The following is a 72089-nucleotide window of genomic DNA, read 5'->3' as shown; positions in this document are numbered from 1 at the left end:
GGAAGGCCTTACATCCTCCTCCCCTAGAGTTTGACTTACTCCTGGAAGTCGCATGAGTAGAATTACGAAGTAGGGACATAACATTTCCCACAATTTCAAAGAGTTATTCAAAATCTTATCTTTCCCACTAGAAGGTTGAAAATACCAAAATCAACTTATTTTTGTAATTAACTTACTATCTACATAAGGTTAAATTATTAGTATTTTTATTACATTTCCCTTAAATCTCAGGTAGGTGTTTACAAAATTCTATCTTTCAACAACTTACATTAATGCGCCATCCAAACTATATCAATAACACACATCAACTTCCACAATCAAGGTTACACATATTGAATTTCTAGGAGTCCTACTTTGTTTAGAATTTGTTTAAAAGCATGTTTATCCTACTATATTCTCATCCAAGCATGTTACTTAAGAAAATTGACATCACACTTATCCACAATGAATCTACTTACTCTACAACAAGGCACCTCATTAGGGTGTTAATAACTATTTGCTAAACCATCCTAGGTGCATAATTTCTTTCAACTTTCTTAGGTGACAAGGCAAAATCAAATTTAGGCTCTTCAATTCCGCCCTTATATAGGGTAGTTTTCTACAACTGGGGTTTATAATGTTTTTATTAGGCTCCAAGGTTTAAGTTTCATATGGTGCATTATTCGCAATTCTGAAACATTAAGGTACATAACAATCCCATTCTAAGGGAGTGATGGAAATTATTAATACTTATCTTAGATATCATCCACGCGATCATCTCCCTACACATGCCAAATTTACCAATCGACAATCATTACTTTCACAATTCATTAGGTCTAGGTCACACTATTGTTATAAATTTTTCTCTTTCAGATTACTCGCAATTAATTTTACTTAGGAGAATATTCCTTCCTTTATCTTAATTTGATAAAATACATTCTTTGTTAATTCTTGTGCCTAATTTCACTCCTTATGGTATTCTCCTGTGACACACTATCAGTGGTTCAATGAACATGATAGACATTTACACAAATCACATTACTAGGGCTAGTTATATCAACCATAAAAATGACCACTTGACACTTTGCAAGATCAAAATACAAGTTACTTCTACCAAGTCCAATAAAAAGAAGAAAAATGCCGGCAATTGAAAAATATTAAAACTAGAAACATGGCAAGTGCCATAGTTCATATAAAAAGAATCATAAATTTAGTGGTCCTCTCTTTAAAAGAAAAAAATAAATAAATAAAAGGAAAGTTCTAGCCCCAGTGTCACAATATACTTTTCAAAGAAAATCAAAATTAATGTCGAATCAAACTTGAAACAAGATGACCATTCTAGTCATGCTATAGGGAGTAACCGTAGCACATCACCCAAGATCACACGTCCTAAGTGTGTTAGGAAGTGATTATTAGACTCTTGAGATTTTAGATTCTTTATAATCCTTTATTGATTTATGAAATAAATTCTTATACACAAGAGATCACATTCATTTTTATAAATCATGTTCCATTTTAACCTTCACGTGCTTACTATTTCAAGCAACACTTTCTGATATAATCCACTATCTATTCAGGGTTATTAACATCCTTAATTATATTTTAATAGGTGCTTGCACTAACTCTACCATTCTCCATCCATTCCTCTTGCACTAATCTTTTTGAACACTTAATTATATGCAATCTATGCTTAATCAGAGGTTAAAGCTTAACAAGCTGACCCAACGAAACCTTAGGTCTCGATAAAACTCCTAGGTGATAGGATTAAGAAAATTACTAACATAACAAATATGATAACTCATATTATCAAGTGGATCGAATAAATTTTAATAAGGGCAATAATAATTTCACTCAAAAGTCTCTTTCATTATAGTTGTGTTTAATAGTACTTAATTAGGTCATCTTCTACTAAATAGACATTTATATAGTTACTTGGTTCAATATCAATTATTTTATAAATATCCAGTTTCCTCCATCATGTTAATACATCCTTCCTTAATAACTTAATTTATTATGGCTTCTATTAATTATCTTAATATGCTAAACCTTGATTCAATGTTACGTGGTAGCTTGAGTATCGACACTTTCAAGTCCTACACACACGGTTGATAGTTCGGTACAAAATTGACACTTGTTTACTTAGAACCACTTAGGATTGTATAATGTAATCATATAATTTTACTAGAGACATCATTTATTTTTCTTAGCACCTAAAGCTAGCTCCTTATACTTTTACCTCTAACATTCACTTGCCTTCATTAGGTAGAAGCTTGTTGTCAAATTACTCACACTTAAGGTTAAGAGCCATTTGGGGTGGAATTATTGTCAAGTAAGATTGATAATGGTTGATAACCATTTTTGCCCACACATTTCAAGACATATTTCAAGCAACTCAGAGAGTGGACTTATTCTCTCCTACTTCACTTATGCAACTATGAAATCAAGGGGGTGTGCACTTGAAAAGTGACCAACACCCATCCTTTTAATTAAAATTTAGTAAAGAGGGAAGTTGTCTTGTTCCATATTACTTATTTATATTTACTAACTAACCATTTCCGACATATCACAATTTACGATTTCCTTCAATCCACAAAAATAAACACCTTATCGTCATAATATTTTGTTACCTAATTACGGTATAACTTAAGGGTGTCCAATAACTACCAATGTCTTAAGACCCATAATTTTCCACGTTCTCCCTTGGCTAACCACATAATTCGGCTCCTTATCTATGTTCTCAAAAAAAAAAAAAAATTTATACAGCCAACTAATTTTCATTAAAGCTTTGGTATTATATTACTGTTATACTATTTTTCCCTAAGCCATTTCCATCTACACGTTGTTTCATCCATCCTTAATGTTTTTGCATACCTCCACACTCAAGTGCCATAAATTTACAAACCTACTTTGGTTGTGCCTAGTAGATAAATTGTGTTACATATTGTCTTGAACCTAGCAGCAACCATGATTGGGTTGCACTTTTCTTCTTAGTTTCTGAACAAAAACCAATTACACATTCCTAGATTATAGGATCCTAATACTTTTACACTCCTTGCATTTCAATGGAGGTTTTTATGTGATTCTCACATCAACTCTACTCTCTCTTTCATTATTTACTTTCTTCAAGATTATCTTCCCATAAAGGAACTAGTTGAGGTTTTACTTGCTTGTTTCCCCAATTATATAACCACAGATGAACTTAGGGTTTATTACAAATACATGTTTTCACCCAAGAAGTTCATGCCTCCTTTCTCCTTATTTAACTCACCTATAGTATTACTAGGGTTTTCTGACCAAGGGAATTTCCATTCATCAATTTGAGTTCTTATCTGTAGGGTTATCCAACTCTAGCTCCACTATATTGCTACAAACATTGTCTAACAAATGCTCTTAATAAGAAATCTAACATGACCACATTCTTAAGGTACCTAGTCATTAGGATAGGTCAATGCTTCTATCTAAGATTTGCGAGAGCTCCTTTTAACTCTTCTTCCTTTATGTCTCCAATTGCAGCCTTGATCTTTTTAACCATCATAATTTCACATAGCTCAAAAAGAAACTTAACTTTAACTATCTCAATCTTATTTATCTTGTTTATGGTGCCTTCATCTGAGGTCTAACTATCTTTCTTGACTTTCCATGTTAAGAACATATCTCGATGGATAGCATTTCTTTAGTTACCATCAGAGGTATTTTATTGATAGATTAACTCCCCATACTTGATTTGACTAGGGCAATTATTGCATTAGGTTTTCAATTGAATGGAATCCTTATAAGTACTAATGATCTAAATTTCGTTATTAAATACCGAAAATACTTTATATAAATAAATAATTAAAAATTTCGCAGCCCTTGGGGTTTTATTATGCTATAAGCCTTATGACTAATAAGTTCCAATTTCATGGCTTTTAGTGACCCTTGGAACCCCTTGAATTGATATATGTTGATCTATTGATTTACAAGAATTTTCACTTATGTTTCACTCTGTTATCTCGCAAGTTTTCACCTAGGTGCTATACTTCAAGCCATCGTTCATTTTCAACTAAGTTATGAATGTAGCCCATGCTCACCAGTGTATGTACCTAGGGCTCTGATACCAAAATGTCATGCCCAAACTTTTGGGCATGAACAAGATAATTTTTATTTTATTTTTTAAAATTACAACTTAAAACATTAAATTAGCAATATGAAATGTACTAACAAGTATGGCTTATCTATGTCTGAGTTAATTCTAACCACTAACTCAAGTAAGTGATATTAATTTTAAATCAGTTGCGGAACACTTAAAAGAAGTATTTATTATCTCATCGATTTTAAATCAATAAATTAATTTAGTCAATTAAATGTCGTAGATATAATGATTCCTCAAAAGTTTATAATGTTTAAAATTCAATCAAATCAATAATTAAAATGTGATTAGATTAAATCATCTAAAGGGTCGAATTAAATTCACAACAAATATTTTCCTATAGGGTATAATCTCATCAAAATCTTTATTTAGGTGGACGGAAAATATTTTCCCTTAGCTAAAACCAACTTACCAAACTTATTATAAATTTTCTTAAGGATTAAACTCCATAAGTATTTCAAAATTTAAACACTTTTTAAAAAAAACAATATGCCCATTTAATTATTATAGACATATTTAAATTATAAAAATACTTAATCCACATTTTGCCCTATTCATTATATTAAATGTTCAATCAACATTTATAAAAGTATGAACGTTATAAATAACCTTTATATTATAGACTATTTATACTTTTTTTTTCCTCTTTAATTCGAAACACAAATATATGGAAATATATATTTTACTAAATTATACAATTCCATAAAACTTAACCTAAAAAAAATTAAAAGATAAAGAAACCCTATCTTTTTTTTAATTTATAAATGCTCCTATTATTTTATTTTATATCCTTATTACCTCTATTATTTTTTGAATAAATTTATTTATTTTTGCAGGGGCGAGTGTTGCACCAGTGGGTGGCCATGGAGAGTCTTCGGCGAAGGGGGAGGAGGGGCGGAGAGGGCGGAGGGCGCCGACAGCTCCACCTAGACCGCACTCACTGTGGGTTTCCACAGTGGTGGCGTCCACTGTGGTCGCTCACAGTGGCGACCCTTGGGCCGTCCACTATGGACGCCCACAGTGGCGGCTCAGGCCGAGCCGACCTATAGTACCCCTACTTGGTGGAACTCATATTTTGTTCTTGTTATTCTTAGTGGATACATTATCATCATTTGTTATTTAGAATTATATAACATTGTTCCATGTTTTATCTGATTATGAGATGTATGATTTATCTGCAGTATTTCTGTACTTATGTTTTATGGCATTATATGGTTCATTGCTATGTACTGACGCTTTACTTCATCTATGCACTGTGTGTTGTATATCTGTGAGTGTATGGGATGCAAGGGGATGATTTTCCTTCACTCATCTCGGTGAGACAAGGAACGTCGCGATTCTCCTTCATCGGTGTGTATGTTGTAATTTCTATATATATATATATATGCATGTGTTATTGGTGATGCAGGATGTTGCAGGTACAAGTACTGGGTAGGTACGGGGTATCATCTCCACCTGGCTACACAGGTCTGAGCGTGCCTTATATTTTCTGATGGAAGTGAAGGAGATAGTAGTTGACCCTATTTTTAGTCAGTTACACTCGGGTGAGTGCCCTCAGTTAGTCGCTCTGTCAATTGGTTTGGTCTTCATATTTTATTGTTTGATCTTTATAAAAGTCACATGATGCTTGCTCAGTTTGCGTGTCTAGTGTTCCCAATTATTGTATGTCATTGGTAATTGCTACGTTTATTACATCAATAAGAGTCAAGTGATCTAGTGACTTAACGTTGTTTGCAAAAGATGAGTTAATATCTTGGTATGAGTTGATATGAATTTTATCAGCTTGTCAGCTCGATAGTTGCAATTCGATCATTTGAATATATGTAAGGACATTATATACACGGAGGGAAATAGTCACTTATAAGTAGTTATTGGAGTTAAGATAAGGTGATTGTATTATCAGTAGTTGATATCGCCCATTGGATTATTGTGTTTTTGGATTATGCATGTATATAGTTAGAATTATAAATATATTATATTTAATATGCTTTTCGAACGGGTAATATATATATATATATAATTCAATTGTTCAAATATAAATCTATATGAAAAAAAAAAGTCATTAGTTATAAGTATTGGAAATCAACGTATATATATATATATATATATATATATATATATATATATATATATATATATATATATATATATATATATATATATATATATATATATATATATATATATATATATATTCTTAAACATAATTTGTTTAAGTGGCATTAATGTTTAAATATTATAATGAAAGTTATTAATTAATTATTAAAATATAATAATGAAATTATATTAAAATAAATAAAACAAATTTGATTTTATAGGAGGTGGCGGGGGTTATAGTTAGTAATAGGTAAACGGTGGTCGATGGTAATATCGACCACCCCCCTTAATATAGGGAGGGGTCGGTATTACCACTGACTACCCTCCTCCTTCTTAACCCGTGTACTCCCTCTTCCTCCATTCACACTGCAATCAGCAGGCAATGACACCTCTCACCCCTCTTGTTGTTCAAAGCAATAAACAACCACTTCTCCACGTCCAAACTTTTCCATGAGCTGCAGTTCATTGCATCTAACTGCAGATTGGCCGATTGGGGAAGAGAATAGACTGGCACGCAAGGTGAAGACTGAAACGTAAACCTTAGTTGAGTCAAGACCTGGCAGATTAAACACACAATTCGTTGAATACAAACACATAAGTGTTTGATGTAATGTACCGATCTCTCCATTCAGCTGATAATTGCTATAACCACGATCAAGGAGCGTAAGGAGCTATAGATAACTGGAGATGGACTCATTACGTTGAAGAACAAGAAGAGATGGAAGTAAAAGACTTTTAGTCAATAACTATTGCTAAGCCCCAGACTTAGGAGAAGTCATGGGTGATTTTTAGTATAAATAGGGGTGGGAGTAAAGAGGAAGGGGAGACAAGTCATTTTGGCATCCAAGGAAGGGTGGTGGATTGTAGAAAGAAAAATAAAGTTAGAGAGGATATTGTTTAAAGTATCAAGAGAGTTGTTTTTTTGATAGAGTTGGAAAGTATTGGTGAAAAGTATCGCAAGCAAGGTGCATTTATCAGTGAGAGGGCATTGAGGTCTTGCATATTGATCAACATTTCAATAGGTCAGGAATTTCTTAGTTTATGATCATTATTACTTACAATCTCTGTTATATGTCATGTTTATTGTCTTGCTTATGAAATAGTTATGGTTATGTTTTATATATCATTAGGGATTGTTAATTAAAATCATATAATAGAAGTTGTGATTACGTTATGACTATAGAAGTGGAATAGTGTTTAAGTTCAAATTGCACACTTGTTATTATAAGGAAGAAATGTATGGTTGCATTCAAAACCTAGTTATTAAGATTTATTAGACATAGCTCTAGGACAGTCTGAGAAGTAATAGTTTACTGTTGATATGTTACAGAGATGGTACGTGTCAAACAGACAGCTCGCAAATCCGTAGCAGGATATGCTCATTACTTGAAAGTCAAGAAAGATTCTCTGACACCTGTCAAGCCTATTGTGGATGACAACCCTACTGAAGAGAACCCAGCTCCTGAAGAGAGAAAAGAGATAGAAAAAGGTCCTACTCAGAGTCCAACTAAAGAAGTTACTGTTGAAAAAAGAAAAGAACCCAAGCTAGAGTGCTCGCCAGAAAAGCCGATAGTTATAAGTTCTGACTCGTTGGAGGGGTATACCCCCTTAAGTGATAATGAGTTTATGGGGTACTTTCCCCTGAGTGAAAGCAAATCTGAAGGATATACTCCTTTAGATCATGTAGAGTCTGACGAGTGCACTTCTCTATTTTTTCTGGAAGAATGATGTAACACTCTAGTGCAAAAAAAAATAAAAAATAAAAATAAAGACATTATTCTATTGAGAAATGTATTATGTCTTCTTGTAAGACTTCTTTGATGAAATAAATATAGCTATTTTGATCTTAGTCTATGGTATAAGTGGAAATTATTGAGGTTGCATACCTATAGTAGTTAACAAGAGTAATTGAACTCTTAAACATGTTAATAAGTGTTAAATTCTATGTTATACCGACCAAATTGTTTCTTCGTGTCTTGACAACGTATATTCGTATTTCAAGTTAATTGTGTGATAGGTGTTGGTACGTAAGATTTCCTTGTTTATATGGTGGTCATAGCTAAGCACATTGAGTCATGTTGTCAGTATGTCTTGTGTACTATGTTTTGGCCAGTTATTTAGATGTATAACCTTAAGGAAATGAGCCACTGTGAGTTGTTCGTAATGGTCAACCTTAGGTTAGTAATTATGTATCTTTCATCCGAGGTAGGTCAAAATTGGGTATGGCTGTCTGTGTCGTCATAGAGTTCTATAGATAGAACTATCCTATAGTGTCCTAAGAGAGATAGTGGCTTTCGAGCGGGGGTCGTGCCCGAAGTGGTGACAGGATAAGCCATTGGAAGCTGGTTAAGAAAGTGAAAATCTAATAAATGATTAGGGAAGGGTAGAATAAAAGTTAAATAAAATAATGTGCCTTGCACATAGGTGAGTGCTAGTATAGGGCTCATAATGTAGTGAGAAGGCCTGGAATGGCAAACTTACCACCTTGTCTTTGTGAGAGGATTGGTAAGGACCGCATGAGTCTTAGTTGGAATCGGAGGTTTGGGAGAGGTTACTAGGATAACCCAGGATGGGGGTCGGGACCTATGGAGGCTGTACCATGGTATCCAGCATAAGACATGCGATGACACTTTCTCCTTAGAGTCACTAGTGTTTTGTGAGTTGGGTCACATGATTGTGAGTGGAGTCTCCTAGTCGTTTTGTTCTTGTTTTATTTTGCTTGCATGAGGGTTATCTACTATCTCCAGCACGGTGGGGTGGTTCCTTTTCGGAATCACATGGTTGGGTGGTAGTGTCACTTCCCATCGGATGTACTGGAATGTATCTTCAGGCGAGGAAGGACTTTGCTAATGTTCTTGGTTTGTGGTTCATGTACCAGCTCTTGTTCCTAACCATTATTCAGTTGAATACTAGAGGTCTTGAAAAGAAACTTTATGTAACTTTCATTTTGTAACATTTTAGCTCATGATGTAATTTTTTTTGAAAACATGTATTTTCGAATATTGTAAGAAAAGAAACATTGTAATGTATGCTATTTCAATTACTTAATTCTTTTGTATATATTATATGATTTCTTTGAATTATTTTGAATTCTTTCATTGTGGAAATTTTATCTTAAATATTTAATTTACGAAGTAATATCCATTGGTAACCCTTAGGAAATTTAGGTGTTAGACTTCCACTATGTTATTAGATGTGCTAAGGTTTAATTCATGCACTTAATAAAAAAAAAAAATTATTTCACCCTTAGTTGCATAGATTATGATGTTTTCCTTTAGGGTTCCTAATGGGGCATTACATTTGGTATCAGAGCAAAGTTTCAACACTGGGTACTCTAGGTTTGTAGTGTGCCTATTAAACTTGACTTTTTTTTATTTAGGTCTTAACATTTGTGTTTTCCTTGTTTATCCTTGTCATATATCTAAATCTTTTCTCTTTTGTAGTACTCGGTCATGGCTAGGAGAGCTAGGGGAGGTGGCCATATGGGTGGTCGCAATAGAGGCAGAGGTAGAGGAAGAGGTGGAGGATGAGGCCGTGGTTCTGGTCATCATAGTCCTTCACCACCACCTACTCATGTTAGTGCTGAGCCAGAACAGTCTGTTCATCAGGACTTACCTTGTGTAGAAGAACAAGTTCCTGAAAGGGAAGAGTTGAGACAAATGTTTCAAGAGGTTCTTGCTAGGTTAGGCCCTAGGCCTGAGGTTGTTCAGCCAGTTCCAGAAGAGAGAGAGAGGGAAAGATCACCCAGAAGGAGAGGGATTGCAGTCAATGAAGATCCAGTTTCTTTGGGTCACATAAAGGACTTGATGAGGTCTAACCCTCCTTTATTTAATGATATGGGTACCGGTCTCGAGGCAGAGACTTGGCTTATCGGTCTGGATAGGTGTTTTTCTATGTTCCCATATAGTATTAATACCAAGGCAAGATGTGCTATAACGCGTCTCAAAAACTTCACTTCAATCTGGTGGAGACTGGAGGAGGAAATGATTGGTGTGTGCATTAACACCGTGACATGGGAGCTGTTTCTGGAGAGATTCAGGGCACGGTTTCTCTCACCCCGGTGGAGACAGACTCGGGTAGATGAGCTCCATGCACTGCCGTAGTATGGTATGACGGTAGACCAGTATGAGCACAGATTCTATGAGCTCAAGCAGTATGCTAGAATTGGTAATGATGAGGCTATGCTTGTACAACATTTCTTGACGGGCTTGAATGATCGCATTAGTGGAGGTGTTAGGGTGTTTGAGCCAACTTTAGTGGAGACAGCTGTGGAAAAGGCCCGATTGGTAGAGCTAAACCTTAGTCATGCTCTTGGTGGGCAAACAGGTGTGCAGATAGGGAGTGCTCCTTCTAGTGAGAATAGAGCTCGTGGTAATCAGTTTCAGTTACCTGCACCATTTAGGACTCCTTAGGCACCTGCTAAGGGTGGACCACAGTAGCAGCAACCATCAAAACTGAAATAGTTCCAGAGCCAGAAGGGTGGCAATGCTCAATTTAAGAAAAACAAAAATTGGCAGAGGGGCAGACAGGGCCCTATAGGGGAATCCTTGCAAAGTGCATCTCACGCTCCTAGCCAGGGAAATTTTCAGCAATCCAGTGGTCCGACAAGTAATAGAGGAGCTTGCTTCTCTTGTGGGTAGTATGGTCACAGAGCTGCGTAGTGTCCTTAGCATTTCCACAACATAGGTAGTCAATGATTGACAGCGTCAGAGCCTACAGTGGGAGATGCAGGCAGATCTCACAGAGTGTTCACAGCGGTGGATAACTGCCAAGCTAATCATTAGGGTATAGTTATAGAAGCAGCAGGTATGTTGCGTGGAATCCCTATCTCTATACTTTTTGATTCCGGTGCTTCAGATTCTTTCATTTCTTCATCTATTGTGGAGCGGTGTGGACTCACGTCTACTAAGGAGATGAATAGATGGCAAGTAGAGTTGGCTACAGGTGTCTGTGTTTCTGTAGATGCCTTTATTCCCAGTTGTGAGTTGAATCTAGGAACCATAGTTACTTCAGTTGACCTTCGAGTCATTCCTTTGGGTTCTTATGGAGTTGTGTTGGGGATGGATTGGCTATCTTCTCATAATGCTCACGTAGATTGTCGCAAGAAGACAGCGGAGTGTTTAGATGACCTTGGCAAGGAAGTGAAAATTGTTGGAGTTCAGAGACCAATATCCTTACGTATGATCTCTGCTATGCAACTTAAGAGGTGCATGCGTAGAGGGTGTTAGCTTTTGCAGTTACTCTTGAGGACATGGATGAGTTAAAGAGTTGAGAAATCGCTCTTGATAGTCACCCTATTCTTCAAGAGTATGCTGATGTATTCCCATTGGATATTCCTAGTATGCCTCCAAAGAGAGACATAGACTTTCACATTGATTTGGTTCCTGGTGCAGAACCTATTTCGAGAGCTCCATATCGGATGACCACTCAGGAGTTGAGTGAATTGAAGTTACAACTAGAAGAATTATTAGCCAAGGGATTTATTCATCCTAGTGTTTCTCCTTGGGGTGCGCCTGTTATCTTTGTTAAGAAGAAGGATGGTTCTCTTCAGTTATGCATTGATTACCGACAGTTGAATAAGGTAACCATACGGAATCGATATCCTTTGCCTCGTATTGATGATCTTTTTGATCAGGTAAAGGGAGCCAAGATATTCTCTAAGATTGAGCTGAAATCTGGATATCACCAGTTGCGTATCTAGGATGCAGATATTCATAAGACAGCGTTTCGCACTCGTTATGGTCACTATGAGTTCACAGTAGTACCATTTGGGTTGACGAACGCGCCTTCAGTTTTCATGAGCCTCATGAATGGGGTTTTTCGCACCTACCTTGATCATTTTGTCCTTGTGTTCTTAGATGACATATTAATTTATTCTAGAACTATGGAAGAACATGAAGGTCACTTACGATAGGTAATGCAGTGCTTGAGGGAAAACCAACTTTATGCTAATTTGGCAAAGTGTGATATTTTTCAATCAGAGGTAAACTATCTTGGTCATATAGTTTTAGGGGAAGGTGTATCTGTGGATCCTTCAAAGATCCAAGCCATTGTTGATTGGCTAGTGCCAACCAACATTTTTGAAGTTCGGAGTTTTATGGGTTTGGCCGGATACTACCATCGATTTGTTCAAGGCTTTTCCCGGATAGGTCACCCAGTCACTTCTCTATAGCGGAAAGGGAAGAAGTTTGTTTGGTTAGAACAATGTGAGTCATCTTTTCATACCTTGAAGGAACTCCTTGTCAGTGCTCCGATTTTGGCAGTTCCTGATCCATCTAGAGATTTTATAGTATGCACAGATGCCTCTTTGGAAGGTATAGGTGTAGTGCTTATGCAAGATGGACGAGTGGTTGCTTATGATTCTCGCAAAATCAAGAACCATGAGTTGAACTATCCAGTTCACGATTTGGAGTTGGCAGCTGTAGTTCATGCTTTGGTTAGATGGTGTCATTTTCTGTTAGGGCATCGTTTTGAACTACATAGTGATCACCGTTGTCTATAGTATATTTTCACACAACCGAATTTGAATGCTCGACAATGGAGATGGATGGAATTTCTCTACGAGTATGATTTTGATGTTCGATACATTTAGGGGAAAGAGAACATGGTGGCAGATGCTTTGAGTCGTAGGCGGCATGAAGTTTTGGTAATGTCCCTTGGAGTTGACTTGAGAGAGAGGATTCTTGGAGTTCTCCCTCAGGATACTTGGTATCAGGATGTTAGAACCATGATAGAGTCTGGAAGGCCTTTAGAGGGAAGATATTCTGGATATAATCTTGAGGCAGATGGACTTCTTCGTCACCATGGGTAGATCTATGTACCTTCTTTGGAGGGTCTTCGCATCTTGATCATGACTAAGGCCCATCATGCACCTTATTCAGCACATCCAGGTGTCAAGAAGATGCACGCAGATCTTAGACAAATTTATCATTAGGAAGGCATGAAACGTGACATTGCTGATTTTGTGTCAAAGTGTTTAGAATGTCAGTGGGTGAAGGCAGAGCATCAGCACCCGGCAGGGCTTCTTCAACCTAATTTGATACCGGATTGGAAATGGGATATCATTTCCATGGATTTCATTATTGGGTTGCCTATCTCTTCATGTCGGCATGATGCCATCATGGTCATAGTTGATAGGTTGACTAAGATTGCTCATTTTGTTCCTATTCGAGCTTCCTATACAGCAGCAGTGGTGGCACGAGTCTTCTTGGAAGAAGTAGTGAAACTGCATGGGGTTCCGAGGCGGATCATCTCTGATAGAGATCCTATCTTTACCTCAGCTTTGTGGACCTCACTTTAGCATGCTTTGGGGACTCAGTTGAACTTTAGTTCAGCCTATCACCCAAAGATGGATGGTCAGACAAAGAGAGTGAATCAGGTTTTGGAGGACATGCTTCGCATGTATGTTATGGACCAGCAATCGCGTTGGGAGGATTATATCTACCTTGTAGAGTTTGCATATAACAATGGATATCATAGCTCCATAGGTATGTCCCCCTTTCAGGCATTATATGGTCATCCTTGCCGTACTCCCTTGAGTTGGGATCGGTTAGAGGATAGGGTGATTATAGGTCCGGATATCCTTCGGGAGATGGAGCAACAGGTTGGGCGAATTCGAGAGCATTTGGTAGCTGCACAGGATAGGCAGAAGAAGTATGCAGATGCTCATAGAATATATCATCAATTTTTTATTAGTGACCGTGTGTTTCTAAGAGTGCATCCACAGAAGAGTCCGATCCATTATGGAAAGGGTTCTAAGTTGGTGCCTCAGTTTGTTGGCCCTTTTGAGATTCTTGAGAGGATAGGTCCTGTTGCTTACCGCCTTGCCTTGCCACCGAGTCTATCCCGCATCCACGATGTCTTTCATATTTCAGTTCTTCGACCTTATCACCTTGATGTGACACATGTTCTTGATTGGAACTCTTTGCAGATCGAGGATGGGCAGCTTTCCATAGAACCTGTGTGCATTCCTCAGCGTCGGGATTTGATCCTCAGGGGTCGCACCATCGATCAGGTAAGGGTCCTATGGGACCCAAATGATGAGACCTTGGCAACTTGGGAGGATGCAGTGAAGATGAGAGAGTTATATTCATATTTGTTTTAGGCTTCCAGGAGTAAGCCTAGTCTTCAGGGGGAGAATGTAGTACCCCTACTTGTTGGAACTCATATTTTGTTCTTGTTATTCTCAGTGGATACATTATCATCATTTTTTATTCAGAATTATATAACATTGCTCCATGTTTTATCTGATTATGAGATGTATGATTTATTTGCAGTATTTTTGTACCTATGTTTTATGGCATTATATGGTTCATCACTATGTACCGACGCTTTACTTTGTCTATGCACTCTGTGTTGTGTATCTGTGAGTGTATGGGATGCAAGGGGATGATATTCCTTCACTCATCTCGGTGAGATAGGGAACGTCGTGATTCTCCTTCATCGGTGTGTATGTTGTAATTTCTATATATATATATATGCATGTGTGATTGGTGATGCAGGATGTTGCAGGTACAAATACCGGGTAGGTATGGGGTATCGTCTCCACTTGGCTACACAAGTCTGAGCGTGCCTTATACTTTTTGATGGAAGTGAAGGAGATAGTAGTTGACCCTATTTTTAGTCATTTACACTCGGGTGAGTGCCTTCAGTTAGTCGCTCTGTCAATTGGTTTGGTCTTCATATTTTATTGTTTGATCTTTACAAAAGTCGCATGATGCTTGCTCAGTTTGTGTGTCTAGTGTTCCCAATTATTGTATGTCATTGGTAATTGCTACGTTTATTACGTTTATAAGAGTCAAGTGATCTAGAGACTTAATGTTGTTTGCAAAAGATGAGTTAATATCTTGGTATGAGTTGATATGAATTTTATCAGCTTGTTAGCTCGATAGTTGCAATTCGATCGTTTGAATTTATGTAAGGACATTATATACACAGATGGCAATAGTCACTTATAAGTAGTTATTGGAGTTAAGATAAGGTGATTGTATTATCAGTAGTTGATATCGCCCATCGGATTATTGTGTTTTTGGATTATGCATGTATATAGTTAGAATTATAAATATATTATATTTAATATGCTTTTCGAATGGGTAATATATATATATATATATATAATTCGATTGTTCGAATATAAATCTATATGGAAAAAAAAGTCATTAGTTATAAGTATTGGAAATCAACATATATATATATATATATATATAATTCGATTGTTCGAATATAAATCTATATGGAAAAAAAAGTCATTAGTTATAAGTATTGGAAATCAACATATATATATATATATATATATATATTCTTAAACATAATTTGTTTAAGTGGGATTAATGTTTAAATATTATAATGAAAGTTATTAATTAATTATTAAAATATAATAATGAAATTATATTAAAACAAATAAAACAAATTTGATTTTATAGGAGGTGGCGGGGGTTATAGTTAGTAATAGGTAAACGGTGGTCGATGGTAATATCGACCACCCCCCTTAATATAGGGAGGGGTCAGTATTACCACCGACTACCCTCCTCCTTCTTAACCCGCATACTCCCTCTTCCTCCATTCACACTACAATCAGCGGGAAATGACACCACTCACCCCTCTCGCTGTTCAAAGCGATAAACAACCACTTCTCCATGTCCAAACTTTTCCAGGAGCTGTAGTTCATTGCATCTAACTGCAGATTGGCTGATTGGGGAGGAGAATAGACTAGCACACAAGGTGAAGACTAAAACGTAAACCTTAGTTGACTCAAAACCTGGCAGATTAAACACACAATTCGCTGAATACAAACACATAAGTGTTTGATGTAATGTATCGATCTCTCCATTCAGTCGATAATTGCTATAACCACGATCAAGGAGCGTAAGGAGCTATAGATACCTAGAGATGGACTCATTACGTGGAAGAGCAAGAAGAGATTGAAGTAAAAGACTTTTAGTTGATAACTATTACTAAGCCCCAGACTTAGGAGAAGTCATGGGTGATTTTTAATATAAATAGGGGTGGGAGTAAAGAGGAAGGGGAGACAAGTCATTTTGGCATCCAAGGAAGGGCGGTGGATTGTAGAAAGAAGAATAGAGTTAGAGAGGATATTATTTGAAAGTATCAAGAGAGTTGTTTTTTTGATAGAGTTGGAAAGTATTGGTGAAAAGGATCGCAAGCAAGGCGCATTTATCGGCGAAAGGGCATTGAGGTCTTGCATATTGATCAACATTTCAATAGGTCAGGAATTTCTTAGTTTATGATCATTATTAGTTACAATCTCTATTATATGTCATGTTTATTGTCTTTCTTATGAAATAGTTATGGTTATGTTTTATATATCGTTAGGGATTGTTAATTAAAATCATATAATAGAAGTTGTGATTACGTTATGACTATAGAAGTGGAATAGTGTTTAAGTTCAAATTGCACACTTGTTATGATATGGAAGAAATTTATGGTTGCATTCAAAACCTAGTTATTAAGATTTATTAGACGTAGCTCTAGGAGAGTCTGGGAAGTAATAGTTTACTGTTGATATGTTACAGAGATGGTACGTGTCAAACAGAGAGCTTGCAAATCCGTAGCAGGATATGCTCATTACTTGAAAGTCAAGAAAGATTCTCTAACACCTGTCAAGCCTATTGTGGATGACAACCCTACTGAAGAGAACCCAGCTCCTGAAGAGAGCAAAGAGATAGAAAAAGGTCCTACTCAGAGTCCAACTAAAGAAGTTGCTGTTGAAAAAGGAAAAGAACCCAAGCTAGAGTGCTCGCCAGAAAAGCTGATAGTTATAAATTCTGACTCGTCGGAGGGGTATACCCCCTTAAGTGATAATGAGTCTATGGGGTACTTTCCCTTGAGTGAAAGCAAATCTGAAAGATATACTCCTTTAGATCATGTAGAGTCTGACGAGTGCACTTCTCCATTTTTTCTGGAAGAATGATGTAACACTCTAGTGTAAAAATAAAAATAAAAATAAAAATAAAGACATTACTCTATTGAGAAATGTATTATGTCTTCTTGTAAGACTTCTTTGATGAAATAAATATATCTATTTTGATCTTAGTCTATGGTATAAGTGGAAATTATTGAGGTTGCGTACCTATAGTAGTTAACAAGAGTAATTGAACTCTTAAACATGTTAATAAGTGTTAAATTCTGTGTTATACCGACCAAATTGTTTCTTTGTGTCTTGACAACGTATATTCGTACTGCAAGTTAATTGTGTGATAGGTGTTGGTACGTAAGATTGCCTTGTTTATATGGTGGTCACAGCTAAGTACATTGAGTCATGTTTTTAGTATGTCTTGTGTACTTTGTTTTGGCTAGTTATTTAGATGTATAACCTTAAGGAAATGACCCACTGTGAGTTGTTCGTAATGGTCAACCGTAGGTTAGTAATTATGTATCTTTCATCCGAGGTAGGTCAGAATTGGGTATGGCTGTCTGTGTTGCCATAGAGTTCCGTAGATAGAACTATCTTGTAGTGTCCTAAGAGAGAGAGTGGCTTTCGAGTGGGGGTTGTGCCCGAAGTGGTGACAGGATAAGCCGTTGGAAGTTGGTTAAGAAAGTGAAAATCTAATAAATGATTAGTGAAGGGTAGAATAAAAGTTAAATAAAATAATGTGCCTCGCACATAGGTGAGTGGTAGTACAGGGCTCATAATGTAGCGAGAAGGCATGGAATGGCAAACTTACCACATTGTCTTTGTGAGAGGGTTGGTAAGGACCGCATGAGTCTTAGTTGGAATTGGAGGTTTGGGGGAGGTTACCAGGATAACCCAAGATGGGGGCCGGGACCTTTGGAGGCTGTACCATGGTATCCACCATAAGACATGCGATGACACTTTCTCCTTAGAGTCACTAGTGTTTTGTGAGTGGAGTCTTGTAGTCCTTTCGTTCTTGTTTTATTTTGCTTGCATGAGGGTTATCTACTATCTCCAACACGGTGGGGTGGTTCCTTTTCAGAATCACATGGTCGGGTGGTAGTGTCACTTCCCATCAGATGTACTGGAACGTATCTTCAAGCGAGGAAGGACTTTGCTGATATTCTTGGTTCGTGGTTCATGTACCAGCTCTTGTTCCTAACCATTATTCAGTTGAAAACTAGAGGTCTTGAAAAGAAACTTTATGTAACTTTCATTTTGTAACATTTTAGCTCATGATGTAATTTTTTTTGAAAACATGTATTTTCGAATATTGTAAGAAAAGAAACATTGTAATGTATGGTATTTCAATTACTTAATTCTTTTGTATATATTATATGATTGCTTTTAAGTATTTTGAATTCTTTCATTGTGGAAATTTTATCTTAAATATTTAATTTACGAAGTAATATTCGTTGGTAACCCTTAGGAAATTCAGGTGTTAGACTTCCGCTATGTTATTAGATGTGCCAATGTTTAATTCATGCACTTAATCAGAAAAATAAATTATTTCACCCTTAGTTGCATAGATTATGATGTTTTCCTTTAGGGTTCCTAACAGGGCATTACACAACCACTGTGCTTTGCACAGTGGGTTCAACCATGCCCTAACCACTGTCTTTTTTTTTTTTTCAAATTTCGTTTAAATTTTTTTTTTTGTAGTTTTTTAAATACAATAAAATATATTTATATATATATTTATACATATATATATATATATATATGTATATATATATATATATTTACACACATATACCTATATTATATAATAGGTATATTTTTGGGATGAAAAACAATAAACATATATTTATATGTATATAATTTTATTTATATACTTAAATTTATTTTTGTAGCATAATAAATCTAGGTCTATTTTGTTTTTGAGTAGCAAAATTATCATAAATCAGTGAAACCACTATTTTCTTTAAATTTAGTTCCCTTCAATAATTTCTTAGTTGCTAAAGGAAATAATTAGGCTAACTAAATATAGATTTTCTTTCTATAAAAATAAGAAATTAACAGCATTAGATATACTTAGAAAAAACATCTTTAGAATTTATTCATTTCCATTAAATCTAATTAACTATAGGATTTATTTCTGCAATAAATAAATGACAGAGTCTGATAATTCTATAGCAACTATCCAAATGACAAATTTTAATAAAATATCCAGCAACTAAATAAAACTGCAATTTATTAATTGCAAACCCTCGAGATGGCTATAAAATCTTTGATTTTATTTTTTGCAAATAATTTAAATAATAGATTTTAAATACTAAGTTTTGCATTTCCATACATAGATCTAAAATGTATTATTTCGAGCCTATCACATGCAAGCATATCTAGTCTATTTCTCTTCTAATAAATTGTTTTAAATGCATAAGGGAAATAACAATTTTCTTTCTTTTCAAATTATCCTATACACATTTTTTTTTTCTTTCAAAACCCAGGAACCAAATAAAAAATAATCTTTTTCTTTTCTGCAATATAACTTAAATGACTATTTCAAATATTTAAATCTTATCTCCAAGATACTCTTGTCACTTTACAAATAGGTCTCTCTTTTCTAATACATGAGGAAAATGATAAATACATATCAAACCACTTTTCTGCAACAACTAATTCTAGCCACATCTACTTGTCTTGCTATTTTCTTCTAACAACCTGCAAATATAATCAAAGAGATAACCATGGAGTGCTCACCTCCTAGCCTAGGCTAACTAGTAGTAACCCCCGAGCTCAAAGAACCAAGCCCTAGATAGGTAACACACATGCAAACACAAATAAACAAGGGAAAACAACCGCAATCACATTCCCAACCAAGGCTACATTGCACCACACATTGTGATGTCTTTTCAAGGGTGGTAGTGGACTAAGTACCCTGAGGAGACTGCAAGTATGGTAAAAAATATAGCCACCTCATGGAAAACCAAATACATCAAGTATAACAACCCCATATTCCTAATGCCCCCAAGGCATTCATGCCTTTTTCCCTCCTTATGACCCCCAATACATAAACAAGCCATGCAGCAAGGGTCACATAAAATCCCTTGTAATCACTCTCATAATGAGAGCCTCTCACTCAAGGGTTGTCACTTCTACCACCCACAAGACCATCCTCTCTCCCAAGAGTAGGAGGTCTTGATTACTCCCAAAACACATACATTGCATAAGCACCAAACACCAAATAAATTTCCAAGAATATGCAAGAAAACTAGTCTTTTACAGAAGCATTTATTTCAAAACAACATGCAATAAGAAAACATTACAAGAAAGGTAGAACCAACCTTAAACTATCCAAAGGTATGCTAGTTTTGTTGAGGATGAGCAGCCCAATTTCACAAGTCTTTTCTTTCTACACTTAGCCAAATTCTAAATCCCAAATCTATCTTTTTCTTTTCGAAATTCTTTCTCCAAAAAACGGAGAGTGGGTGATTACCCACTAATTTTCTAATTCTTGCTTAAGAAGCCCCTTGTGAGAGTTCTCACAAGTTTCTAAAAACTGAAATGGAAGGCAAGGTAAAATGGAAAAGGGTACTCTTATTCAAAAAGGAAGGTTAACAACTTAGTTCAAGCCTTCTAATTTCCATTTTCGTACAACTTAGAAAAATCACTTTTTAGGGTGTCTAAATGGTCACATGGGAGTAGAAACATGCCTGAAATTACTCCTAACCATTAGGTATACCTTATGGGCTTTAGGAAACACTAATAAACTACCCCTAGGAGTCCATTTAACCCTTTTTAAACCCCTATAAAGTTTATTTTCGGGTCAAACCTAAGTTGACCATCCCAAAGATTCTTTACCCAAGGCATATATGGAATCATATTAAATTAATTGAAAAAGCTATAGTTAAACAACTCCCTCCAAGAGACAAATTTAAAAACTCAAACATAAATCAAAACATGTGTCAAGTGACACAAGAGAAAATACTTTTACAAAATTATACATGAAATCTTTTCTCTTGTTGGATTTACACAAATAAACAAAATTCAATTTAACATTCAGGCAACAATCACTTTCACGAATAAAATACAATACAAACGGGGTGTTGTCTCTCCAAATAGACAAACCCTGGTTTTACGAATGCACATAGGTCTAGGTTTGGTTCTCCATAATATTTCCATGGTCACATGGATAACTTTTCCCACGCAACTAAATCACACATTAGTAATTTCAAATAACCTCATATAATATAAAGCACATGAATAGAAATACACATCAAACACTCTGCATACAATATACACTTACACAAATCAATACATCTTATATCCAAATAAATCCACATAAGCAATTATCACAATTCTCATAATTTTACTCCATACATAAAACATGCATTATATTTCTATCATCATAGTAAAGTCTTGCAATTCCAATAATGACATACACTATCTCAAATTCATCCTATTCTAGAATCATGTAGAGTTCTATATCATAAAGCATATAAATGAAGCATCAATCCAACATCAATGTTATCCAAATCATGGAATCCTATAAGTTCTAAATCGGGATATAGCTGACATACGTCAGATCAAGATTATCCAATCAGTGGATCTTTTAGGATTTCAATTCATAATACATCAAAATATACACCACCAAGTGAAAATAACTCTATAACTTGGTTCAATTTATTTTCTCACAAATCTATCGGTCTAACACAGTCCATTCTATTGTATTATATATCATTTATTTATAGGGTCAAACATGGTCAACTAAGTTAATCAAAGCTTGGTTTGGGGAAGTCCTTACAGGATTTCCCTCAGATCTATTAGGATCTTCACTTTGTTAGAAGTGACCTTGTTAAAGGATTTCAAACACTCATTTATAATGTTACCTTGCTAGAGGGTTTACAAATAAGACTGTTAAGTCCACTCGGTTAAGAGATTTCCTATCACTTACAAAATAATAGTAATAAAAATATATCTGCAACTTCACATCTGAAATGCTAAAGAAGATTCTTATTTGCTCAAAACAATCTAGTCATAAGACTTATCTTGTCCCTTTGTTGGGCTCTCTACTCTGTTATTCAAACAGGTCTTCAAGCTTCTGTGCTCGGTAATCACTATGTAGCATCCCTATGCATACACTTGCCCGCATACATTGTTTATCAACAATTCCTTATTTATAAACAATTGCTAACTGCTTAATCTCCTTGATCACATTTCTCATGATCAATCTTAGCCATCAGATCTTAAAACTTGACCAAGTTCAATGTATCCTTTCAATCTGAAAATGTTTTACCCTACCTCGGGACTTGCATTCCTTTCTTAGAACTTGCACAAGGTTATTGCGGTTCAATCTGCGTTGTAGATCTTCCTGCCGATTTTCCTTTGCCATAGTTCTTTAACAAACTTCATGCATGACATACCAATTATTTATACATCTCCAGCTAATCATTGTCATTCATTAAATAATGCTTTTATCCATCCAATGCGATCAGTCATAGCTCGGTTGCAACTCGGTACATACTAAACTTTACTCGGTAGACATTTCTCCTTCATTAACCGATACCGATAACCTTAGGGTTTACCGACTAGGTTCCTTAGGGTTTACCGACAAGGTTCTTTGCTAGGTTGCATAGTATAGTATTAACCTTACAATAAACAACATTTGTAGGATATCAAAACAATCTAAACATCATGATCTCATCATTGTCTAACTCGGTAATAGTTTCCCATTAAATAACTTAATTCTCCCCTTATTCATCACATTCTTTCTGTGTCTTTTACCGACATCTTAATTCTCTTCAAATCAATCTTCTCAAGATATGGCAACATTATACTGAATCAGATAATCAATTTCTTGACATCAATGACAAAATAATGTTATAAAGATAGTTATCATGCTTCTTTAGTTATATCAAATAATCTTTCTTTCTACTGAAATGCCAACATCTTTACCTTAAGAAAAAAGAAAAATGGTTTAATCTAATGTAGCCTTATTCACGTTCATTTTATAGCCCAAATTTAGGTGTTGAATATGCATGTGCATGTCCATTTTAAACTCCAACTCGAAATATGAAGGCATACATGTCAATTTTAACCATTTGTTGATTTTAAGCACCAAAAGACAAAGTGTGAGATACATGCATGTCAATTTTAGCCCATGCTCATTTTAAGCACCAAACAACGAAGTGTGAGATTATCCATGCATGTCCATTTTAATTGTTTTTGATTTTAAGTACCAAAAGATGAAGTGTTAGATGATGCATGCAAAAGTACTAATCTAATCCTTTCTATAAATCCACCATAGGTTGTAAATAGGAGAAAACAAAAACTCAAAAATTGACAGAGGCGAATGCATAACAATACTTGTTCAATTGCGTGATACTTATAGACCTAATGCATGAACCTGACATAGCGTATGCGTAATTCTGATAGACAGAATGCATAGTGATAACAGATCAATTGCATAACAATAACAGGTTGATTGCATAATAGACATGCAGACAACAAAAAAATAAAAGAAAACTAAACCCGATCAGCAACCTGCAAAACCAGCTATGAGGCCCTAGCCAAATCTCTCATCATCCATTCAATATTGATTAGATCATATTTACCTTGATAAGAAAGAACTAAGATATTATATCTATCAAAGGCCAGTTGATCTTCTGACTCTTGTATCTTCTTTTCTATTTGGAGAACCTTTTGATAGCGTTTGGCTTCTCTTCTTTGTTGTTTCATCCTTCTTGCACTTGAAATCCCAGACTGTACTTTTCTTGCCATAAACTATTATAATGAAATCATGAAATAGAAGTAATTTGTTTCCAGATTAAAGCAATTTTAGACAGAAATAGACAGATCAAATAACAGACAAAATAAAAAATTAGACAACAGTTTTCCCTGTGAATGCGTAATCCGGAAAGGGCGATTGCGTGATCTGAATAGGGTGATTGCATAACCCTGTCAGAGTCAATGTGTGACCCTGAGGGGTTGAATGCGTGATGTTGTCTATACAATTGCGGGATGATGTAATTGCGATTGCGTGATGAAATAGTTGTTCTCAAATGTATGCATATAAAATTCATCTTATTAACAATATCAATTAGAAACAAAGGGAAATCATAAGTCCCTATCTAATCAAAGAATTCTAACAAACAAGACAATGAAATAATGCATTATCAAACAAATAGGAATTAAAATAGTTCAAATCAAAATCCCTATTCCAAGATTACATATAGCTTCCATTGCTCTTCTCTTCTCTATGGTATGATGGCTCTCGGATATTGCGCTTGTAACCTGCAAGTGACACAAAGATTTGAAGTTCGTGATTGTTGAAAATGGAGATTGGATGCTCAATTTATAGATAATTGGAGAAGATTGATTGAAAGGTGGAATAGATTGATCAAGAGGTGTAACTCAGGTGAGCTCACATGCTGATTGATAGTATAGCTGATTGTAGGAGTGAAACATAATAGATTGAATAGATTAATGGAGTCAACTAATTGAGAAAAAGCTGACTGAAGGAAGAAAAATAATGATTGGAGGAAATAAAGAGGATGACAAAGAAAGCTTAATTTAGAAAAAGCTAACTAGAAGATGGAAATAGAGATTGGAGAGATAAATGATTTAATTAATTAATTTAGCATGTGCTTGCATTTAGATTTAGATTTTCAATTTAATCTTTGCATGATATTTATTCAAATAATTGAATTTATTTAATTCAATTTAGTATTTGAATATATTTAGAACTTGACTTTGATTTTCAATTTGGTTTTTGAAATCATGCACATGTAATTGAATTTGGAAGAAATTAGAAGAATATGAAATTAAATGAATTTAGTATTTGGGGATTTGGAATTGAAGAATTAATTAGTTAATTAAATAATTTAAAGAAACTATTTAATTATTTAGAAATGGAACTTAATTAAATAATAGATTATTTAATTTAAATGATAAAATCACAATTAATTAAATAATAAATATTTAATTAATATTTAGAAAAGGGTTAATGATTAGATGATGATAGGATTGAGACAAAAATTGAGAATTAATTTATTTAAATAATGAAGATTATTTAAATTGGGAAATTAATCATAATTAATTAAATAACAAATATTTAATTAACATTTAGAAAATGGTTAAAATGATTAAATGATGATAGAATAAGAAATAAAATAATTAGTAAGATTATGAGGAAATATGAAATAGAAGAAAAGATTAATTAACTTAATTAAATAGTTAAAGAATTATTTAATCAATTAGAGGAATAATTAGTACATGATCAATGAGACATTTTTAGGTGTCTACACCGGCTTTAATTTAACATATGGATTGGACCTATTGATGTATTTGTAATACCCTAAAAATGGTCATCTAAACCATGGGCCCCTAATCTCGACAACATCACCAAGGTCCTAACCGAAAGGCAATTAAACCAATCTTGAGCACATAATTAATTCTTTAATTATCAAATATCAAATAGCAAAATCAATTACCCAATATTAATTAAATATTTATTTAATTAATTGAATCATTCCAAGAATATTCATTTTGATCAATTATCCTATTTTAATTTATTAAATATCTTTGCATATTTAATTAATTAATAAATTTGTCATTCAATCGTGCAAAAAAGAATTAATTTACTACAAAAAGAAGAATTTATTACAAAACAAAGAGTTGAATTGAAAATTAAATAAAAGAATTGAATTGAGAGAGAAATCAAACTTGAGATATTATTTCTTTTTCTAAATTGAGAATTTGAAATCAGAAAAGAAATTAATTGAATTATTAATTATTCTCTTAAATTGGAACTCAAAGCTTTTCAAAAAAAGAAGTTCAGTTGCATTAAAAAGACTCTTTTCTTGATTAAATTGAAGAATTATCTATTTTTATCACAAATGCATGGAATTGATTTATTATTGTTTTCCAATGCAACTTGGACTTCTAATTCAAATGCATTTCAATTGAACTATAATTGGAATCTATCTCAAGGTTAACTCAACCTGATTTCTCAATTATTTCAATTAATCCTAAATTGAGCTTTTTCATCATCTCTCTGTAATTCTCTATAACTTCAGTCATCAGCTCTCATTTCAATTCACCCCAGAGATTTTTGAGAATAAGTCATTATTATGTTGATTTTTCTCTGGAGTCATTGATTGATTATTATTATTGCTTTTTTAGATTATTTGCATCCATCTTACATCCATTATTGCTTGAAGTAATTTTTTGCTTGAATTATTCATCCATTTTTTTGCATCCATATAGCTTAATATCATATAGATTAAATCCTTCATCTTGGTGTAGTCTAGTCACTGGTATTGCTTATAACAAACTGAGAGCAATCCTATACTTGCATCTTGTAGAAGGCAATGGGTCGCTTTGCTATGGTTTATTTTTATTGATTATTGATTACTAACCATGCATATAATGACTTAATTGAAGTGTTGTGCTTGCAGCTATCAGGTTCACTTTTTCACAAACACGTTTTTGGTGCCCACCGTGGGGCTGAAGACTACTTCTTTTTCGGCCTCCAAGATTGATATTTTTTTACTTTTTTTATTTTTTTTCAGGTTTTTTGATTTTTCGGTTTTTCATTCGTACATATTGTATGACAATTCCCACAGGCTTGAACGATAAACTGTAGGTGTCGCACGAATTTCCATATCCTATCATACTAGCATATCTTCTGTTATGTTGTCTTCAAAATCAGATTCCCTTTAACATCCTAAAAATAATATGATTAAACTCGGTGCAGAAGAGACATCAAAGATAAGAAAATTCTCAAGACAACATATGACAAGGTTTGATTGAACCTTCTACACTTCAGACTTACTCAGAGCCCAGGTGGGTATACTTTTGTGAATTGAATTCACACTTTCAAACATAAACCCACAGCAAACCAGTCTAGAAAACCAGTGGATCTATTCACCTTGAAATCAACTGAAAATAAAGAATGGAAACTATACTTAAATTCAGCATTTCGATCAACAAAACATGCAATAAACCACTTCAATCAATACCAGTGCCTTATCCAAGGTCACAGAATCATCTAAACTTAGATAATACTCCTCAAACAAAACATCTTTATGCGTCCCGTTGGCTTGGTTTCTATTAGTCCTTGTATATGCCTGACACCTACAAGAATTTATGCATTCCAAATTAAGCTATGATCATCAAAATTCAAAGTCTCCTCCAAAGAGTTTACTAGTATGAGTGATCCCCACATCTTTAATTTCCCTCCTAAAGAGAAAAGCTAACGAACACTTCTACTAAAATTTCTTTGCAATTCCATTCAAACAGAACAACCCTGGATTATTCAGAATGAAAACAGTAAACAAATTTGTAAACACACTTGAAGACAACACAAAGCTTTACTCAAAACCGATGGTCTGTATATTGATATTTAGTTCAAGAAATATTACAAGAAATTTTGAGTATTCTCCATTAGACTTAGAAAAGCTTAGATAAATTTCTACAGTGTTTTCTTACAATTCTTTGCGATCCCTTTTCCTCTAGTCTTGGTATCCATTTATAACAACATGGATGCACAAAGCTTTGGACTTCTCGAGGAGAGTTTGTTACAATCATTTCTTTTAAAATAAAGAGGTTACAAGCTTTTCGTAAAAATAGTTACAAGCTCTTTTCGGCCTCTGTAGTTTCTTCAACAAGCTATTCAGTTGCAACCTCTTCTACCTTTTCAGGGGCGCTCTCCAACTGTTCTGGATCATGGGTGGCATATTTAGTTGTCCACTCACCATACACCTCTTCTGTCGGCCATGAGAAATTAATCACTTTATCCTTGGTCTTAGTCAACCTTTTCCAAAAATTTCTCATTTTGTTGACTTCTGAATTGAGAAAACCATAATGTGACTTAATTTTCTCTATCTCTTGTATTGTCAAAACAAAGAAAGAAGCATTGTCTAGATCGATAATTCCTTTAACTCTTGCTGACAATTTAGCTTCTATCTCCTTAAGCCACATTTGTTTGTCCTTTAATTGATCCGAGCTAGCAAAAACTCTTGGGAGCAACTCAAAAACTTGATCAGTGTACTCCTTTTTGCACAAACTAACCTTCCTATCCACATTATCCACCTCTACTGCTAATTGTACTAAGACTTTAGCGACATCAGAAGTGGATTTGATGATGGGATTGGCCCTTGCTTCATCGCAGGATACACACATAAACTCTAAATCTTGCTCCCTAGGCCTCCATTTGTCAAAAATAGGTGCCAAAATGGCCTTGTCTCTCCTGAGCTCATTCCATATATCCATAATTTTACCTACATTGTTGTAGAGCAATGAGGCATTTATTGTATCTGCAAAACTGGAAATTGTTGCCCTTACTCTCTCCTCATACTTCTTTGCATATAAGGCCTGAGCCTGTTTCAAGTTTTCTAATTCTTGAGGAGTAATTTCAACCATTTGAGAACTGGAGGGTGCTAGAGATGGTGGAAACTTAATGATAGGGCTAGTAGGTGGAGGTCTTGCAGGAGAAGAGGAGATCATCAGTGTTGAAGACTCACCTTGATGGTATTGTCCAGTTAACTGGCTCTGCAACTTGGCAATGATGCTATCCTTACCTCTTACCTCCTCCTTGGCATTGTTATAGGCCTTCAAAACTTTTTCCAACTTAACTTGGAGGGCCTCTTTCTCTTTAGATTCCTTCTCTGCTACTGCAACACTAAATTTTGCAGTCTCTAACATAGTGCTAGCAGCCTCCACTACCCCTGTACTATGCACTCTCTTCACCATCATCCCACCAAGGTAACTTGACCTTGGGGTGTCTTTTCTTTTCTTACTCTCATTTCTCTTGAGAGACCACATGACGAGTGCAGCATTATCCTTATTGAAAGTAATCCCCTCCATGGGTTTAGTCTCTTTTCTCACTGCATCTAGTACCAGGGCGTCTGCTATATCCCATTCGAGTAAAATAAGCACTCCAACTTGTGCTACCATATCTCTTCCCTGCTCAGAGGTGATGGTTTTGAATTCTTCCATCATCTCTTGCTTTATTTCCTCTTCTACCAGGGCTGGATCTTTATTGGTCTTCTCAGCCTTTCTCTTTTCACATCTAGCATTATATTTATCTATGTGTTGTTTCCATATAAACTGCATAAATGCTTTTGATGTGACAAAATTGTTATCAGCTAAGAAGGCATTACTTGCCTGCTTTATCTCAGGATCCCACTCCTGGCCTTTGAGTTCAGTGCTAGTGATATCCATTTTAGCAGCAATGGGTTCTTCTGGCATTCCTTCCTCCACTTCATCATAAGTGTAGGCAATTTCCCCTAGGCTACCTAACTGTAGGAGTTGCTCAGCTGCTGCTTCCTCATTTCCTATATGGATAGGGGATTGGGATGGGGGATACAAAGGTGTATCTGATTGTACTTCTTTCCCCACCCTTTGCTTCCTTGGGCTTTCTTGGATGTCAATGACATCTTGTATCTTCCTCTTTCCTTTGGAGGTAGAGGGCTCCCCTATTGTAGGCATCAACACACTATAACTAGATTTCTTATGCAGTGTATAATCACCAGGAGGGATTGCTTTGCTGGAAGCTAACCTACTTAGGATCATTCTTGCCTTCTCAGGGTTGCTTTTGATTACAACTTCCCTCTTCTCCTTCAGGGTCTGTTTCACATCTTCAAAACAAACAATCAAAAACTTTATTTTCTCCTCTAGAGAGAAAAAGCTAGACAATGGGTCATAGCTGGCATCAAACTGATGCACAAAATCCAAGGCTTTCTTATAAACCACTCACTTCTCTTTCCTTAGCTCCTGCTCATCTAGATCAAACTCATTTCTGATGAGGTCTTCAGGAAATTGGAATTGATGAGGCCTACCTCTGCATGCTACCTTCTTTTTAAACATACCGTTGAAGAAGTCTTTTGGATCAGCACACCTGGACACTACAGTGGACAAATGATAAGGCTTGAGGAAATCCTCAAAGCAATTCCAACCTCCTTTTGTTATTAGAAATTGGTGAGCTATGGTAGCTGCAGGGAAAATAGTCCCTTTACCCCTGCCTGTCAACTCTGCCTCTTGTAAGCCACCAATTTGTCTAAGGATCTCTGTGATTCCCACTTTGAGAGGGACCTGGTAAGGTAGCAAAAATGGGGTGCCTCTGAAACCAAACACTCTGAAAACTGTGGAGACTGGATATAAGTAAATGTCACCCCAGTTATGGATAATTTTTATGTTCTCTACGAATTCTTTTGATCTTATGAATTCCAGAAGAACTTTGGGGATTCTTGGGTTCTCAGAGTAGAGGAGAGTCCTTATCTTGGATGCAAAATATTTATCAAACTTAAAAAAACTGGCATCCTCTCTATCCCATGACAACACAGTACTCCATAATTGTACTGACATTTTTTCTCCTTCTTTCTCCTTAACAAGGTCTAGTCCACTGCCAAAGTAATCACCACCTTTGAAGAGAAAAAGATGCATCAGGAGTGAGTACCATCCGAAAGGCCTATCCACCTTTCCATTCTTGATTCCGATTAACCCCCCATGAATAGCATCAGCAATGAAAGAGGCATAATCAAATGTAATTGCAAGAGAAGGATTCAAAATTTGAGCAATCGTTAATAGGTAATGATTTGGCATATTTGCTTCAGCATCTTCTCCCAAAACTTGGCAAAGTGCCCAATATATTCCTTTAGCCCTCAAGGTGAACATACTTAATGAAAGGGGCTCTTGTGTGTTGGGTCCTACAACTGTTAACCCTCCCGTCTTCACAAAAAACTCCTTGAGAGGCCTGTTCCTGAGATGACCCCTCTGTGCACCATAAATTTGTGCTAATGATGTGAAATTTATAAGTTCTAGAAAATTGGTGAACTCATTAAGCCCAAAATCTTTCCTGAATTCTTCAGCATTAATCTCAACAAGGGTTTTCCCATTTATATCCTGAATGCTTCTTGTGACTGGATCATAGTTGAGCGCAATTTGGGTCAACAGATCTATGTCCATAAATACCTCTGGGACTACTAATTTCCCGACATCTAATTCTCAGATACTGTTTTACGGGGCAGGAGAATTTCTCATTCCAAATCCAACTTTAAACAACCCCAACCTAGACAATCCAACCTATGGGTCTCTTAACCAATTAACCTTGTCATATAGTCCTTCTCCTATCTTTAAACGGGGAGCCTTGGGCACTAATTCTTTTGTCTTTGATGCTTGATTAGTTGACAACGTCAACTATTCTAAAAAATCATCACAGACACTCCTTTCTGAATAGTTAACTTTGCCAGAAAATTCTCTTTTAGGAGCCATTTTGAAAATGTAAGAAATGAATACCACTCTTAAACTATTCTGTGACGAATCAATTATCTTATCTAAAACACTACACAGGAATTGCTACACAAGAATACGAGAGAACTTGTTCTTCACTTGAAGGAATTTGCTTTGCAACTGAACTAACTTGCTCTGTACCTGAAGAAAATAACTCTGCATCCACTCTTCTGCAAAATTCTTTAAAAGATATCTTCACCCGGTTGATAGGAAATCAAATATTGTACTCAGGGCCTTAACTACAACATTGATTCTGCATGCTAACGTCATCTCTTCAAAATTGAATTCGTATGAGAATTTGTATTTTTTGCTCCAATGGGTCACAACGTTCCTACAAGTGTTTCATTTTGCTCTTTCACAACTTCACAAAGCATAACTATTGGGTAGCTTGGTCCTGTGAAATAGCGCCAACCGTCCGATCAAAAGAAACTTGATTGAGCGTTAGATTAACTAACAACTTTGGCTCCACACTGGGTCCCGCTTCTCTATTGGCTATATGATACCACATGGCACCCAACCATTGGCCTTGAAATTTCCTTCGCATTCGACTTAACACTAGCCGCGTGTCTTTCCTTTATACCGCCAATTCCACCTTGGCGGGCCCACACTTTCTTCTTAGACCACGTGTCACTGGACATGTGGACGACTCTCATTCACTCTCACTATTTCGCGAGGTATAAAGAACGAGCATCTTACCCTTGCGAAATAGCGCGGGCCGTCGGATCATCTTTTAAGTTGATCGACATTTAATCATCTGAAAAGGCTTTCGGGAGGGGTGGGCCCACTGACTCACTATGAACACCTGGTGTCTAGTCACCTTCGGAGCTGACTTGTCACTTTTTCATTTGCCGAGAGAAAACCACGGGGCCCCAACAAACTCTTAACAGCTGTATCCTCCAGGGCCGCCATCATGACATGTGGATGGCTCTCATTCACTCTCGCTATTTCGTGGGGTATAAAGAATGAGCATCTTACCCTTGCGAAATAGCACGAGCCGTCGGATCATCTTTTAAGTTGATCAGCATTTAATCATTTGAAAAGGCTTTTGGGAGGGGTGGGCCCACTGACTCACTATGAACACCTGGCATCCAACACCTTCAGAGCTGACTTGTCACTTTTTCATTTGCCAAGAGAAAGCCATGGGGCTCTAGTAAATTATTGATAGTTGTACCCACCAGGTCATCTCCTAACTGCGACCTGACTCACCTCTGAGGCCCGCCTTTTAGCCTTTAATCCTAACCCACTGACTGTTGTAACTTACACCGTGTGCCACCATTTTACTCGCTATCATCAACCAACTAGACCGTCTATGTGGCATGCCATGTCATTTTCGCAACTTCACTGCTTTTAAATTACGCACAACTTCGCCTAGCGAAATAACATGAGCCGTGGATCCACCCGCGAGATGCGCACCAGTTACTGGGCCCAACAACTTTAGGAGAAAAACATATGAGGCATAAATTTTTCGATTAATTAACATGACCGCCTAGGCAAACAATAGGGGGAATACTTCCTACGACCCCATGACCCATTACTTAAGTGAATAAAGTAATGAAAGATTAGAAACCAGAGGGTTTAAAACAAACACAAGAGGATCTAAAATAAAAAACCCTTAAACCCTTGAGGTATAGAACAAAGCTGAAGCATTTGAAACTGCACCCTATTCAAAATTTCAACAAACCATAGCCAATCATGGGAAAAGAAAAGCCCATTTTTAATCAGTGATAACATGTCATACGAGCATAAATCCTTTGTCATATGAGAAAACATCATCAGTAATCTTCTTTCGTGTGATACTGAATCCTGTCTCGTACGAGTCAAGACTCTGTCATATGATTCTGTATTTTCTAGTAAAAAGGCAAATTTCATGATTTTATCATTTTTTATTATTCTGACGACTGACCCTGACTGTTTATCTATTTGTCTCAGAATTTTTCACAGCCTAACTAGTTTTTGCAGAATGGTTGTTGAAGAATATGCTTGTCGCAGAATGACAATATGACTACTGATTTGTTGTCTTTGCAAGTTGCCTAAGGAGAATCGACTAAACATCGTGTATTCTTTAAATTCATTTTTAGGCACCTAACTTGCTATCTAGTTAATGAACAAAATCTATCTTTTGTGTTTTAGAAAAATCTGAGAGGTAGGAGAGTATGCTCTGGTCTTCTTTTAGACAATCAGAAATCCAGACCCTTGAAGTGATTTCTTAAGATTGATTGCAACATCTTTAGCAGGCCTGCCCTCCCAAGGAGCTAATAACTCTATAGCCTTTAGGGCCGGTGAGAGGGGAATGACCTAAGTGGGAATGGCTAAATGCCAAGCACTCCAACCCACTATAAAATAAACGTGATTTGATGAAAATCAAGTCAATGACAGTGCTTGAGAATAGCTCTCCTTTGTACCTTCGGGTATATTAAACCTTAGTTGTCAAGGCTGGGAGACCTCTTAATTGAGTTTATACCTTGACGTGCCAAACGGACCCCTGACTAAATCCAATTAAAATTAGAAGCTACCTGGTTCACCTTCGAAAGGGAGATAATCTTTGTGCAAGAGAGATAGTAACTCTCCCAAGATACTTGTCATTTCGTGCCCCCATTAGCGTTTGGAGTCGGATAATACGACGTTGAGAATCCATTGCATGAGACTCAATGGCCATATTTTGATTAGCTATTGGGTGTGTACCTGAGTCTACAAGAAAAAGTTTTATTGCCTCACCAAATTCCTTAGGGTTTGCATGCTGTGATTGGAGTCACTATTACATACTACTTCTTTTCTATGTTTTCATCCCTGAAACAAAAACTAGAATACCAAAATTTGGAGAAGACAAGAAACAAACTCAGTGAGTCAAAACTCTGTCCATGTCAGAAACTAGTCCATCCCAAGTCAAAACTCTGTTCATGTCAGAAACTAGTCCATCCTAAGTCAAAACTCTATCTATGTCAGAAACTAGTATATCCTGGTAAAAAATCAGTCCATCTTAGAATTTGTGATACTCAGTTGTCATACTTAGCAGTCAGAAAACTTAGAATTTTAGTCTCTGCCCTGTGAAAAGTTGTACGAGTCTACTAAATTATCATGCTGCACCAGTCCTGTGTCATACGAATCTACTCAATTGTTGTCCTATAGCAGATTCTTTGTCGTATGAGTCTAAATCATTCATCATCCTGCACTGTATCCTATTTCATATGAGGCAGAATCGACCTCAGTCTTTTGTCATCCTGCACATCCCATCAGTCGTATGGCACAAGGCAGCAACTCATACGAAACAAAACTATTGTTGTCCTGTAACTGCTAAATTGTAGTCCGATCCAGAAAACCCTGTCGTACAAGTCTCTGGTTTTGTCAGACAGAACAGTTAAACTTGCCTAAAAATAGCTTACAATGAACATAATACTAGTTATCATTTTCCTAAGCATAAAATAGATCAAGATAGTGTACCACTGCCATTTTTTTTGTTGCATGATTTGGTCGATCACCCTTCAGCTAGTTCAAATCAAACTACTTATCAAACTCAAGTCACTTAGATAACGTCTTACATAGGATATATCGTTCCTGAATCAGACTGAATCTTAGTTACTATTTTAGAATCAACCCAGGTAAACATCTTAGAAAGGATAGATCATTCCTAAAATCAGACAAAATCTCAGTTACTTCTCCTAAACAATACTTTAGCTGAACAAACTAGCACTGAAATTGATCTTCACCTCTGCATCAAAAACAAGCTTTGGATTACACTAATCCATAAAGATGCCTAGACAAACCAGGAGTTCCAGTAAGAAAGAAGCCAAATGCAAGGAACCAGTCTTCACATACTAGCATAATCCATTTTATAAGGAAGACCCACTCACTGACATGCCTTCGTCATCAGGAATACCGATTTTTGAAGAACCTTGACCTCCTCCTATATATGAGATGGTATATGGCAGAAAAAATGAGGACAATACTAATGTTCATGGGAGTGATGATTCCTCCTCCAGTGATGCTGATCAAGATGTTGAACCTTCTGAAAAAGAAATTCTTGACTTGCAAAAGGACAAAGACTTTAGAAAAGTGATGAATGCTATCCTAGCTAGAGAGAAGGAAGACTATATCTTAGAATTAGCAAGACAAGGTGCCAAACTTCCTTTTGGATATGATGTTCAGACACTTGTCACCAAAAAGGAAGATTCACCTATCCTCGCAGTACACAAACAACTACTAGCCTTGAAAATTGAGATCACGAAATTGAAGAATAAGGATAAATCCCCAAAGCAGTATTCCCTAGAGACAATATTCCCATTTCCATTTGACAAGAATCTATACATGCCTCCATTTCCTTCACGAATTGAAATCCCAAAATTTGACAAATATGATGGTATCTCAAATCCCCAAGATCATGTTAGAGAGTTTTGCGTTGCCTATATGGAATTCATGCATGATCACACCTATCTCATGCATCTTTTCCCGAGGAGTCTGGGAGGATAAGCCATGGAATGGTTCTCAAGTCTACCTCAAGGAATAAAATCATTTGAAGAATTAGTCCAACTATTCTTGCAACAATACTCATACAACATTCGACATCCTGTGACTATGATCAATCTTTGCAATGCTAAACAGAAGATGGGAGAACCTTTTCTCACTTTCCTCCAGCGTTGGAGAAGGATGTTCTCTAGGTATCCATGACCTATCCCAGACTCTGAGAAAATGGATATATTTGTCAATAACTTGGTCCCAGAACTGAAATATAGTATCCAAATGCAAGTACACCCATCATTTAATAGGATGGTAGACAACGCCATTCGAATGGAAGATGTGCTCATCAAAAAAGGAGATATTTCACCTTGGAAGGAAACACAACCAGGATCTAGCTCTAAAGAGAAGAGCAAGTATTGGAAATTTGGCAAGGAAAACAATAAGAATGTTGTTAATGATAGAGTAGTAGATACTATTAAAACCACCTCACAGCCCACAATATTCAACTTGGCTAGTGGTACACAAGAACTCAAAGTTGTTGAAACTACAACAAAGAATACTCCTAAGAAAAAAGAATGGTTCAAAGAGAAACCTTGGCTCTCTAAACCTAAGCATGATTTCACTCCCGAAGAATCATATGAATCTGCTTTCAAGACTCTATTGGAAAACAACCTGATAACGCTACCAGATAACTCTAGACCATACAATCTAGAAGTCAAACCAAGATGGTGGAGAGAAAATGAATACTGTAAATTTCATCAGAATAAGGGTCATAACATAAACAATTGCATGAAACTAAAACATGAGATTCAAGATCTCATAGACGCTGGTAAAATCATTGTCGGAAATTACCCGACCAACGCTGATCATAAAGCATTCAAAGATCCTTTACTTGTTTATGAACAAGGTGATTCATCAAAAACCAAAGGAGGTGCTAAAGTCAACTATACTTATGCCAGCCAGGATAACATTATTAACATGCTTGAACCTTCACACTCGAAATATTGCAATGTGATTATAGTTCATGATAAACCAAATGAATCATGATATGCAAGAGCTCTGACCCAATCTCAAAATAAAGTCACTCTCCAAGGGGCTAGTTCTTCCACTCTGACTCAAGAAACATCAAACCCAATAGCATTACCAAACAAATAAAAAGAATCGACCTTGGACAAATTTAAAAGGTTAACTTCATCATCATCTTCTGGATACAACATAGTTGAATAGTTAAAAAGGACAAATGCTCAAATTTTAATCTTTGAATTGCTACAACTCTCATTTGCTCATAAGGAAATCCTAGACAAAGCATTGCTCACTACCAACATTCCAAAAGATTTAGACATTGAGCGGTTTTAGTCTATGGTGGGTCATCTGACTTCACCTCACTATTTGACCTTCTCTGAATAAGATGACAATTCATTAAATCATCCACATAACTAGCCATTGCATATTGAGGCCATGATCCACAAACACAGAGTCAAACATGTTTTGATAGATGGGGGCATGGGGTTGAATATCTATACTTACCCTCTGCTTACACAACTAGGATTCTCTAAAAATGTCATTGATCCAGGAAAGAAAATAACAATTAAAGCCTATGATGAGGAAGAGAGGACCTCCAAAGGTCTGGTATCATTACCAATCAGAGTAGGACCAGTAGAGAGAGATGTCCTTTTCCACGTTCTTAATATTCCATTGTCATACAATATTTTACTGGGAAGGTCGTGGATTCATGAAATGAAGGCAGTGTCATCAACATATCACCAATGCTTAAAGTTTCCTTATAACGGAGCTGAAGTCAGTATTCCTGCTGATATAAATGTCATCTGTAATGCATTGACAAAAGGTGCAGATACTTTTGTGCCTCATACTAGGGCAGCCTCTCCAAATGAAGATCCAGAAACATTGATGAAAGACTTAGAAAAGAGATTGAAGATTACAGATACCGGCATGGATGGCTACAAGATAGAACCGGTGATATCATTAGTTTCTCTCCCTCCATCACCAAAAGAGTTGGGCAAACCATTAGAGGCTATGAGAACACAAACTTCACCTCCAAATACCATATATGATGGTCTCTTTGTACAGTCTTCTACCTCCTTGGCCAATGAAATAGAAGAAGATGATGTGCTTAACTAGCTCTTTAAGGAGGATAGTCAAAATGAGGAGGTACAACACTATGAGATTTCCTCAAAACAATATGGTACTGGCTATAAAATTATGCAACGTATGGGATACTCAGGTACTCGTCCTCTAGGTAAACAAAAGGAAGGTATTACTGAACCAATTCAGCTACAAACCAAATCCACAAATGATAAGGCTAGACTGGGATATAATCCAAAAAAGACATTAGACCAAAAACATGTTTCTAAGTCTAAGTGCTCAAAAAAGATATCGCCTTTAACATTACATGAAGCAAACACTCAACAAACAAAAGTAGAGTGTAGAAAAGAGAAAGAGGAATCAACGGTCAAGAAGGAAGAAATGGTCAATGCTCAAGCTTCGATGGTATCAGCTACGATAATACAAGAAGTTGAGGTTCCTGAGGATATAAGAGATGAAGTGGTAAGAATTAGAGAATTGTTTGCACCAATAAAATTTCCAGTCACATATACTGGCAGGCAACAAGTAGATGATTCAGAGACTGATTCAAACGAGTATGAATGGTGTCCTGACTATCTTTTAGACACATCCAGTATAGAAACTCCAGAAGAATCTAGTGGTGTCATAGATGGTACTCAAGAGCTGATGTGCATAAAACTAGAGAGGGAAATACAATAAATTAGACAAAAGAGGCAAGAAAATTATGAACAAGGACTAAAAGAAGGAAGAATACCAGAAAGCTTCTCATCTATGTGCCTGTATCCTAAAACAGAACAAATCAGCTATAGCACTACACAGGAAGAGTTGGAAGCTACACAACAAGAACCAGTTATCAGTCCAGAAGAAGCTGAATGGAGTAGACGACAACAAATTATAGAAACAATGAGATCATGTCAATAGGTGTGTCAGATACAAATGACAAATGAACCACAACATGAAGGAACTTGTAGCATTAAAGATGTCAGCATTGATACCATACATATGCTTACTAAATCACCTGAATGAGGCTTGGAAACCTTATCTAATGACTTTGATGACTCTGATGATAGTCCTATTCATGATGATATCCACTCACACTCAAAATCAGAATCATCTAATATAAACAATGAGAAGTTGTCTACTAGTCTTATTGCTATTAAACCACGATACGAAGTCCAGTCTAGCATAGTAAACGATGTTACAAGTATGCCTATTGGATTAGATTGATTAAATATTAACATGAATTTTAATAATCATGATCTGATTCTTCTTGGTCTTGAGACACTTACGCAGGGTATACTTCTAGAACTCGACTTCTCGATCCACAGCTGTGATAATAATACTATGAATGCTCTCGAACCTATCAAAAATTTATCCTTAGTACATGCTGAATTGATTGACTGTACTTTACAGAACCAACCCATGAATATACCTACTTTCGCCAATGACTATACATTATCCTATTATCTCAATGCAGTTGAACCTATAGACTCTTCCACCAGTGAAGAGAGTGAAAATATGACTAAAGCAGATGTCAAGTATCTTAGTCGCAAAAATAGGCAAAATAAAAATAAAAGATTTGATGGCAAAAACCACATTGTGGAGGTGTCAAAATCTAAAAGGAGAAAATAAAGGACATACCTAAAGGTGAAAACCTCTGTGAGGTGCCTAAAGGTGAGATAATTGATATACTGCCAAGTCATTTTCAAGAAAGGTCCTCCATATTGATCGAGCCAACTCAACCAGTGAACATTGGGAGTCAAGGGACACCACATATCATTCATGTAGCTCAATCACTATCAGCAAAAGAATTGAAAGAGTTCACCCAGCTATTCTTAGAAAAGAAAATAACTTTGCATGGACGTACTCTGATATGTCGGGCTTGGATCCTGATCTCATTATGCACCATCTTTCAATCACACCGGGAGTAAAACCAGTTAAGAAAAAACTCCATAAGATGCACCCACATGTAGCGTTACTGGTCAAGGTTGAACTAGAAAAACTACTCAAAGATGGATTCATTAGAGCTATAGATTATGCCGAATGGATTTCAAACATAGTACCAGTATCAAAGGTAGATAAATCTATTAGAGTTTGCACTGACTTCAAAGATCTTAACAAAGCATGTCCAAAGGATGATTTTCCATTACCAAATATGGATATGATAGTCGACATGACCACGGGGTATGAAATGTACTCACTAATGGACAAATTCTCTGGATACAATCAAATCAAAATAGCTCCTGGAGATCAAGAAAAGATAGCTTTCACTTGTGCATGGGGAACCTTTTTCTAGAATGTCATGCCATTTGGGCTAAAGAATGCAGGAGCAACCTATCAAAGAGCAGTCACTACAATTTTTCATGATATGATGCACAAGAATATGGAAGACTACATTGATGATACTGTAGCGTCGTAAATTGTACGCACTTGCTAGGGTGGTACAATTTCACACCTAGTTTAGCACCCGCCTTGGCGCATCTTGCATTTTGCATTGCATTTCCCCTTTAGCACTTAATTAATTAAATTAATTAGGTCTAAGGTTCTATTTTATCATCTTCCACATTATAAAGTTGGGCCCTTTCATTAAAGTGTGCCCCTTTCATTTTATTCCTCCAATACATCATTTAATCAAAAACCCTAATTAGGTCCTATTTTGAACTTGGGGGCTTGATTTCGGGGGTCAAAACATCTCAAAATCAGCTGTAACTTTGGGATTCGCTCTAAAATCATCATATCCGACAGCCCTAAAAATTTGGTGAAAAGTTGTTGGGACCATGGCGCCCAGCGTGCACATGGTCCCAGACATTTTTCCTGAAATTTTAGGAGCGCGATCCAATCATAAAATAAAGCTTAACCCCAAGAAATAGGCAGGAGATTCAATCTCTAGGTCGGCCAAAAGTTGAAATTAAGACCTAGGGTTTCATATATAAGAGCTCTCTTTCTTCATTGGAAAGGACCCGGATTTTTTGGTTTCAAGGACCTTCTATGCAGCGAAAGAGAAGATCTTTGAAGACTTCAACAACATTCAACATCCATCCATCAAGCATTCATCAATTTCATTCATTTAGGGCTTTGAAGGCATTGAAGAGCAATAAGGGATCACCGACTGAGGATTGGCTTGTACCCCTCCCTTTGGGGTTGGGTATGATTTCATGTTGTTTAAATGTCTTTGCATAAGCCTCATTATATCACTTGTATTCATGCTTTAGATCTCTTTACATCTTGATTTGGAGCACTTACATTATCATTTACAAGCAACTAGGGTTTACTTTCTAGGTTGCTCTAGTTTGCTTACTTGCATTTTAGGATCTTGCACACACACAAGGTCTGCACACACATTACTTTTACAATACAACTTGGCTATTCGTGGAGGTGGAAATCACCAAAGCGGGGGTTTGACTAAGGCAAAACCCTATATAGCCGCCCACCATACCTTTTCAGATATAAGTGCAGGTTTTAGGATTCGGACGACGCCGCAAGTTGCAGATCTGACAGAAGTAGACGGAGACTGAACTTCACACCAAATTCCAGCCCAGAAAGCTAGGACAGGGGCGTGGGGCGCCCTGGTCCTCCTGACAGACAACAAGTTTCAGCATTTTTTCGACAGCTTTTCAGGTTGCAAAACAACAGTTTCAGGAGCAGAATCAAGACAGTGGCGCCCACGCCCTCGTCTCGAACATTTTCACTCAAATTTTAACTCCGGGTATGCATTTGCATTCTTGTCTTGTCCTTGTGTTTACAACTTTCCATTGTTTAAGTTCAATTCTGCAATCTTGTTATTAGTTCGTACTTACACTTTGGGGTTAGGAATTGAACTTGCATCATTTTATCTTTCAATTACAACAAAGGAATAGAAATCCTAATAGGTATCCCGTGGCTCTCTCTTCCACAAAAAGAAGTAGCCAATTGTGTGATACCTCTAGGCTCTTTTTGTATTCCACAAGTGTGTGGTTGAAAGTGAGATTAGGGCCTGTTTGCTTAGTGTCACTTTTTCCCCCACACATTTTGGTGAACCCGATGTGAACTCCAATCTTCTCTAATTCTGATTTATGTTTTCAAATTTGAGTGTTTATAATATTTGAAATTCAAATTTGTATTTACAAGTTTTAATTTCTTGCAAGATTCAAAAATTTAGAGGAAATTTTTGCTAAAACCCTAAGTTTGTTGAACTTGTGGATAGCTTAATTGTGATCAATAATTTCAAATCTGATTTAGGAACTCATTTGAATCATAAATTTCATTTTCTAAATCTATATTCTAAGTGCTTGCATTGGTTAAAATTAAACCTTTCCTTCTATTTTGCATGTGTTATCATTTGAAAAAGGAAAATTGTTGTCATGATGCATTCATTTCATAGATGTGATAATGGGTTAGCTTCCCTTGTTTCAATTTTTCCTTCTCCTAAAGAACCTCCCCCCATCTATAACAAAATTTTAGTGCCTAAAAGAGTTTCTTCCGATCCCTTTGAGAATCTCCCGTGCTCCAAGGATGAATACTTTAAGAGTGATCTTAACAACTCTCCTAAAATGTGCCCTTCCTATTTAGCTATCCTAGAGGAAGAGAATGATATCATAAACACCTTTCTTAATGTTACTTCACCTTCCCTACATGATGCCTCTCTAAGTGAAAAGGTATTGATGGACATTGACTTATTTTCTCCTAAAGTTGGTCCTTCCAATGGGGGCATGTTAGTGCAACAAGAGGTTATGAACACTTCTTTCAAAGATATACTTCCTAAGCATGAATCTTTGGAGAAATATGTTCATGTTCCTCCTAAAAAACACTCCCTTCATGAGGATCCTTTTGTGCAAGAAGATGACATGATCCCTACATTCCCTAGTGATGGCATTTCCTTTTCCAACAAAATTCCCACTAGAGATGATGAATTAATGATAAATGCTTACCATTCTCCTATAGTTTGTCTTACCCATAAGCATCCCTTAGAGAAAGAAGATGAAATAATAAGCAATTTCCTTAATTCTCTCTCCCCTAAAGATCATATTGAACATATTTTGAGGAAAGAGGATGAGTTTAACACATCTATTGATGCTCTCCCTCCTAAGGATGAGGAATTAATAAACAATGTTATCTCCTCTCCCGAAATTGAATTTACTTCAAACATTCCTCTCAACCACTTCCCTATTTGGGATAAACCATTAGAAGAAGGTGTAGATTATTCTCTACCACATGAAAGAAACCTAGCCAAAGGGGATGAAATCAAGAATGAAAACTCCCTTGATAGTTTCTCACCTTCCTTGAATCTCAATTATTCTCCCTCTAAAAATAAAGCATCTCCCTCTCCTCAACTTGGTTCTACTCATAAGGAAACCCTATTTCAAAGCAAGATGGTTAACATCTCTTTCAAAGATCTCCCTCTCAAAAGTGAGACTTTAGAGAGTAATGTTGATTCTTCTCCTAGAGAGTTTATTCCCCATGTAGATCCTTTGATGATAGAGGATGATATGACCTTTCCTAGTATTACTCCTCCTACTGGAACATCAATGCCTACCCCTTGTCTCTCTCCTAAAATTGATTTAATCCGTAATAAGATTTTAGTGCAAGAGAAGACTATCAATAATTCTTCCAACACTTTTGTTCATTCCTCTAAACCATCCTCAATCAATTTGATACATGTGAATGAAACACCTAACAAACCTCTCTTCACTGTCCAAGGTGCCTGTCCTTCTCAAAATTCTCAACCTTTAAATAAGCCTATCTTAGTGGTTCAAGGTGGTTATGCTAATGACTCTTTTTGCACTCCTAAGAAACCTATTATTACTGTGCAAGGAGGTTATTCTACTAAGAGCCCTTATGAGTATGCTAAGCAACTGACTAGAGAGAGTTATCATGCGGTTGCCCATACTTATAACACAAGAAACAATAGGCAGCCTAATCCTCCTCCAGTTATCCCAACTTCACTTCCTCCTTCCCAACCTATTCTTCCTCAAGTTCCTCGTATTTCACAAGTTCTTGGTAAGGAATATGATCTCATAGAACAACTTAAAGCTACCCCTGCTAAGATATCCCTTTGGGATTTGATCCAAACTTCTTCCACTCATCATGGAATGTTACAAGATGCCTTGAAAGATTTGAATATTCCTCCACCGAATACATCTAGTAATATAGTGTCTTTGGTTAACTCTGTGATGAATCCTAAAGCTCAAATTGTGTTTACTCAAGATGAGTTTCCTACTAGTGAAATTCAACATCAATATGATCCCTTGATGATTGTGGTTATCATAAATGACACTGCTATAAGACGAACACTGGTAGATAATGGTTCTAGCCTTAATGTCTGTAGCATTAATCTATTGCATAAGATGAATGTGGATACATCCCTTATTGATCCTAACTCTCGTCCCATTCGAGGCTTTGATAATGTGGCTAAGTCTTCATGATGTATTATCACCTTACCCATCACAGTGGGACCTGTTACTTTGCCTACTCCTATCCATGTTATGTTGGGAAATCTAACATACAACTTGTTATTAGGGAGACCTTGGATTCACAATATGCAAGCTGTCCCCTCTACATTACATAGAGAAGTTAAATTTATTTATAATAATAAGACATATACCTTGATAGGTGATACTAATTTTCAAGCTTGTTTGCAAACATCTACTTCCAAAGGGAGTTCTTCTAAGCCTTCCTCTTCTAGTGATGACTCGTTAAACAAGACATCTAAAAAAGAATCATCACCCTCTGATAATCCAAATTCTTTGGATGAGTCTGAAGTTCCTGAAGAAGATTCTTCTCAATTTGAATCTACACATGAAAAGGCTTTTGATCCTGAGAAGGTTCTCGCAGAAGATGATTGGGGATCTCTTTATTTTAATCCCATCTTTGTAGGTGAGTATAGGGTTCCTCCTAGAGAGCTTAAAGTTAAAAAGAAGGAAGAAACTAGAGATCAATCAGTCTTACCTGAACCTATGAGCAATAATTTTGTGGCCGCTTCTCAAACTTCTTCTCCTCACATCTCTAATTCTGAAGAATTTGATTCTTTGTCTTATGAAAACCCACCTTCTCTTTCTGAAATGGCTAATTGTTATGGTCATGGTTTTCACATTTTGGCTAAGAGTGGCTATAGTGGAAATGGTTGTGGCACAAATGAACAAGGAATTAAAGTTCCTTTAGAACATAACATGCATGAATATTCATTTGGACTTGGATATAATCTTTCTAATCCCACCAAAGCATCTAAAAGACCATCTCTCAATGTGAATGCTATATTTAGTAGTGATGATGATCTCACTTCAACTAAATCATCTTCTACTTCTATCAACTCTCATTCCCGTCATAAGGAAATCTTGGCGATGAACAAATATCTTTATGAATCCCCTCAAATTTCTAAATCCACTTATGAATCTTTATCTCCTATTCATCATAAAGGCCTTTCCTCCAAGGATAAGGCTCTAATAAATTACACTCATCCTTCTTCTAAGATTTCTTGTGACTTTTCTTCTTCAATTTTTATCATTTTATACATTTTTTTTATCTCACTTATAGTTGAGCATTTATCATGTCATATTCAAATACCTCATTCAATCCATCATGTCTTTAAATAACATTAATGGCTATTATGTTGCTCATCATTATGTGACATTGGTAGCTCATTTACTGGGGGCTCATTGTCATTCATGATGGTACAATTTCAAGTGCAATCATATTTTTGAAGCAACATAATAGCCTAATTTTTCTATGTTATCTCTTGTTCCTATGGGGTAATAATGTGGAAATATTGATCATCTTTTCTTTAGAATTCTCTTTTCCTAGATATGGGAGAAGATGTGTATTCTCTTTCTTATCCTATCCACTTCTTGTGAGGAGCATTTTACATACACTAATGTCTTGCTTGCATGAACTCATGTGAGTATGTAGTACATTTTTCTTATGTCTAAATCTCTCCCTAGAAGATTGTGTAAGTCCTTCTCATTGTCCTTATCCTTGGGAGGCAATGATCTTTCCTTATTTTTATCTAAGGATCCACTTTTTCCTATTTCGTGGATGGTGTGAACTTTATTACTTGATGTTATTCCTTGTAAGCATTTGTTGTTGTTTGTTCAAGGATTCTCTCTTACAAGAGGTGTAAGTCCTTGACTACAACCTCTTTTGCACTTGGTAAAATACATCCATAATGAATTCACTCTCCCAATTGGGTTAAAAAGAGCGTCATCCTTCATTAAGAATCACTTTCACCTCGCAAAAGAAGGAAGTATTGCATTCTTATTCTCTTCTTTGTCTTATTCTAGAAGATGTTATATTTGTCTAAGACAATTCCTCTCGGGGATAGGTGTCTTTTGTACAAAGATCTCTTCTCCTCTAAGGATCTCCTTTACACATACTACAAGATATCCCTTTTTCAACTATCTTATCCTTGCTTAAAGAGTGCAAAACTCTCTTGCTTGGATCTATGACATTGTTGCATTTTCGGGGTATCTTCTTTTGTGATGAAGGTAGGTATCCTTGTTCTACTTTTCTTATGATGTAAACATTACACTTTTTGAGCAATAGGTTATTCTCGGAACCAGAACATAGACTCTTAGAACGAGATGTCTCCATTTTTCTTTTATGCAAGGTGATTATTCTCGGAACCAGAGCACAGACTCTTAGAGAGAGATGTCACACTTTTGTACTATATATATACAGGTTGTAGCATACTCGAGCATAGACTCCTATGAGGTTCTTCTAACCTCCCTTACACACACATGCACGAGGTTGAGTGGAACTAGCGGCATAAGGCTAGACTTTCTCACTCGCCTCCCTTACATGGATCACCTAGACAGACTCTAGGGGCTAGTTTTCCATGTCGTTTTCCCATGGATCACCTAGACAAGATCTAGGGCCGAGAAGTCCATGTTTTCTCTCTCACTATTCTTCTCATGGATCACCAATGTGTGTATTCATGCTTTTTTCCTTTCTTTTCTTCTCTTTGCATTTTGTTTCCATTTACATCCTTCATCTTGTGTTAGAGAACTCTCAAACCCTTGCACTCTTTGTTGTGTTGGAATTGAGATTTGGTCCTCTTTCTTACCAAATTATTCTCCATTAGTTTTTGATCTCATATCAAATCTTCTTGTGAGCATTTGTCATCAATATTCTTTAACAATTTGAAGTGGTAAACATGATACCCTGTTTCAACTCACAAAAATTAGTAAGCCGAAACAGGGGGGGGCATATAGATACCCTCAAATTTTCATCACCTTCCTTAGTAAGCATTAGGTGATTTTGTGATCTAACATGTGGTTTTGTAGGTTGTGGTTCTTAACTGAGTATTGCAGATGCCGCTGGGGGCTTCATCCAACAACTTATGGATATATCCTTTTTAAAATAATGTTTACTTTTCTGTACTTTAGCTTGCATATGCACGTAGTGTTCATATGACTGCTAAAGTGAGGGCTAAATGTAGCATCGTAAATTGTACGCACTTGCTAGGGTGGTACAATTTCACACCTAGTTTAGCACCCGCCTTGGCGCATCTTGCATTTTGCATTGCATTTCCCCTTTAGCACTTAATTAATTAAATTAATTAGGTCTAAGGTTCTATTTTATCATCTTCCACATTATAAAGTTGGGCCCTTTCATTAAAGTGTGCCCCTTTCATTTTATTCCTCCAATACATCATTTAATCAAAAACCCTAATTAGGTCCTATTTTGAACTTGGGGGCTTGATTTCGGGGGTCAAAACATCTCAAAATCAGCTGTAACTTCGGGATTCGCTCTAAAATCATCATATCCGACAGCCCTGAAAATTTGGTGAAAAGTTGTTGGGACCATGGCGCCCGGCGTGCACATGGTCCCAAACATTTTTCCCAAAATTTTAGGAGCGCGATCCAATCATAAAATAAAGCTTAACCCCAAGAAATTGGCGGGAGATTCAATCTCTAGGTCGGCCAAAAGTTGAAATTACGACCTAGGGTTTCATATATAAGAGCTCTCTTTCTTGATTGAAAAGGACCCGGATTTTTTGGTTTCAAGGACCTTCTATGCAGCGAAAGAGCAGATATTTGAAGACTTCAATAGCATTCAACATCCATCCATCAAGCATTCATCAATTTCATTCATTTAGGGCTTTGAAGCCATTGAAGAGCAATAAGGGATCACCGACTGAGGATTGGCAAGTACCCCTCCCTTTGGGGTTGGGTATGATTTCATGTTGTTTTCATGTCTTTGCATAAGCCTCATTATATCACTTGTATTCATGCTTTAGATCTCTTTACATCTTGATTTGGAGCACTTACATTATCATTTACAAGCAACTAGGGTTTACTTTCTAGGTTGCTCTAGTTTGCTTACTTGCATTTTAGGATCTTGCACACACACAAGGTCTGCACACACATTACTTTTACAATACAACTTGGCTATTCGTGTAGGTGGAAATCACCAAAGAGGGGGTTTGACTAAGGCAAAACCCTATATAGCCGCCCACCATACCTTTTCAGATATAAGTGCAGGTTTTAGGATTTGGACGACGCCGCAAGTTGCAGATCCGACAGAAGAAGATGGAAACTGAACTTCACACCAAATTCCTGCCTAGAAAGCTAGGACAGGGGCATGGGGCATCCTGGTCCTACCAGGATAGGGGCGCTAGGCGCCCTGGTCCTCCTGACAGACAACAAGTTTCAGCATTTTTCCGACAGCTTTTCAGGTTGCAAAACAGCAGTTTCAGGAGTAGAATCAGGACAGTGGCGCCCACGCCCTCGTCTCAAACATTTTCACTCAGATTTTAACTCCAGGTATGCATTTGCATTCTTGTCTTGTCCTTGTGTTTACAGCTTTCCATTGTTTAAGTTCAATTCTGCAATCTTGTTATTAGTTCGTACTTACACTTTGGGGTTAGGAATTGAACTTGCATCATTTTATCTTTCAATTACAACAAAGGAATAGAAATCCTAATAGGTATCCCATGGCTCTCTCTTCCACAAAAATAAGTAGCCAATTGTGTGATACCTCTAGGCTCTTTCATATTCCACAATTGTGTGGTTGAAAGTGAGATTAGGGCCTGTTTGCTTAGTGTCACTTTTTCCCCCACACATTTTGGTGAACCCGACGTGAACTCCAATCTTCTCTAATTCTGATTTATGTTTTCAAATTTGAGTGTTTATGCTATTTCAAATTCAAATTTTTATTTACAAGTTTTAATTTCTTGCAAGATTCAAAAATTTAGAGGAAATTTTTGCTAAAACCCTAATTTTGTTGAACTTGTGGATAGCTTAATTGTGATCAATAATTTCAAATCTGATTTAGGAACTCATTTGAATCATAAATTTCATTTTCTAAATCTACATTCTAAGTGCTTGCATTGGTTAAAATTAAACATTTCCTTCTATTTTGCATGTGTTATCATTTGAAAAAGGAAAATTGTTGTCATGATGCATTCATTTCATAGATGTGATAATGGGTTAGCTTCCCTTGTTTCAATTTTTCCTTCTCCTAAAGAACCTCCCCCCATCTATAACAAAATTTTAGTGCCTAAAAGAGTTGCTTCCGATCCCTTTGAGAATCTCCCATGCTCCAAGGATGAAGACTTTAAGAGTGATCTTAACAACTCTCCTAAAATGTGCCCTTCCTATTTAGCTATCCTAGAGGAAGAGAATGATATCATAAACACCTTTCTTAATGTTACTTCACCTTCCCTACATGATGCCTCTCTAAGTGAAAAGGTATTGATGGACATTGACTTATTTTCTCCTAAATTTGGTCCTTCCAATGGGGGCATGTTAGTGCAACAAGAGGTTATGAACACTTCTTTCAAAGATCTACTTCCTAAGCATGAATCTTTGGAGAAATATGTTCATGTTCCTCCTAAAAAACACTCCCTTCATGAGGATCCTTTTGTGCAAGAAGATGACATGATCCCTACATTCCCTAGTGATGGCATTTCCTTTTCCAACAAAATTCCCACTAGAGATGATGAATTAATGATAAATGCTTACCCTTCTCCTATAGTTTGTCTTACCCATAAGCATCCCTTAGAGAAAGAAGATGAAATAATAAGCAATTTCCTTAATTCTCTCTCCCCTAAATATCATATTGAACATATTTTGAGGAAAGAGGATGAGTTTAACACATCTATTGATGCTCTCCTTCCTAAGGATGAGGAATTAATAAACAATGTTATCTCCTCTCCCAAAATTGACAACACTTCAAACATTGCTTTCAACCACTTCCCTATTTGGGATGAACCATTAGAAGAAGGTGTAGATTATTCTCTACCCCATGAGAGAACCCTAGCCAAAGGGGATGAAATCAAGATTGAATAGGTGTAGATTATTCTCTACTCCCTTGATAGTTTCTCACCTTCCTTGAATCTCAATTATTCTCCCTCTAAAAATAAAGCATCTCCCTCTCCTCAACTTGGTTCTACTCATAAGGAAACCCTAGTTCAAAGCAAGATGGTTAACATCTCTTTCAAAGATCTCCCTCTCAAAAGTGAGACTTTAGAGAGTAATGTTGATTCTTCTCCTAGAGAGTTTATTCCCCATGTAGATCCTTTGATGATAGAGGATGATATGACCTTTCCTAGTATTACTCCTCCTACTGGAACATCAATGCCTACCCCTTGTCTCTCTCCTAAAATTGATTTAATCTGTGATAAGATTTTAGTGCAAGAGAAGACTATCAATAATTCTTCCAACACTTTTGTTCATTCCTCTAAACCATCCTCAATCAATTTGATACATGTGAATGAAACACCTAACAAACCTCTCTTCACTGTCCAAGGTGCCTATCCTTCTCAAAATTCTCAACCTTTAAATAATCCTATCTTAGTGGTTCAAGGTGGTTATGCTAATGACTCTTTTTGCACTCCTAAGAAACCTATTACTACTGTGCAAGGAGGTTATTCTACTAAGAGCCCTTATGAGTATGCTAAGCAACTGACTAGAGAGAGTTATCATGCGGTTGCCCATACTTATAACACAAGAAACAATAGGCAACCTAATCCTCCTCCAGTTATCCCAACTTCACTTCCTCCTTCCCAACCTATTCTTCCTCAAGTTCCTCGTATTTCACAAGTTCTTGGTAAGGAATATGATCTCATAGAACAACTTAAAGCTACCCCTGCTAAGATATCCCTTTGGGATTTGATCCAAACTTCTTTCGCTCATCATGGAATGTTACAAGATGCCTTGAAAGATTTGAATGTTCCTCCACCTAATACATCTAGTAATATAGTGTCTTTGGTTAACTCTGTGATGAATCCTAAAGCTCAAATTGTGTTTACTCAAGATGAGTTTCCTACTAGTGAAATTCAACATCAATATGATCCCTTGATTATTGTGGTTATCATAAATGACACTGCTATAAGATGAACACTCGTAGGTAATGGTTCTGGCCTTAATGTGTGTAGCATTAATCTATTGCATAAGATGAATGTGGATACATCCCTTATTGAGCCTGACTCTCATCCCATTCGAGGCTTTGATAATGTGGCTAAGTCTTCATTAGGTATTATCACGTTACCCATCACAGTGGGACCTGTTACTTTGCCTACTCCTATCCATGTTATGTCGGGAAATCTAACATACAACTCGTTATTAGGGAGACCTTGGATTCACTGTATGCAAGCTGTCCCCTCTACATTGCATAGACAAGTTAAATTTATTTATAACAATAAGACATATACCTTGATAGGTGATACTAATTTTCAAGCTTGTTTGCAAACATCTACTTCCAAAGGGAGTTCTTCTAAGCCTTCCTCTTCTAGTGATGACTCGTTAAACAAGACACCTAAAGATGAATCATCACCCTCTGATAATCAAAATTCTTTGGATGAGTCTGAAGTTCCTGAAGAAGATTCTTCTCAATTTGAATCTACACTTGAAAAGGCTTTTGATCCTGAGAAGGTTCTCGCAGAAGACGATTGGGGATCTCTTGATTTTAATCCCACCTTTGTAGGTGAGTATAGGGTTCCTCCTAGAGAGCTTAAAGTTAAAAAAAGGAAGAAACTAGAGATCAATCAGTCTTACCTGAACCTATGAGCAATAATTTTGTGGCCGCTTCTCAAACTTCTTCTCCTCACATCTCTAATTCTAAAGAATTTGATTCTTTGTCTTATGAAAAACCACCTTCTCTTTCTGAAATGGCTAATCGTTATGGTCATGGTTTTCACATTTTGGCTAAGAGTGGCTATAGTGGAAATGGTTGTGGCACAAATGAACAAGGAATTAAAGTTCCTTTAGAACATAACATGCATGAATATTCATTTGGACTTGGATATAATCTTTCTAAGCCCACCAAAGCATCTAAAAGACCATCTCTCAATGTGAATGCTATATTTAGTAGTGATGATGATCTCACTTCAACTAAATCATCTTCTACTTCTATCAACTCTCATTCCCCTCATAAGGAAATCTTGGTGATGAACAAATATCTTTATGAATATCCTCAAATTTCTAAATCCACTTATGAATCTTTATCTCCTATTCATCATAAAGGCCTTTCCTCCAAGGATAAGGCTCTAATAAATTACACTCATCCTTCTTCTAAGATTTCTTGTGACTTTTCTTCTTCAATTTTTATCATTTTATACATGTTTTTGATCTCACTTATAGTTGAGCATTTAGTATGTCATATTCAAATACCTCATTCAATCCATCATGTCTTTAAATAACATTAATGGCTATTATGTTGCTCATCATTATGTGACATTGGTAGCTCATTTACTGGGGGCTCATTGTCATTCATGATGGTACAATTTCAAGTGCAATCATATTTTTGAAGCAACATAATAGCCTAATTTTTCTATGTTATCTCTTGTTCCTATGGGGTAATAATGTGGAAATATTGATCATCTTTTCTTTAGAATTCTCTTTTCCTAGATATGGGAGAAGATGTGTATTCTCTTTCTTATCCTATCCACTTCTTGTGAGGAGCATTTTACATACACTAATGTCTTTCTTGCATGAACTCATGTGAGTATGTAGTACATTTTGCTTATGTCTAAATCTCTCCCTAGAAGATTGTGTAAGTCCTTCTCATTGTCCTTATCCTTGGGAGGCAATGATCTTTCCTTATTTTTATCTAAGGATCCACTTTTTCCTATTTCGTGGATGGTGTGAACTTTATTACTTGATGTTATTCCTTGTATGCATTTGTTGTTGTTTGTTCAAGGATTCTCTCTTAAAAGAGGTGCAAGTCCTTGACTACAACCTCTTTTGCACTTGGTAAAATACATCCATAATGAATTCACTCTCCCAATTGGGTTAAGAAGAGCATCATCCTTCATTAAGAATCACTTTCACCTCGCAAAAAAAGGAAGTATTGCATTCTTATTCTCTTCTTTGTCTTATTCTAGAAGATGTTATATTTGTCTAAGACAATTCCTCTCGGGGATAGGTGTCTTTTGTACAAAGATCTCTTCTCCTCTAAGGGTCTCCTTTACACATACTACAAGATATCCCTTTTTCAACTATCTTATCCTTGCTTAAAGAGTGCAAAACTCTCTTGCTTGGATCTATGACATTGTTGCATTTTCGGGGTATCTTCTTTTGTGATGAAGTTAGGTATCCTTGTTCTACTTTTCTTATGATGTAAATATTACACTTTTTGAGCAATGGGTTATTCTCAGAACCAGAGCACAAACTCTTAGAGCGAGATGTCTCCATTTTTCTTTTATGCAAGGTGATTATTCTCGGAACTAGAGCACAGACTCTTAGAGTGAGATGTCACACTTTTGTACTATACATATGCAGGTTGTAGCATACTCGAGCATAGACTCCTATAAGGTGCTTCTAACCTCCCTTACACACACATGCATGAGGTTGAGTGGAACTAACGGCATAAGGCTAGACTTTCTCACTCGCCTCCCTTACATGGATCACCTAGACAGACTCTAGGGGCTAGTTTTCCATGTCCTTTTCCCATGGATCACCTAGACAAGATCTAGGGCCGAGAAGTCCATGTTTTCTCTCTCACTAATCTTCTCATGGATCACCAATGTGTGTATTCATTCTTTTTTCCTTTCTTTTCTTCTCTTTGCATTTTGTTTCCATTTACATCCTTCATCTTGTGTTAGAGAACTCTCAAACCCTCGCACTCTTTGTTGTGTTGGAATTGAGATTTGGTCCTCTTTCTTACCAAATGATTCTCCATTAGTTTTTGATCTCATATCAAATCTTCTTGTGAGCATTTGTCATCAATATTCTTTAACAATTCGAAGTGGTAAACATGATACCCTATTTCAACTCACAAAAATTAGCAAGCCGAAACAATGGGGGGCATATAGCTACCCTCAAATTTTCGTCACGTTCCTTAGTAAGCATTAGGTGATTTTGTGATCTAACATGTGGTTTTGTAGGTTGTGGTTCTTAACTGATTACTACAGATGCCGCTGGGGGCTTCATCCGACAACTTATGGATATATCCTTTTTCAAATAATGTTTACTTTTCTGTACTTTAGCTTGCATATGTACGTAGTGTTCATATGACCGCTAAAGTGGGGGCTAAATGTAGCATCGTAAATTGTACGCACTTGCTAGGGTGGTACAATTTCACACCTAGTTTAGCACCCGCCTTGGCGCATCTTGCATTTTTCATTGCATTTCCCCTTTAGCACTTAATTAATTAAATTAATTAGGTCTAAGGTTCTATTTTATCATCTTCCACATTATAAAGTTGGGCCCTTTCATTAAAGTGTGCCCCTTTCATTTTATTCCTCCAATACATCATTTAATCAAAAACCCTAATTAGGTCCTATTTTGAACTTGGGGGCTTGATTTCGGGGGTCAAAACATCTCGAAATCAGTTGTAACTTCAGGATTCGCTCTAAAATCATCATATCCGATGGCTCTGAAAATTTGGTGAAAAGTTGTTAGGACCATGGCGCCCGGCGTGCACATGGTCCCGGACATTTTTCCCGAAATTTTAGGACCGCGATCCAATCATAAAATAAAGCTTAACCCCAAGAAATTGGCAGGAGATTCAATCTCTAGGTCGACCAAAAGTTGAAATTAAGACCTAGGGTTTCATATATAAGAGCTCTCTTTCTTCATTGGAAAGGACCCGGATTTTTTGGTTTCAAGGACCTTCTATGCAGCAAAAGAGAAGATCTTTGAAGACTTCAACAACATTCAACATCCATCCATCAAGCATTCATCAATTTCATTCATTTAGGGCTTTGAAGGCATTGAAGAGCAATAAGGGATCACCGACTGAGGATTGGCTTGTACCCCTCCCTTTGGGGTTGGGTATGATTTCATGTTGTTTTCATGTCTTTGCATAAGCCTCATTATATCACTTGTATTCATGCTTTAGATCTCTTTACATCTTGATTTGGAGCACTTACATTATCATTTACAAGCAACTAGGGTTTACTTTCTAGGTTGCTCTAGTTTGCTTACTTGCATTTTAGGATCTTGCACACACACAAGGTCTGCACACACATTACTTTTACAATACAACTTGGCTATTCATGGAGGTGGAAATCACCAAAGCGGGGGTTTGACTAAGGCAAAACCCTATATAGCCACCCACCATACCTTTTCAAATATAAGTGCAGGTTTCAGGATTCGGATGACGCCGCAAGTTGCAGATCTGACAGAAGCAGACGGAGACTAAACTTCACACCAAATTCCAGCCCAGAAAGCTAGGACAGGGGCATGGGGCACCCTGGTCCTACCAGGACAGGGGCGCTGGGCGCCCTGGTCCTCCTGATAGACAGCAAGTTTCAGCATTTTTCTGACAGCTTTTCAGGTTGCAAAACAACAGTTTCAGGAGCAGAATCAGGACAGTGGCACCCACGCCCTTGTCTCAAACATTTTCACTCAGATTTTAACTCTGGGTACACATTTGCATTCTTGTCTTGTCCTTGTGTTTACAGCTTTCCATTGTTTAAGTTCAATTCTGCAATCTTGTTATTAGTTCGTACTTGCACTTTGGGGTTAGGAATTGAACTTGCATCATTTTATCTTTCAATTAAAACAAAGGAATAGAAATCCTAATAGGTATCCCGTGGCTCTCTCTTCCACAAAAAGAAGTAGCCAATTGTGTGATACCTCTAGGCTCTTTCGTATTCCACAAGTGTGTGGTTGAAAGTGAGATTAGGGCCTGTTTGCTTAGTGTCACTTTTTCCCCCACATAGATACTTTAGTGAAAACTATGAAAAGATCAACACATATTCAAGAGTTAGGTCCTATCCTTGACAGAATGGAAAAGTTAAAACTCTGGTTAAACCCAAAGAAGTGTGCATTTAGAGTGACATCTGGTAAGCTACTTTGATATATTATTTCAAAAAAAGGAATCAAAGTTGATCCTGAGAAAGTCCAAGCCATAATGGAAATGCTGCCTCCAAAGAATATCAGTCAAATGAGAAGTCTACAAGGATGTCTCTAGTCTATCAAAAGGTTCATTTCTTAGCTAGCAGACAAGGCTCAACCTTTCACGAAGGTACTAAGGAAAGGCATCTTATACAATTGGGATCAAGAATGTGAGCAACATCTTCAGCAAATCAAAGAGTATCTATCAAATCCATCGATTTTAATGCCACCTATTCAAGGTAAACCACTAATCTTATATATATCAGCAACAAATTCATCACTGGGGGTACTTTTGGCGCAACAGGTTGACAACAAAAAGGAAAGAGTTATCTATTACATCAGTAGGACATTGGTGTCTTATGAAATGAATTATACTATAATAGAAAAAGCATGCTTAGCATTGGTCTTTGCATCACAAAAACTAAGACACTACATGCTAGCACATTCAGTTAGGTTGGTGGCTAAAATTGATCCACTCAAGTATCTTCTTAATAAAGCAACACTCATAGGAAGATTGGCAAAATGGGTCATGATCCTTACAGAATTTGACATTGAATATGTGGAACGTAAAGCCATAAAAGGACAGGTAATTGCTGATCAACTTGTTGAAGCTCCACTTGAGGATACTCAATAGCTACACATCGAGTTCCCAGATGAATCAATAATGAATCTTACTCAACAACCCTGGAAGATGTTCTTTGATGGGTCCTTTACTCAAAATGGTTTAGGTGCTGGCATATTATTCATTAATCCTCAAAAGTACTCCATCCCAAAATCTTACAAGATTTTATTTCCCTACACAAACAACATTGCATAATATGAAGCCTTGGTAAATGAGATAAAGCTAGTCATTTAATGGAAGGTTGCTAAATTACATATTTATGGAGATTCTCAGCTGGTCGTCAATCAAATCAACGATACATATTAGACTCGAGATGAGAAGTTGATGCCTTACAAGAGAATGGTGGATGATCTCAAGAAGTACTTTTCTTTTGTGTCATTCCAGTAGATGCTATGGCCACTCTGGCATCCATACCTGAGTTACAAGAGTTCAATGCTCACTTTGAATTCCTGGTGGAAGAGTTACATTACCCAGCTTACGATTTCCCTGAAACCCAAATAGTCTGTTCTATTATTGGACACGACTCATCTAGATATAGCCACATCTACTCCTATCTATGTGACCAAGTTATTCTTGAAAATCTTACCCGAAATGAGAAAATAAACCTAACTCGAAACACTTCGTGGTATGTTATCATAGCTAACGATTTATTTAGACAAGGTTTGGACGATACATTGCTTAGATGTCTAGAAATTGAAGAGTCTAAATGTGCATTATCGGAAGTCCATGAAGGTATTTGTGGATCTCATTCGAATGGTTTTACTTTAGCTCGAAAACTATTACGGGCTGGCTACTACTGGCCAGACATGGAAAAAGATGCCATAAAATTTGCTAAGACTTGTGAGAAATGTCAACTTCATGGAAATCTCATACACGCCCCAGTGAGGGATCTCATACCATTCATTACACACTAGCCTTTTCAGCAATGGGCCTTTGATCTCATTGGTCAGATATATCCTACATCATCCAATGGACATAAATTCATCATAACTACCACTGAATATTTCACCAAGTGGATAGAGGTAGTTCCACTCATCAAAGCAACTGGTAAACAAGTCGCCTTATTCATCCTAAACTATATAATTTGTAGGTATGGGATACCTTCGTCCATTGTGACTGATAATGGAGGACAGTTCAAGAATAAAGACCTAGATGAACTTTGTGAGAAGTTCAAAATAAAGCAACACTGGTCATCAGTATATTACCCTCAAGGTAATGGACAAGCCGAGGCGTCTAACAAAAACCTACTGACTATCTTGCATAGAATAGTGAACAAATTTGGGAAGGATTGGCATCTGCAACTCAATCCTGCACTATGGGCTTATAGAACAAGTATCAGAACACCTACTGGGGCTACACCTTTCTCTTTGGTGTATGGGTCCGAAGCAGTATTACCTATTGAAGTAGAAATACCATCTCTAAGAGTTTCATTGCAAGGTCTTGTTACTGATGAAGATCACAAAATATCTAGATTGCAAGAACTCGAATTGCTAGATGAACATTAGCAAGTGGCGTTTGATCATCTCAGATTGTACCAAAAGAGAATGTCCAGAGGATATAACAAGAAGGTTAGACAAAGAGAATTTCAGGTTGGAGACCTAGTACTAAGAGAAAATCGAAAAAATCAACAGTTTCGAGACAACAAAGGGAAGTTTGAACCCAACTGGCTGGGTCCCTATATCGTTACTATAGTCTTTGGCTCTGGTGCCTATCATCTCTCAACATCAGAAGGAGAACAGCTACGAGAACCGATTAACACCATCCACCTAAAAAGATTCTTTACTTAGCATTCTCTGCTCCAACAAACTGTATAGCTAAAAAAGTCCTAAAAAAATCCTAAAAATTGGAAAAGTCTTGAAAAAGTAAAACAAAAAAATGGAAAAATCATAAAATACAAAAAAAAAGCAAAAAAAAAAAAAAGCAAAAAAAAAAAAAAATGTAAAAGAGAAAATGCCCTAGTGAAAACCTGGTAAACAGGCACCTTGGTAAAAAAAATGATTCTCTACCAAGCAGGTGAAAACCTAGTAAACAGGCGCCTCTTGTACTCAAGCACTCCATCTATCAACGCAACATTGGCATTTCCCGCTTTCATGCATCTTTGCTTTCGCTTGTACATATTTTGTGGTCACTTTCATGACACCATGGTTCGTTGGAACCCACATGACTTGAAACTGATCAATGCCCTAGTCTTAGGAAAATCGACAGAGCACATCCCATGTCCTAAGCGGTATCAAACAAGTCATTTCCCATCAGTGAAAATTGGTCGTCCACTCCGAGTCAGTCATCTATCTCCTGACTACTACAGAGTTTTTATCACTGAGTTAACAAGCAAAACAACATAATAGAAAACGATCACTGAACAGTTTGAGTTTTGCATGAAAATTTTCTTTGTATGCTGTCTTTTATATTGATTTTTGATTATTATCCCTCTGAGTAACTCGAGGAAGTCTATTGTGACTAAGAGGAGAAAGGATTGGGGGCATAATATTTTCTTTGTTTTCTGCTTGTAGGAATGATCCTGATGATCTGGAAACATATAAATTAGCTGGGTGTCTGTGATAAGAGCCTTCACATTAAGGTGAAATTGCCTCACATACCTCGACTCCACTTATTTGTATGCTACAGGGAGGTCCATATCATTTCTTTGTTTGTTTTGAGGAAATTTCTTTATGATGCAATTTGGGTCCCTACGAAATCTGTCCAAGAATATGAATGAAAAAAGGGTCATTGAGGACAAGATAATTAATATTTCACATTGAAAAAGAAAGGAACTCTAACCTGCCTATTGTGTTCCTTATGCTCAATGATGAATCTTAAGCATTTTAAATCTAGTGAGTAGGTTTAGGTTGCATTTCACATATCATTTTGCATTTCATTTTGCATTTTGTGACTTTAGAGTGATTTTGGTGTAATAATAATGATCTCTTCATTTGCTGAATTAGAGCTGGAAGCTTCACCATTTCTTCACTAAGTGGTCTTTTCTTCATCATTTCTTCGATCGAGTACTTGTGTTTTGAGATGTTAGCTGCATACATAAACATCTTATATAGATTCATTCATTTCATTATTACTCATTTGCATTCATTTATTTGCATATGAAAAGAAACAAAAACATAGACATCCATAATCATTTGCAATACATACATTCATGCTGAAAAAGAAATGCATACATATAGAATAAAGCATATAGAAACATCTCATAACCAATTGACACAAGTACAATGAAGTCAAATCGGATCTCATTTATATATATCATCTCAAGTCTAAGAGTACAAAATGATGTCCAATGACATGTACAAACTCCCATCGGAGCAAGAATCGTATAGGCTACAAAAATATGGGTGTGTCTACAAAAAAATATCCTAGCTACAAAAAGAATCATCTAGCTGGCACCCTCTCCCTCATCGCCTGGTGGAGGAGGAGGAGCCTGATGCCCAGGATCCTGGCGCGGTGCTCGTGCTCCCTCTGATCTAGCCATATACTGTGAATAGGGTTGCACCTGCTATGCAATAGGAACTGTGACACTATATGTCACCACATAATATGCAGCCCTACTACTCTGGAGAAACACCTCCTATTGAAGAGACTCTATCTCTACTCTCGACTCGGCTCTCAATGCTATGATCTGGCGATCACGCTCTACCCTAACCTTGACTAGCTACCAGTCTCGCTCCGCTAGCTGAGTCTGAGCCACTGTCAACTGTGACTATAGCTCTGCAAGGCATGTTCTCATTGACCAACCCATGTCAGCCCCTACTCTCTCGCAGGCTCTCCGCCACCATCTCCACCACCATCTCCACCTGTGGTTCCACCCTACTCATCCCACCACTGCTGGACCTACCTTGGAGCTTCTCGCTCCTCCTCTCTGCCACCCAACCTCACGCCTACTCTCCCAAGGGATCCACCCTCACCCCTCTACTATCCAACATCAGCTCAAACTCCACTGCTGCTAGCACCAAGATCATTACCAGTCTATTGTGGAGCATCTGGTCTCTGGCCCTATCCCTGCCAATGGCCCTATCTCTGTGCCTGTCCCTGTGCCATTGCGGGGGCATCATCCTCCACATCCTTAATATGAGGAGCATGCTCTCTAGGATTTATAAACCAAGGGAATGGGTGCTGCTAAAAGTAATCCCTATACTGGGGCAATACCCCCACATCTGCTATATCCTCCAGGTAATCCCACCTTAGCCAGTGTAAACCTGTTAGCTCCTGCATCGCTAAAGCATAGGATAGCCTAGGTGACCATCCCTATCTCTCCTCATCAGCGTATCGAGCATATGCCGTATACTCCTGAGAGATCCCCTACGGCTAGCCATACTGCCTCATCACTCGTGAAATGATGAATCACTCCACAATAGTCTATGATCTCCCAATCAGTGGATGTGTAACAAAAAGGTCCCTGTGAACCACCCGCCAGTCATCCCATGACTCCAACCCTCTATATGGTCTCCATACAACAACTATCAGATCATCGAGCTATCGCTTTCAGAAGTCTGTCTTGCCCAGATTGGGCTGCATAATATATCCAGCATACCTGTAGATAATAGGTTGTTCAGGCTCTCTGCTATCATTGACTATCGACCGACAAATGGGAAGGTGCTCCCAAGCCCACACCTATAAAATGTAAACCCCTACAGCCATGCTCCACCCATCTCTATAAACAATCTCATGCATCTCCCGATACATGTGTGCCAATAAGCAAGAGCCCCAACCAAGTCTTTGAGGGGTCTCTATCAACCTCTCTAGCATTCATCTCCATTCGCTCTAGAAACCCTGTTGCCCTTTGTCCGGTATCAAAAAGCAACCGATGAACCTTGCTAGAACACATGCTAGCGGATACTCCTCACTGTACCTTCTCATCAATATATCCCAACTCATGGAAAGAGTCAAGATATCTAGATCCCTGAAAATGTTCCTCAGTGCTTGCAGTCTAGGTAACAATGTGGTATCATAATCCACCTTATCCCTGGCAAAAGGGATATGAAGGATCATGTACACATCCTCAGGAGTAATAGTCAACTCCCCAGCTGGCAAATGAAAGGTATTATGCTCTGAATGAAATCGCTCTACCAATGCAGTCAACATCTTGTGGTTCACATGGATATCAGGTAACCTCATCAGGTGAGTCAAGCCACATAAATCAATATGAGCTTGCTCGACCTCAAACAAATCATGAACTAAAGCCATAGTGGGAGGATATACACATCTGAAGAGCATAGGAGGTAAGCACACCTGCACAAAAACCCAACAACGATCATCAAAAAACATTCCAAATGAGTCTACAAGAGAAGTTAAACATCATGCAAATCCAACTAAGTCAAATGCAAAACCAAAATTTCATGTTTACACTTTCAAAAATGGTCATTGTTTTTCGAATGACAAAACATAGTTAAACAGAATCTCATACGAGTCAGGAATGGCTTTCATACGAGAAAATAGCCTCAAACGACAAATTTTTATATAACGCACGACAAAATGGTCTTTTAACCGACCTCTCATACGACATAAGGGAGGGCTCCGTATGACAATTCTAATGGGTTTAAATGATAAAAGAAAATTTTCTAGTTTCTCGTACGAGATAGGATCCTGTCTCGCATGATAAACCACAACACCCGACCCAAACTTTGTGAAAAACATGAAAAATAAACAAAAAAATTCAAAATTGGAAACATAAAGAGGCTAAAGATCGATCACTAACTGCTAGCTCGTAGTTTCGAGGTCGATTGTGATGTCTCTGGCACTCAAATCGATGCTGACGAGTAGGGACCACCATTTTTCTTCACAGAAGGATTTTTGAATTTTCAAACTTGGAGGGTTAAAATGAATTGAAAATGACACTTTCTTCCTATATATAGCCTAAAACCTAAATTTTCAACTTGCTCTGATGGTCATGAAAATTGTACACTTAGCTAATATGCTTGCTCTGATTCCATTTTTGGGATCGAAATCGAAATTCGAGATCATTTTGCTAGTCAATTTCAAAATTTTGACCACTTAGCACTTTTTCTTTTTTTCATCAAATGCTCATTCTTTCTTCAAATTGCGCTCAATTTCAAACACTGAATCTTAATTCAATTTCATTCTACGCTCAACATTACAATCAACTCTACACTCAAATTCTTATCAATCATCGCCAAATTTTTTTCACAAAAATCCTCATGATCAATTTGGGCTCAAATAAGTTATTCTTTGTCACACAATTGCCTATAATCAATCCCTTGCTATCTTTCGATTTCGCTCCTGAGGGGGCATACTCATGACCTTATGACTTCACATCTCACAAGTCAAGAAATTTTTTTAAAAAGTTGAGCAAAATATTTTCAATTAAAGAAAATCAATCCTTATCGCTAAGAGGCATCTCAGCTTCATCACTTCACATCAAGTTGAGATCCCTTGATCATCTGAATCAACCAATTACTAGGGGCATATCAGTTTCATCACTTCAAATCAAGCTGATATTTGTCTTTCATCTGAATTAATCTCTTAACATTAATCAGTTTCATCGCTTCAAATCAAACTGATTATTCCTTTAAACTCAATCAAAAAGTTTAAAGAGTTTCTTTGATCACTCTAAATCTAAGTAGGTGTTCAGTATTTGTTTCTTGATCAAGCTGGATGGTTTATTCTTCGCTCATCATGTCTTGATTAGTCAAGTTCAAGATCGATATTTATCATCACTCACTGCATCTAAGTTCAATCAAGTTCTAGATCAGTAAGATCTGCTTCTTGATCAATCAAGTTCTAGATCAGTAAGATCTGCTTCTTGATCAATCAAGTTCAAGTTCGGTATCTTTGTTTTCTATCGTTCCTTAGTTCAATCAAGTTCGGGATCGGTATCGCTTTAATCAAACTTCATTTAGTTTTGTCGCTTCGAATCAAGCTAACAACTTGCTTTCATCTAGTTCATGATCAATCAAGTTCAGAACTGACATCTCCTAGACATCACACATTCCTTGAACCAACACGTTGCTCGCACATTAATTCAAAGAGGGGCAAATGTAATACCCTAAAAATGGTCATCTAAACCATGGGCCCCTAATCTCGACAACATCACCAAGGTCCTAACCAAAAGACAATTAAACCAATCTTGAGCACATAATTAATTCTTTAATTATCAAATATCACATGGCAAAATCAATTACCCAATATTAATTAAATATTTATTTAATTAATTGAATCATTCCAAGAATATTCATTTTGATCAATTATCCTATTTTAATTTATTAAATATCTTTGCATATTTAATTAATTAATAAATTTTCCATTCAATCATGCAAAAAAGAATTAATTTACTACAAAAAGAAGAATTTATTACAAAACAAAGAGTTGAATTGAAAATTAAATAAAAGAATTGAATTGAGAGAGAAATCAAACTTGAGATATTATTTCTTTTTCTAAATTGAGAATTTGAAATCAGAAAAGAAATTAATTGAATTATTAATTATTCTCTTAAATTGGAACTCAAAGCTTTTCAGAAAAAGAAGTTCAGTTGCATTAAAAAGACTCTTTTCTTGATTAAATTGAAGAATTATCTATTTTTATCACAAATGCATGGAATTGATTTATTATTGTTTTCCAATGCAACTTGGACTTCTAATTCGAATGCATTTCAATTGAACTATAATTGGAATCTATCTCAAGGTTAACTCAACCTGATTTCTCAATTATTTCAATTAATCCAAAATTGAGCTTTTTCATCATCTCTCTGTAATTCTCTATAAATTCAGTCATCAGCTCTCATTTCAATTCACCCCAGAGATTTTTGAGAATACGTCATTATTATGTTGATTTTGCTCTGGAGTCATTGATTGATTATTATTATTGTTTTTTTAGATTATTTGCATCCATCTTACATCCATTATTGCTTGAAGTGATTTTTTGCTTGAATTATTCATCCATTTTTTTGCATCCATATAGCTTAATATCATATAGATTAAATCCTTCGTCTTGGTGTAGTCTAGTCACTGGTATTGCTTATAAAAAACTGAGAGCAATCCTATACTCGCATCTTGTAGAAGGCAATGGGTCACTTTGCTATGGTTTATTTTTATTGATTATTGATTACTAACCATGCATATAGTGACTTAATTGAAGTGTTGTGTTTCTAGCTATCAGGTTCACTTTTTCACACACACAGTATTTCCAGAATGTCTTATGTGTTGATATTATTTGTTTGATCTAAGGCCGACATGGTTTGTAATTATGTAATTGGTTTATTGTCTAGTGGTCGACCTGATTGTTTATGGTTGAGGGTTTGTATTATAGATGTTAGATCTCATTGTAGATCATCATGGTTATTGTTAGAGGTCATGGTCAAGGAATGTAATGTGCCAATAATGTAATATCATTTAGGAAGAGGATTTGGTCAATCATTGGAGATCGAATTGGGTTTATGTAAGAGGAATTAGTCCTCTGGTATTGAGCTTAACCAAAACTGTACCCAGGCATAAGAGATGCTATCTTTTGCAATTCATCACTTCTCTGGATTGTAGTCTAGATTTCTATGTAGTTAGTGAGGCTCCTTTTGTGATGAGAAGTGTTCTCTAGGTTGTTGGCCTTCCTACAAGTGCAAGCCCCTCAATTGTAATTCACATACTTACTGCAGAAGTATTATCTGACTGTGGGTAGGCTTCCCACAGTGGTTTTTCCCTTTACCAGGTTTTCCATGTATAAATATTGGTGTTATGTGGATGGTATTTATTCTGTGATTATTGTTTATGCTTAATTGGTTTATCTGCTATTTCGGTATTAATGTTTTGGGTTCTGCTATTAAATTTTAAATTGCTAATGGTTTCGGTAATCTCTAACAACTGATTCACCCCCCACTCTCAGTTGTCTTTTGGTTATTTGAACTGTCTAACAGTATTCATCATCAATTAGGAGCCTTGAAGATATTGAAGAATAATAGGATATCAAGTGGTTTATATCTCTCCCTTGGAGATTGGTATGGTTTCATGTTATTTTCATGTCTTTGTATGAGCTTCTTTACACTCATTTCACATTTACATGCATGCTTTAGATCATTTAGTATAATTTATTTAGGGTATTCTCATTTACATTTACATTTACAAGCATTTAGGGTTTACTCTCCAAAGCGTAGGGTAGCTCTACTTTCTCATCTTTCTCATTTACGATCTTGCATAGGCACAAGGTTCTAGAACACACATTTTTAGGTACCCGGGAGACTTTCAGGATCATCAAAAGACACAAGGATAGTTGCAAGCCTCATATCTACCCTAAAAGCATCAGGGACAGGGGATGGCACCTTGGTCCTACCCAATGTAGGGGCATGGTGCCCTGGTCCCTCTAGTTTCAGGTGATTTTCAGCATGGTGGTGTCTCTGAACCTTCAGATTGTAGCCTTTCAATTGCAACTCTCTATCAGACAAAACAGGACCAAAGCATAGCACTCTTGTCCAGGTCAATTTGGCTCATTTTTTAACACTAGGTACACATTCAAATTCCTTCCCCTTCTCTGCTTTTAGTATCTTAGTTTCAGATCTACAAGTTTCTACAATTTTAGTTCATATATACTTCAGTGTCCATCTCCTAGTCTAGTTGATCAATCACACCCTATTTTTCACATCTTCCCTTCATATACAACAAGAGTAATAGAAACCCTAAGAGATAATCCTTGGATCTCTCTTTCTCAGAATAAGTAGCCAAAGTGAGCTATCTTCCTAGGCTCTTTTATATTCCCAATGTGTTTACAAAAGTGGGATTAGGTCCTAGTCACCTCGTATCTCTTTTTCCCCTCCACAATTTGGTGAACCTGATATGAATCCAATCTTCTTTAATTCTGATTTATGTTCTTATATTTGAGTGTTTTTTTTATATTTCAAATTCAAATTTACATTTACAAGTTTCAATTCCTTGCAAATTTAAAAAATTTAGAGGTCGATTTTGTTAAAACCCTAATTTTCAATTCAAAATTGAACTTGTGGATAGCTTAATTTGGATCATTAATTTAAAATCTGATTTTGGAACACATTTCACTCATAAATTTCATTTTTTGAATCAACATTTATAGTGCTTGCATTGGTTAAAATTAAACATTTCCGTTTTTCATATGTTATCATTTGAAAGAAGAAAATTGTTGTCATGATGCATTCATTTAATAAATATGGTAATGGGTTAGCTTCCCTTGCTTCAATTTTTCCATCTCTTAAATAAACTCCTCCTATCTATGACAACATTTTAGTGCCTAAAACAGTTGTTACCAACTGTGTGTGTGAAAAAGTGAAAAAGAGGTCTGATAGTTGCAGACACAACACTTCAATTAAGTCATTACATGTATGGTTAGTAAATCAATAATCAATAAATAATAAACCATAACAAAGAGACTAATTTCCTAAAAGATGCGAATATAAGATTTCTCTCAGATTTTTATAAGCAATACCAGTGACTAGACTACACCAAGATGAAGGATTTAATCTATATGAGCATGATATTTAACTATATGGATGCAAGATGGATGAATAATTTAAGCAATAATGATTCAACCAATATGGATTCAAGCAATAATGGATTCAAGCAATAATGAAATAAACTAAATATCAAAAAACCTAAACTAAGATGCAATAATCTCAAAAAAGCAAGCACAATATCTTCAATGACTCCAGAGCAAAAATCAACATAATAATAATCTCCAAGGTGTTTCTCAAGCATCTCTGGGGTAGTTTGAATGAGAGCTGAAGGCTGAATTTATAGAGAATTCACAAGAGAGATTAAAAAAACACAATTTAGAATTAATTGAAATAATTGAGAAATCAAGTTCAGTCAACTTTGAGATAGATTCCAATTATAGTTTAATTGAAATGCATTCAGATAAGAAGTTCAAGTTGCATTAGAAATAAGAATTAATTAATTCAATGCATTTGTGATAATGACAGATAATTCTTTGATTTATTCAAGAAAGGAGTCTTTTAATGCAACTGGACTTCTTTTTCTCAAAAGCTTGGAGTTCCAATTTTAGATAAAGATTAATAATTCCTTTAATTGTTTTTCTGATTTCAAATTCTCAATTTAGAAGAAAGAAATAATATCTCAAGTTTGATTTCTCTTTCAATTCAATTCTTTTATTTTATTTTCAATTTAACTCTTGCTTTGTGATTAATTCCTCTTTTGTAATAAGTTAATTCCTTTTTTGCATGATTAAATGGCAAATTTATTAATTAATTAAATATGCTAGGATATTTAATAAATTAAATAGGATAATTGATCAAAATGATATTCTTGGAATGATTCAATTAATTAAATAAATATTTAATTAATATTGAGTAATTCACTTGCCATGTAATATTTGATGATTAAAGAATTAATTAATGTGCTCAAGATTGATTTAATTGCCTTTGGTTAGGACCTTGGTGATATTGTCGAGATTAGGGGCCCATGGTTTAGATGACCATTTTTAGGGTATTACACCAACCCCTTCAAAACTCTCCCATGCTCCAAGGATGAAGATTTGAAGAGTGATCTTGACAATTCTCTTAAAATATGCCCTTCCCATCTAGCTATCTTAGAGGAAGAGGATGATGTCATAAAAAGCTTTCTTGGTGTTACTTTACCTTCTTTACATGATGCCTCTCTAAGTGAAATGGTATTGATGGACATTGACTTATTGTCTCCTAAATTTTGTTTTACCAATGGGGGAATGTTAGTGCAACAAGAGGTTATGAGCACTTCTTTCAAAGATCTCCTTCCTAAGCGTGAATCTTTGGAGAAAGATGTTCATCTCCCTCCTAAAGAATACTCCCCTCATGCAGATCATTTTGTACAAGAAGATGGTATTGTCCCTACTTTTCCTAGTGATGGCATTTCCTCTTTTGACTTCAACGAAATTCCCACTAGAGATGATGCATTAAAGAGAAATGCTTCTCCTTGCCCTGAATCTTGTCTTACTCATAAAGATGCCCTATGAAAAGAGGATGAAATCATAATCAATTTCCTTGATTCTCTCTCCCCTAAACATCCTATTGAACATATTTTGAGGCAAGAGGATGATTTAAATACATGTAGTGATGCTCTCCCTCCTAAGGATGAATAATTAATGAACAATTTTATCCCTTCTCCCAAAATTGGCAATAGCAATAAGGACATCTTTGTGCAAGATATTTATAATATTTTTTCAATGACCTCATTGTTTGGGATGAACCATTAGAAAAAGGTGTTGATTATTATCTGCCCTATGAGAGTAACCCCCTTGATAGAATCTCACCTCTCATGAATCTCAATCATTCTACCTCTACAAGTAAGACATCTCCTTCTCCCCAACTAGGTTCTACTCATAAGGATGCCTTAGTTCAAGAAGAGATTGTTGACATCTCTTTCAAATATCTCCCTCTCAAAGGTGAGACTTTAGAGAGTAATGCTGATCCTTCTACTAGAGATTATATTTCCCATGTAGATCCTTTGATGATAGAGGATGATATGACCCTTCCTACTAACACTCTTCCTTCTAAAACATCAATGCCTACTCCTAGTCTACCTCCTAAAATTTATATTATCCATGATAACATTTTATTGCAAGAAGAGACTATCAACAATTCTTCCAACAATCTTGTCCATTCTTCTTCTAAAATTCATAAGGACACCTTTGATATTCCTAAAACATCTTCAATCAATTTGGTACATGTGAATGAAACACCTAATAAATCCCTCTTTATAGTTCAAGATGCTTGTCCTTCTCAAAGTCCTCAATGTAAGCCTATATTAGTGGTTCAAGGTGGTTATGCTAATGATTCTTTTTGAACTCCTAAGAAACTTGTTATTACTATGCAAGGAGGTTATCCTAGTATGCTAAGAAAATAACTGAAGAGAGTTATCATACAGTTTCTCATACCTATAACACAAGAAACAATAGGCAACCTAATCCTCTTCCATTTATCCCAACTTTACTCCATCCCTCTCAACCTACTCTTCCACAAGTACCCTGTATATCACAGACTCTTAGTAAGGAGTATGATCTCATTGAACAACTTAAAGCTACTCCTGCCAAGATTTCTATTTGGGATTTGGTTAAAACTTCACCTACTTATCATGGGATGTTACAAGATGCTTTGAAAAACTTAGATGCCCTGCCTTTAGCGACACCTAATAACATGGATTCTTTGATTGATCCTACAAACAAAGCCAAAGCTCAAATTGTATACAAACAAGATGAGTTACCTTCTCATGAAATCCAACATCAATAGGATCCTCTTATGATTGTGGTTATTATCAATAATAGTGCTATAAGATGAACCCTTGTGGACAATGGATATGGTCTTAATGTTTGCAGTGTGGACTTATTGGATAAGATTAATGTGGATCATTCTCTCATCAAACCTGCTCCTATTTCTATTTGAGGCTTTGATAATGTTGATAAATAATCTTTAGGTATCATAACCTTGCCCATTAAGGTAGGTCCTATTACTTTATCTACACCTATTCATGTCATGCCTGGTAATTTGACATACAACCTTCTATTAGGGAGACCATGGATTCATAGCATACATGATTTCCCCCCAACTTTGCATAGGAAAGTTGAGTTCATTTATGACAATAAGACATACACCTTGTTAGCTGATACTAATATTCAATCTCCATTAAAAGTTGGATCTTCTTATTCAACTGCTTCCCATTCTTCTCCCAATCATCCTACTTCTTCAAATACATCTATTTCCTTTAATTATATTGTTCCTTCTAGTACTCCTAATTCTTCTACTCAATCAGAATCTCCTCCCAAAGATATCTTTTCTCCCAAAGGAGTGTGCTCATATGATGATTGGGGATCTCTAGACTTTAACCCTACTTTTATAGGAGAGTATAGAGTATCTTGGAAAGAATCTAAGACTGAGAAGGAGAAATCTAAGGAGGAACCTAAAGAGCAACCCACTTTGTCTAAACAACTAAGTAACAACTTTGTGGCTACTTCTAATTTAAATAATTCTTCAAATCCTTCCTCTAATTTATATAGCACTGAGACCTATGAGGCACAACCATCTCTTTCTAATTTTGCATCCCTTTATGGTCCTGGTTTTCACATTTTAGCTAAGTGGCTATAATGGCAATGGTTGTAGCGCAAATGAATAAGGAATTAAAGTTCCTTTAGAACATAACACACATGAAGCTTTATTTGGACTTGCATATAATCCTTCTAAGCCCACCAATGTTAGATTCAATGATAGTCCCAAAGACACTAAGAGGGGGTGGGGGTGAATCAGTGTCTAACCGGTTTAATGAATATTTAAATTTATTTATAACTTTGCAACCCAAATCAATGTACCGGTAAACAAGAAATAGAGCAGTAAAGAGAAATAATAGAGACAACATAAATGCACACCATAACACAAAATATTTTAATAAGGAAACCCGGTGTGAGAAAAAACTCAGTGGGATTTGTGACCCACAATATTTACTCATTGGCCAATATGAATAAATATTACTTACAATAAGGGCCTGCACATGCAGGAAGGCCAACAACCTAGAGCGCACTGCTCAAAAGAGTCTCACTGACTACAATATGGATAATTAAATCCAATACAATGTACTGCTCAAAATAGCATCTCTAATTCCTGGTTCAGTACCAATTTAAGCTCAGTCATATACCATAACCAAAACCTTTCGTTGTCCAACAATAATATTATGTCCTTCATATTTCTATATTCCTATCCATTATATTACAAAATTGATTAATAATATCTCATACATATATGAGTCTATTACAATATACCAAGTCATCTTACAAATAATTAATTATATTTATAATATAATTGATATAAGAAAAACCTTATCCCATGTGGGCCTGAGTGTTGGTATACTTCATTTTTGGTGTAATCTAGATGCCAGTGAAAGTGTCTGCTAGTGTATGATGTCTGTGATGTCGGTGCATGTGTAGAAACCTATTGTCGATTGGTCGCCAGTTGGTCTCCATTAATGACAACATCAACTATTCTCATTAGAGTGTATAATTACAACAATCTCCCCCTTTGGCATTGATGACAACACTCATGAGAAAAATCCAAAACTGCTATCCAAAAATGAAATCCAAAAAGAAATGCTCCCCCTGAGCAAGTGATCTCCTCTATGCATTTATTTTCTCCATACTACTCCTTATTTTTCTCCATACTACTCCCCCTTTGGCATCAATAACAAAGGATGTCAAAAAGAATCAAAGAATACAAAAATGCTACCTCATCACCTATAACTGGTTGGTTACAATTTAAAAAATGTCTGCCAAAATTAGATTTAGGCTCTGCATGAATTTGCTGCTATTGGAGAGAATGGTCTCAATCTGTTGGATCATGTTGGTTAGATAGTGCATCTGTTGCTTTGGTGACCA

The sequence above is a fragment of the Cryptomeria japonica genome, chromosome 1 (assembly GCF_030272615.1).
Source record: "Cryptomeria japonica chromosome 1, Sugi_1.0, whole genome shotgun sequence".
In the NCBI taxonomy this organism is placed as follows: Eukaryota; Viridiplantae; Streptophyta; class Pinopsida; order Cupressales; family Cupressaceae; genus Cryptomeria; species Cryptomeria japonica.
Note: the sequence above shows the minus strand (reverse complement) of the source record.